Source organism: Scyliorhinus torazame, chromosome 12, assembly GCF_047496885.1.
Source record: "Scyliorhinus torazame isolate Kashiwa2021f chromosome 12, sScyTor2.1, whole genome shotgun sequence".
NCBI lineage: Eukaryota > Metazoa > Chordata > Chondrichthyes > Carcharhiniformes > Scyliorhinidae > Scyliorhinus > Scyliorhinus torazame.
The window spans coordinates 97,275,219-97,346,894 of record NC_092718.1 but is presented as its reverse complement, the minus strand read 5'-3'; the positions used below and the strand labels follow the sequence as shown (position 1 = coordinate 97,346,894).

Below are 71,676 nucleotides of genomic sequence, written 5' to 3'. Positions count from 1 at the left end.
TGTTCTCAGGCACTTTCTTTTAGTAAATAGGAAATGTTATCGAAGATACGAGCTACTTTACAGCTGGTGGTTTGATTAACTTGCAGCCACAGATAGGAACAAGTGATGACAGTGGGAACAAGAAGGAAAACGCGTGACAAAGGAAACTCCAGCCTTCCCAGGAAGCAGTTTCTATATTAGAGAGGAAAAAAAATGTTCCGGAATGATCTTTTTAATTTGGTGCTTTTCTTCCCCCCCTCCACCCACCCACTGCCGCCACCCACTCTGCCATCATTTTAAATGGTGTACCCACTTCAGCTGTCAGTTTGTCCCTTCCCCCCCCCTTACTCATCTGCCTCCAATCAAGTCACTCTGCTCAGATAACAATGACTGGCATTTCTAGAGTGGGTTTAACATCAGGAATTGACTCCAGCTGCTTTACAGTAGGAAAATCATTTAAAAGGGACGGGGGATAGACAGGGGAAGGAATTCTAGAGAATGGGAACAGTGTCGGCAGTAGGCGCAGCGGGCACCAGTGTACAAAAGCTCGTCATTAGAGAGATGGAGAGCCCTGGGATTGGGGGGCTGCAGTAGGTCACAGAGATAGGGAGGGCAAATGTGCTGAAGAGAATTAAACTTGAAAGTGAGACTTTAAAACTGACAGCGTTGGGCGGGTACGTTCCGGCAATGCAGGTCAGTAAGGTCAAAGGTAATGAATGAGTGGATTTTGATGTGGAATGGGGTTTACAGGCAGCAGATTTTTCAGATCGAGTTTGTGTAGAATGGAAAGTGCGATAGGGTGTGGGGGGCATGCATTTAAAATCACAAAACAGTTGGAATAATTAAACCTAGAGGTGACAAAATAATGGATGAGGATTTCAGCTGCAGATGGGGTGAAGTAGAGTTGGAGATGGGTATTGATGCAGACATGGATGTCGCCCCAGCCTTTGTGATGGTGAGGAGGTGCAGTTGGAGGATCAGCTCAAGAATGCTGAAATGATGAAGGGTCTGGTTCAATCTAAGGCAGTGAGCGGAGAGGAAGGTTTAAATCGGCAACAAGGGCATCAATGACATTTGTCGCTGGCGAGGATGGGTGGAGGGGTAGGTGGGGGGTAAGAGGGCAGTGGTGATGGTCATTCCGATAACACAACCACTGAATGGGTTAAGACAAGCAACGAGGAAGTAAGGCATTAACACACAAGTGGGAGCCAAACCCATGTTACTAAAGCAGCAGTGTACAGATGAGGGTGATGAGTGCACAGGAGAGATATGGAGGAACAATATAAACAGATGGGGAAGAAATTCTAAACACTCATAACTCTCTTTAAAAAACCTTTCCTTGTCTCCATCTTTAATGGGAGACCCCTCATTTTTCAACTGTATCCCCATACCCGCCACAGTTCTAGATTTTCCCATGAGGGGAAACATGCTCTCAGCATGTCAACCCCCCTCAGAATCTTCTGTTTTAATAAGATCACCTCTCATTCTTCTAAACGTCAATGTGTAGGCCCCAACCTGCTCAATCTTTCCTTGTATTCGTACAAATCAGCCCAGTGAACCTTCTCTGAACTGCTTCTGATGAGTTTTTCCTCCCTAGTGAGGGACCAAAACTGTACCCAGTACTTTGGGTGAAAACTCACCAATGCACCCTACAGTTGTAGCAAGACATACCTACTTTTATACTCCATTCCTCTTGTAATAAAGGCTAAAATTCCATATGCTTTCTAAATTACTTGTTGTAATTTTATGCCTGTGTTTTGTGATTCATGTATGAGAGTACTACGATCCCATGATCTGCTATTTCTTCACCTGCACAGACTCTCGGTGGCGCTGCAGGAATCCTCCGCCCAGTGCAGCTGTCAATCATTCCTCCACTCTGCCCAGACTCTGGGTGGCGCTGAAGTCATCCTCCCAGTAGTGCAGCTGTCAATCATTCCTCCACTCTGCCCAGACTCTGGGTGGCGCTGAATTCATCCTCCCAGAGTGCATCTGTCAATCACTCCTCCACTCAGTGCACGGGCTATCGCCATCTTGGCGCAGAGGGAGGAGCTCAGTTTAATGGCGGGCGCGTTTGATTTGGAGGAGGTTCTGTGAGGACCCAGCTCGCAGTGATGAAGCTGAGCTAATCATTGTTAGGACGCCTTTTTCGATGCCAAGGTAGTTTAAAACACTACCTTGCCTGATATAGTAGTAATATTATGAACGAGCTCTTTATGCCTTTTTTGTGTAATTTTTAGGTGTATTAATATCAACCTTCAAAGTGTTTTCCTCCTCCGATCCCGGTCGTCTCCTCTACAAAGATGGCCGCCACACTTTCCCCCTTGAAGATAACGGTAACCGTTTGCGTTACCGTCATGACGTTTGGCGCCGTAACGTAACGACACCAATTTATTTGGCGCCAAATCAGCATTCATACATTGAGAAGAGCACCAGGAATCTTCTCCCGACAGCCAAACGCAGGCTGGATTCTCCGATGGTGGGATTTTGTGTTGCGCCGGCCTCGCACCCACGTGACGGCGTGAGGCTGCCCACAATGCGGAACCCCGGGCGGAATTCTCACCCCCACGCCGGGTTGGGGGAGGGAGAATCGTCGGGGCGCCGCGCGTGTCCCGCCACGCCGCCCCGACCACCGCACGCGATTTTCCCACCCCAAACCGGCCTGGCGAGAATCACGGCTGGCCGCTGGGAGAATCGCCGTTTGCAACGGGCGAGCGGCGATTCTCCGGCCCGGATGGGCCGAGCGGCCTGCCCAATACGATGGGTTCCCGCCGCCGCCGGCCACACCTGGTCGCTGCCGGCGGGAACACTGCGGGGGGAGTTTCCTGCATGGGGGGGCGGGTGGGGCTCAAATGGGGTCTGGCCTGCGATCGATGCCCACCGATCAGGGGGCCCGCCTCTCTGAAGGAGGTCCTCCTTTCCTCCGCCACCCCGCAAATCCATCCGACATCTTCTTGCGGGGCGGCCTCGGGGAGGACGGCAACCGCGCATGCGCGGGTGACGGCATTTATGCACCGCCGCTTTTCCACGGCGCCGATGCCCGGCACGCGTAAATGACACGACACCGCTCCTAGCCCCCTGGGGGCGGGAGAATAGGGGGCTGGGAGCGGGCTCCGACGCCGGAGTGAAACACTCCGGTTTTCACTCCGGCGTCGGCACTTAGACTCCCGATGGGAGAATTGTGCCCCCTGGGTGGGATTCTCCCTTTTGGGAACTACCTCCCCACGCCCGCCAGAAAACGGGTGAGAATCACTCCGGACCTTTTCCGCGAAAGGAATGGTTTAGCATAGTGGGCTAAACAGCTGGCTTGTAATGCAGAACAAGGCCACCAGCGCGGGTTCAATTACCCTTACTGGCCTCCCCGAGCAGGCGCCGGACTGTGGCGACTGGGGGCTTTTCACAGTAACTTCATTGAAGCTTACTTGTGACAATAAGTGATTATTATTATATTATTTTCCAGAGGGCTAGCAGTGCCCCGTCATGCTCTGGCCGCAAGCGGGTCTGCATGCGCACGACGGCCCATCTCGGCGCGGGCGCTGCCGACATGGTGGAAAAACACGGCGGGCCCGCGCTGAGTAAGGTAGGTGGATTACCCCCGCCTGGACTGCCACTGCAGCCACGGGTCCGAGCTCCCGCCGGGTGGTACCAAATGTAAACCACGCCGGCGGGAGTTCGACCGCTGAGAATCACCGCGGGGGCCTGTTCCAACGGCCCCGGCCCGGAGCCACGTCGACTGCGTGCGCGGGACTGATGGGTCTGCGGAGATGCGCCGTTCTGGCGTGAACGGCGATTCTCCTCCCCCGTGCCGGGCGCGATTCTGGCGTGGAGGGTCGGAGAATCCCACCCCCCCGATTGGGCGGTTGGTGGGACGGATAATTCCGCTGCCGGCGGTGCGGCGGGACGGAGAATACCCCTTACTTTATTAATTCATCTATAAAAGGACAAGGGAAAATAGTTAATCATTGCCAACTGTTAATGTTTTGCTGAAAGAAAGAAAGAAATCAAAGGAAAATAAGTATTAGGAATATTTTGATAATAGGGATCTGCAGTTAAAGATTGCAAACAGTGGGTTAATGCATGCCTGGCGGTTCCCTCACATGACTTGCCCCCAGGCTCCAATAAATCGTCATCAGGCACATCCTTGCCTTCCTACGCCAATCGAAAAGCAAAATGACTAATTTCATCGTTGGCTGATGCTTGACTTGTCAGCCAAACATCCTTTGTCCACCTCTATTTGCTATACTTCTTTTTATCTGGGAAAGCGATTTTCAAAGAAAATGACAAAGAAGACGAATCTTAATTTTCTTAATGTCTCTTATGATTTTTCTCCAGGATCGCACAGCTGTGTCTTGCAGAGGATACAGAGAGAACTGGTTATACCTTAGCAGGTCCAGGGGTGGCTGGGTAGCACAATGGTGAGCACTGTTGCTTCACAGCTCCAGGATCCCAGGTTCGATTACCGGCTTGGATCACTGTCCGTGCAGAGTCTGCATGTTCTTCCCGTATCTGAGTGGGTTTCCTCCAGGTGCACCGGTTTACTCCCACAGTCCAAAGATGTGCAGGTGGATTGGGCATTCTAAAATGCTCTTAGCATCTAAAAAAGGTTGGGTGCGGTTGCGGGAATGGGGTGGAGTTGTGGGCTTAGGTGAGGTGCTCTTTTCAAGGCCTGGTGGAGTCCCAATAGGACGAATGGCCTCCTGCTGCACTGTAAATTCTATGAATATCCTCGCAGGGAGATTTTCCAGTGCTGTTGGGGAGGGGGAGGGAGATTCCTATGGGCTATATCATAGTTGGATGGTGTGCGACCTCCACCCACCAGGTGGCGGTACATGCACGCCATGCGATCTCCAGGCCAAGGTCATCTGACCTGGGACCCAGATATAAAGGGAGACAGATCCGGCCATCTTCAGAAGTAGTTTGAGAGGGTAATAAGACGTACATGTAATTGATCAGTGCTTGGTGTAAGTTCCAGAGGAGTAGCAAGACTCCATGATATCGTGCTCTGTATCAGATTGCCATCTTACCACATGAGACACAATAAAACCAGTCGATGGACCTTTGGCCTTGGGTATCAGTCAGTTGAAGGACCTTGGCAGTGAGTGTCAGTCAGTCAGAGGACCCTGGCAGTGAGTGTCAACCAACTGAAGGGCCATTGCTGTGGGCAGCAGTAAATCGGAGGACTCTGGCAGTGAGTGTCAACCAGTCGATGGACCATTGCCATGGGCATCAGTCAGTTGGAGGACTTTGGCAGTGAGTGTCAGTTGGTTGCAGGACCCTGACAGAGAGTGTCAATCAGTCAATGGACCTTTGCGGTGGGTGTCAGTCAGAGGACCTGGGCAGCAACTGTCAGTAGGTCGAAGGACCTGGACAGTGAGTGTCAGTCAGTAAGAGGACTCTGGCAATGAATATCAACCAGTCGATGGACCATTGCCGTGGGCATCAGTCAGTCAGAGGGCTCTGGCAGCTAGTTGTCAGTCAGTCGGAGGACCTGGGCAGCGAGTGTCAGACAGTTGGAGGACCTGGGCAGTGTAAATATGATGCCAGTCACAGGTCAGTGTACATCATTGAGGAGCAGGAACTTTGTGCTTATTTATTCTGCTCCCAGCTCTCATAGTCGTTGTGGGGGTGAGCCCCACACAGATACGGGAAGAATGTGCAAACTGCACACAGTGACTCAAGGCTGGGATTGAACCCAGGTCCTCTACGCCGTGAGGCAGCAGTCACTCAGTCACCGTGCTGCCTGGGAATGTTCATGAAGGACAGGACAGAGTTGGGGAGATGTCAGGGATAAGTGACTTATCCAGGGTTTGAATTGGTGTCTGTTCAGTCCTGGGATAATGCAGAATTTTCCCGGTCAATAATTTCATGAGAGCTACGGAGCCTGGAACAGAGAAAATCCCATATGAAGCTAAGATATGTGAAGAACTGGTTCAACATTTCTTTCTGGCTGACGATTCTCTTGATGACCACGCAGAAGGAGACCTCACAAGTTAGCTTGGGCCGTCTCTCGGAGCTCGTCAGAAATTTGACCACCAGTCTGGTCGGAGGAAGACAGTAATTATACCCCAGCCTGCCTCTGCCTAATCGAATATTGCCCATGGAAGTTTAACTTGATCAGAAAGCCAACCACAGATTGCCTGAAGCCTGTTGTCTAGAGCCTCTGAGGTGAAGGACTTTCAGGAAACCATTTATGTGAGGTTCCCATCCACCAGCCCTCGCAAAAGTGGAGAGCAGCCAGATGTAGGATAATTGCTTCAATGCTGGTGTTAGCATTTTAAAATCATGCTGAATTTGATGTAATGAAGGATTAGTGCAAACCGCTATCAACTCCGATATTAATACTTCCGTTATCTGATAGGCATGAATGTCAGGAAGAGTCTTATCAGCTGGAGCTAGCGAGCACGTGAAAAGTTTGCGAGCCCCAGCCCCAGAATCCTGGGACAAAGAATGAGAGCTTGCTAGAAGCAGTTCAGAATGTGTGAAAGGCTAAGCGTGATGCTTCTGACCTTCAATTACCAGGGCTTAGGAGGACAGGATCAGAAAGCACATAGGGCTGGAGAATTTGGGGCTGATTCACTGGGTTGGGTAGACACTACACCCCAGAGTCAGGCACTGTACACCCCAGAGTCGGGCGCTGTACACCCCAGAGTCGGGCACTGTACACCCCAGAGTCAGGCACTGTACACCCCAGAGTCAGGCACTGTACACCCCAGAGTCCGACACTGTACACCCCAGAGTCCGACACTATACACCCCAGAGTCCGGCACTGTACACCCCAGAGTCCAACACTATACACCCCAGAGTCCGACACTGTACACCCCAGAGTCCGACACTGTACACCCCAGAGTCCGACACTGTACACCCCAGAGTCCGGCACTGTACACTCCAGTGTCCGACACTGTACACCCCAGAGTCCGACACTGTACACCCCAGAGTCCGACACTGTACACCCCAGAGTCCGACACTGTACACCCCAGAGTCCGACACTGTACACCCCAGAGTCCGACACTGTACACCCCAGAGTCAGACGTTTCACATCCTAGAGTCAGACACTGCACATCCCAGACTCTTAAAATCTTACCAATGACCGAAGTCAGGCTAACGAGCCTATAATTTCCCGTCTTCTGCCTCCCTCCCTTCTTAAACAGCGGTGTTACATTAGCCCGTTTCCAGACCTCTGGGACCCTTCCTGCTCCAGTGATTCCTGAAAGATCATCACCAATGCCTCCATAATCTCCTGAGCAATCTCTTAGAACCCTGGGGTGGTGTCCATCTGGTCCAGGTGATTTATCCACCTTCAGACCTTTCAGGTTCCACATAACTTGGAGTTTCAGCGGGACTTGGGGTTTCAGCGGGAGCGGAGTGCGGGGGCTGCTGGTGGGTGTGTATTGAAGTTTAAAATAACTTACCTTACAGGAGCATCTCTTGGAGTTTCAGCGGGAGCGGAGTGCGGGGGCTGCTGGTGGGTGAGTATTTAAGTAAACACTTACCTGGTCCCGTTTCTGTTTCTCTTTGCTGCTGTTGTATTTTTTTTTTAATTTTACTTTTTAAGGCGGGAACAGGAAGTTCGACCCACGGACTTCTGGGAAGCGGCGTGCAGGGGTTGCCGGTAGGTGAGTATTTAGGTTTAAAATAACTTACCTTGCAGGGGCAATCACTTGGAGTTTCAGCGGGAGCGGAGTGCAGGGGCTGCTGGTGGGTGTGTATTGAATTTTAAAATAACTTGCCTTACAGGAGCATCTCTTTGGGTTTCAGCGGGAGCGGAGTGCGGGGCTGCTGGTGGGTGAGTATTTAAGTAAACACTTACCTGGTCCCGTTTCTGTCCCTCTTTGCTGCTGTTGTATTTTTTTTTAAGGCGGGAACAGGATGTTCAACTCGCGGACCTCTGGGAAGCGGCGTGCAGGGGTTGCCGGTAGGTGAGTATTTAGGTTTAAAATAACTTACCTTGCAGGGGCAATCACTTGGGAGTTTCAGCGGGAGCGGAGTGCGGGGGCTGCTGGTGGGTGAGTATTGAAGTTTAAAATAACTTACCTTGCAGGAGCATCTCTTGGAATTTCAGCGGGAGCGGAGTGCGGGGGCTGCTGGTGGGTGTGTATTGAAGTAAACACTTACCTGGTCCCGTTTCTGTTCCTCTTTGCTGCTGTTGTATATTTTTTTTAAGGCGGGAACAGGAAGTTCGCCCCGCGGACTTCTGGGAAGTCCCTCACCAATAAATTCTGGTGGAGAGGAAACCCGAGACACTACACGTGTAGTGTCTCCCACCCGCCCTCCTCTAACCTAATCATAAAACCCATTGGTGTGAGGTAAATACCATATTGTATTATTATTATTTTATTTTTTTTAATTTAGTTGTTAGCCAGATCTTGGTTGAAAGTTAGAGGGATGGCAGGGAAGGGAGTGCAATGTTCCTCCTGCAGGATGTTTGAGGTGAGGGATGCCGTTAGTGTCCCTGCTGATTTTACCTGCAGGAAGTGCTGCCATCTCCAGCTCCTCCAAGACCGAGTTAGGGAACTGGAGCTGGAGTTGGAAGAACTTCGGATCATTCGGGAGGCAGAGGGGGTCATAGATAGCAGCTTCAGGGAATTAGTTACACCAAAGATTGGAGATAGATGGGTAACTGTAAGAGGGACTGGGAAGAAGGAGTCAGTGCAGGGATCCCCTGCGGTCGTTCCCCTGAGAAACAAGTATACCGCTTTGGATACTTGTGGGGGGACGACGTACCAGGGGTAAGCCATGGGGTACGGGCCTCTGGCACGGAGTCTGCCCCGTTGCTCAGGAGGGAAGGGGGGAGAGGAGCAGAGCATTAGTGATTGGGGACTCGATAGTCAGGGGCACAGATAGGAGATTTTGTGGGAGCGTGAGAGACTCACGTTTGGTATGTTGCCTCCCAGGTGCAAGGGTACGTGATGTCTCGGTTCGTGTTTTCCGGGTCCTTAAGGGGGATGGGGAGCAGCCCCAAGTCGTGATCCACATTGGCACTAACGACATAGGTAGGAAAGGGGACAAGGATGTCAGGCAGGCTTTCAGGGAGCTAGGATGGAAGCTCAAAACTAGAACAAACAGAGCTGTTATCTCTGGGTTGTTGCCCGTGCCACGTGATAGTGAGATGAGGAATAGGGAGAGAGAGCAATTAAACACGTGGCTACAGGGATGGTGCAGGCGGGACGTATTCAGATTTCTGGATAACTGGGGCTCTTTCTGGGGAAGGTGGGACCTCTACAGACAGGATGGTCTACATCTGAACCTGAGGGGCACAAATATCCTGGGGGGGAGATTTGTTAGTGCTCTTTGGGGGGTTTAAACTAATGTAGCAGGGGCATGGGAACCTGGATTGTAGTTTTAGGGTACGGGAGAATGAGAGTATAGAGGTCAGGAGCACAGATTTGATGTCGCAGGAGGGGGCCAGTGTTCAGGTAGGTGGTTTGAAGTGTGTCTACTTCAATGCCAGGAGTATACAAAATAAGGTAGGGGAACTGGCAGCATGGGTTGGTACCTGGGACTTCGATGTTGTGGCCATTTCGGAGACATGGATAGAGCAGGGACAGGAATGGATGTTGCAGGTTCCGGGGTTTAGGTGTTTTAGTAAGCTCAGAGAAGGAGGGAAAAGAGGGGGAGGTGTGGCGCTGCTAGTCAAGAGCAGTATTACGGTGGCGGAGAGGATGCTAGATGGGGACTCATCTTCCGAGGTAGTATGGGCTGAGGTTAGAAACAGGAAAGGAGAGGTCACCCTGTTGGGAGTTTTCTATAGGCCTCCAAATAGTTCTAGGGATGTAGAGGAAAGGATGGCGAGGATGATCCTGGATAAGAGTGAAAGTAACAGGGTAGTTATTATGGGAGATTTTAACTTTCCAAATATTGACTGGAAAAGATATAGTTCGAGTACATTAGATGGGTCGTCTTTTGTACAGTGTGTGCAGGAGGGTTTCCTGACACAATATGTTGACAGGCCAACAAGAGGCGAGGCCACGTTGGATTTGGTTTTGGGTAATGAACCTGGCCAGGTGTTGGATTTGGAGGTAGGAGAGCACTTTGGTGACAGTGACCACAATTCGGTGACGTTTACATTAGTGATGGAAAGGGATAAGTATACACCGCAGGGCAAGAGTTATAGCTGGGGGAAGGGCAATTATGATGCCATTAGACGTGACTTGGGGGGATAGGTTGGAGAAGTAGGCTGCAAATGTTGGGCACACTGGATAAGTGGAGCTTGTTCAAGGATCAGCTACTGCGTGTTCTTGATAAGTACGTACCCGTCAGGCAGGGAGGAAGGTGTAGAGCGAGGGAACCGTGGTTTACCAAAGAAGTGGAATCTTTTGTTAAGAGGAAGAAGGAGGCCTATGTGAAGATGAGGTGTGAAGTTTCAGTTGGGGCGATGGATAGTTACAAGGTAGCGAGGAAGGATCTAAAGAGAGAGCTAAGACGAGCAAGGAGGGGACATGAGAAGTATTTGGCAGGTAGGATCAAGGAAAACCCAAAAGCTTTCTATAGGTATGTCAGGAATAAGCGAATGACTAGGGTAAGAGTAGGACCAGTCAAGGACAGGGATGGGAAGTTGTGTGTGGAGTCTGAAGAGATAGGCGAGATACTAAGTTGTGGAGGAGAATGCTGAGACCCAGGCTATTAGAATAGATGGCATTGAGGTACGTAGGGAAGAGGTGTTGGCAATTCTGGACAGGCTGAAAATAGATAAGTCCCCGGGGCCTGATGAGATCTATCCTAGGATTCTCTGGGAGGCCAGGGAAGAGATTGCTGGACCTTTGGCTTTGATTTTTATGTCATCATTGGCTACAGGAATAGTACCAGAGGACTGGAGGGTAGCAAATGTGGTCACTTTGTTCAAAAAGGGGAGCAGAGACAACCCCGGCAACTATAGACCGGTGAGCCTCACGTCTGTAGTGGGTAAAGTCTTGGAGGGGATTATAAGAGACAAGATTTATAATCATCTAGATAGGAATAATATGATCAGGGATAGTCAGCATGGCTTTGTAAAGGGTAGGTCATGCCTCACAAACCTTATCGAGTTCTTTGAGAAGGTGACTGAACAGGTAGACGAGGGTAGAGCAGTTGATGTGGTGTATATGGATTTCAGTAAAGCGTTTGATAAGGTTCCCCACGGTAGGCTATTGCAGAAAATACGGAGGCTGGGGATTGAGGGTGATTTAGAGATGTGGATCAGAAATTGGCTAGCTGAAAGAAGACAGAGGGTGGTGGTTGATGGGAAATGTTCAGAATGGAGTTCAGTTACAAGTGGCGTACCACAAGGATCTGTTCTGGGGCCGTTGCTGTTTGTCATTTTTATCAATGACCTAGAGGAAGGCGCAGAAGGGTTGGTGAGTAAATTTGCAGACGACACTAAAGTCGGTGGTGTTGTCGACAGTGCGGAAGGATGTAGCAGGTTACAGAGGGACATAGATAAGCTGCAGAGCTGGACTGAGGTGGCAAATGGAGTTTAATGTAGAGAAGTGTGAGGTGATTCACTGTGGAAGGAATAACAGGAATGCGGAATATTTGGCTAATGGTAAAGTTCTTGGAAGGGTGGATGAGCAGAGGGATCTAGGTGTCCATGTACATAGATCCCTGAAAGTTGCCACCCAGGTTGATAGGGTTGTGAAGAAGGCCTATGGAGTGTTGGCCTTTATTGGTAGAGGGATTGAGTTCCGGAGTCAGGAGGTCATGTTGCAGCTGTACAAAACTCTGGTACGGCCGCATTTGGAGTATTGCGTACAGTTCTGGTCACCGCATTATAGGAAAGACGTGGAGGCTTTGGAGCGGGTGCAGAGGAGATTTACCAGGATGTTGCCTGGTATGGAGGGAAAATCTTATGAGGAAAGGCTGATGGACTTGAGGTTGTTTTCGTTGGAGAGAACATCTCTGCTACTCCACTGCTGGGCCGATATCTGGGGTTTGAGTATCTGTGTGTGTCTCTCTCCAGCTGGCACTGAAACTTCAGAGGCCAGGGGATGTCGCACTGGGACACTTCCACTGAAGAGAGCACTGAATCAAGCCTGCCGTTTATTCCTAACCGGCAGCCTGAGGCTTATATCACACAGATCTCCAGACCCCTACCAATACCCAGGTGATTCTCTCTCTTGCCGGTGGTGCAACACCCACCCGGTTCCTACTTCGCTAGAGTAGCTTTCCCAAGAGAGAGAATAGGACACTGCTGTTTATTACCTAACCAGCAGTCTGTCCTGAGTGAATCGCTCAAGATGACCCTTGATTCTTGAACCCGGAATTAAGGTGAGGAATATTTTAACAATGACTTGGTCAGAGATCGCTGGTGAAAGATTGAAGAATTTAAACGACTCCAATTATCAGCAAATCAAGGTTTATTGCAAAACCCAGGTCAAAATCATCAACAGAAGAAAATATAATAAAATCTTAAACTCTAACACAAACTAAGTCTATTCAAAAAGTACTATAACGGACACAACGAAAATTCTTATGATTACACAGTTTTAGCAATAGCACAAGACACAAAACAAGTTCCCTTCCCCAAAGCCTCAACCACTATTAAAGTCAAGGGAGTTTCGCAAGCTGCTGCAGGGTACTTACGGTCACAGGCTGCAGAGGTCAAGTCAGGGGTGCAGAGGTCGAGCCAAGAACGAAGAGACCCTCAATCGAAACACAGCCCCTTTTATATTGTTTTACCTGGCTTTGTCCTGTGTTCGGCCAGCCCCTTTTGCATTGAAAAGGTAAGGTTTAAAGTTCCCGCTGGTCCCGCCCCCTTTGAGCCGGTCAGAGCTGTATGTTTCCGGGTATTCCTCGCAGGTCCGCTCCTTCCAGCTAGGCAGACCTGCGCGATTTGAATTTGGCGCCGACTCCGCCCCCTCCTTCCAGTGAGTTTCTGCCGGTAGCTTCTGTCAAGATTGGAGTACCTCCCCCAGGTCCGCCTCCAACTTGGTTTTTTCTACCGTCCGCGATTTGAATTTGGCGCTGACTCCGCCCCCTTCTCCCAGTGAGTTTCTGCTGGTAGCTTCTGTCAAGATTGGAGTACCTCCCCCAGGTCCGCCTCCAACTTGGTTTTTTCTACCGTCCGCGGTTTGAATTTGGCGCTGGCTCCGCCCCCCTCCTCCCAGTGAGTTTCTGCCGGTAGCTTCTGTCAAGATTGGAGTACCTCCCCCAGGTCCGCCTCCAACTTGGTTTTTTCTACCGCTTATCTCCAAGGGGCTTTTCCAGCGCAATATACTGAGCCCAGGCAGTCTGTTTTCTAGGATAACGAGGTTAAGCTCTCTTGTGAAGAATTTCAGTGTCTTCCAGCTGCTCCGGAGATGGCTGCTATTCTCACCTCGCTATGTTGATGGGGTGTTAATTGGATTCTGCTCTGGTGGAGGCCAGGTCATTTACATTTGCATGGGGCTATGACCATCCCATTGTCCTGCTTGCAGGCAGGCCTCCTGTGTATTCCCGTGCCCCTTTGTCTGTGTTTTGATGTTATCTCGTTGTCTGGCTCCTTCTTGTAGCTCCTAGGGGGGGGGGTTTGTAAATACTTATGTACTTATGTCCCTACTCAGCTCAGCGGACCAAGCCTGCTGGGAAAACTGGTTCCGTTCTCTTGGCTGAAAAGTCAGTTTACAGTCTCTGAGTTTTTATTCTTGGGCAGTTCCAAAAAGGCCGAATTGCCCGAAAACCTTACAAAAGGCTGATGGACTTGAGGTTGTTTTCGTTGGAGAGAAGAAGGTTAAGAGGAGACTTAATAGAGGCATACAAAATGATCAGGGGGTTAGATAGGGTGGACAGTGAGAGCCTTCTCCCGCGGATGGAAATGGCTGGCACGAGGGGACATAGCTTTAAATTGAGGGGTAATAGATATAGGACAGAGGTCAGAGGTAGGTTCTTTACGCAAAGAGTGGTGAGGCCGTGGAATGCCCTACCTGCAACAGTAGTGAACTCGCCAACATTGAGGGCATTTAAAAGTTTATTGGATAAGCATATGGATGATAATGGCATAGTGTAGGTTAGATGGCTTTTGTTTCGGTGCAACATCGTGGGCCGAAGGGCCTGTACTGTGCTGTATCGTTCTATGTTCTATAACCTTCTCCTTAATAATGGTCACTGCACTCACCTCTGCCCCTGGTTCTCCTGGAGCTCTGGCATCCCACTGATGTCTTCCACCGTGAAGACTGATGCAAAGTAACTATTCAGTTTGTCTGCCATTTCTTTGTTTCCTATTATTACTTCTCCAGCCACATTTCCCAGTGGCCCAATGTCTACTTTTGCCTCTCTCTTACCTTTTATATATTGAGAAAAAAAAATGGCAGACCAGGCTCGATGGACCAAATGGTCTTCTCCCCCTTCTATTTATTTTTCTGCAAGTTATGATGGAAGGATGGTCGCAGCAGATTCAATAGTATGGAATCCCGACAGTGCAGGAGGAAGCTATTTGGCCTATCGAGTTCACTGACCCTTCAAAAGAGCACCCTACCTAGGCCCACTCCCTCACCCTATCCCGGTAACCTGCACATCCTTGGACATTGAGGGACAATTTGACATCACCAATCCACATAACAGTCACCCACATTGGAATTGAACCCGGGTCCTGGCGCTACAAGGCAGCAATGTCACTGCCATGCTTCTAAAGGGAATTGGTTAAATACTTGACTGGGAACATTTTGCAGGACTACATGGAAAAAGTAGGGAATGAAGCTACTTGGATTGTTCTTTCAATGACCCAACACCGGCGCAATGGGTTGAACCACCCCTTCTGTGACGGTGCGATTCTGGAGATCACAATTTGCATGATTGGATTGGATTTGTTTATTGTCACGTGTATCAAGGTACAGTGAAAAGTATTTTTCTGCGAGCAGCTCAACAGATCATTAAAGAAAAATACTGAATGGTTCAAAGATTCATACACACAAACATAGCCCTCAGGTAAACCTTCTAAATTATACTGAGCCACTGGGGTTTTGCTTTGTAATAATTCCGTTAAACTACCCACACAAATGTGTCAAAATGTTCAAACCCAGATGCAATATGAAAAGCTTCTGCCCGGAAAGGGAATATCGCAAACCATGTTATTCTTCACGAAAGTATTTCTGAATGCTACAGTCACAGGAGAATTCGTAGCTGGAAGAAAATAAATAAGATCTTGATATTGCAGTGTCTTCGATCCCAATTAACTCTCCGAGCCACAAACTCCTCGAATCATCTCTACCAACTGACAGAGGCAATGACTGCCACATGGGTCAGTGGCAGAAGCAATGTTATTTTTCCACCCCACTGGCTCGAGCAAGATGCAGCAGTTGTGCATGAAGAGATAACAGGTGGTTTATGGTGACAAGTGCCCACTAATAACACAACTGAACTAAATAAATCTTAGTTGCAATCAAAGTTTTCCTAATAAACTTTCCATTCTGATTAACTTGATGAGGTCTTGTAATACAAGTAAAATTTTAATATTAGACTCGACCCCCTGACTTTGTAAAAATTAGGTTAAAATAAAATTATTCTCAATGTATTTTCTGCAGTTGTTTAATATTACAATATAGAGTATGTGTTTGTGTGCCTTCCATCTGTCCTCCTGCGGATGGTACTTTGTGTGGTAGTGGAGCTCGACGTCCTGCATTTCATCCACCTGGATATACAACGGAAATTTGATGGATGGTAGCTTCTTGGGCATGGACCTCCAACAAAGGTAGCTGAAAAATATCGCTGAAAATCATAAACAAAATTGTACAAAATTCTCATGGAATGTTACCATTTACCTCAAGGAGCTAAGAAGTGTGGGGGAAATGATACCTGTGGTAAAATGACCAATGATTTGAATTTTAGGCCCGACTTGAAATTGGACACTTTAAATTAAGAATTGGACACTTTAAATTAAAACCACAGTCAGAACTACAGATAGGCCTGATGGGAATTTGAATACTGGACAGAGACAGACATCTGGGGCAAGTCTAGGCCTGCCCTGTAAACAAGACATCGGGAGCTAATCAGTCCCATTCAAATAAATCAACTGATGTGGGGAGTTTTGTCAAGATGGCAGCCGGTGGCGACTGGTGTGTCTCAGCAGTCGGTTCTGGGACCACAACTTTTCACAATATACATTAATGATCTAGAAGAAGGAACTGAAGGCACTGTTGCTAAGTTTGCAGATGATACAAAGATCTGGAGAGGGACACATAGTATTGAGGAAACAGGCGGGCTGCAGAAGGACTTGGACAGGAGAGTGAGCAAAGAAGTGGCAGATGGAATACAATGTGGAAAAGTATGAGATTATGCACTTTAGGAGGAATGGAGGCAGAGACTATTTTCTAAATGGGGAAATGCTTAGGAAATCAGAAGCACAAAGGGACTTGGGAGTTCTTGTTCATGATTCTCTTAAGGTTAACGTGCAGATTCAGTGGCAGTTAGGAAGGCAAATGCAATGTTATCATTCATGTCAAGAGGGCAAGAATACAAGACCAGGGATGTACATCTGAGGCTCTATAAGGCTCTGGTCAGACCCCATTTGGAGTATTGTGAGCAGTTTTGGGCCCCGTATTTAAGGAAGGATGTGCTGGCCTTGGAAAAGGTCCAGTGGAGGTTCACAAGAATGATCCTGGAATGAAGAGCTTGTCGTATGAGAAACGGTTGAGGACTCTGGGTCTGTACTTGGAGTTCAGAAGGATGAGGGGGAATCTTATTGAAACTTACAGGATCTGTGAGGCTTGGATAGAGTGGACGTGGAGAGGATGTTTCCATTTGTAGGGAAAAGTCCTCCGGTTGGAGGACACAATCTTAGACTAAAAGGACGATCTTTTAAAACAGAGATGAGGAATTTCTTCAGCCAGAGGGTGGTGAATCTGTGGAACTCTTCGTTGCAGAAGGCTGTGGAAGCCAAATCACTGACTGTCTTTAAGACAGAGATAGATAGCTACTTGATTAATAAGAGGACAGGGTTATGGGGAGAAGGCAGGAGAGTGGGGATGAGAAAAATATAAGCTATGATTGAAAGGCGGAGCAGACTCGATTGGCCGAGTGAACTAATTATGCTCCTATGTCTTATGTGGATTGCCCAGATGAAGACAGACTTTCTGGCACCTAGATTACCTGATATGGGATAAGGTTACAAGCAGACAATGCACCTGAGTATGGACCTCTGTGGGGGGGGGAGTTCTGGTGTCCTGCTGAGTTGCAATTAGCATCTCCATTGTGTGTTGCGAACCCACCCAGTGACCACATTGGCCAAAGGCCAGAGAAACCTCTGAAAGGGCGTGAAGAAGGAGATGAGAACCAGATGCCCAAAGAACCCCGCCAGCGATGACTCGACGAAGAGGCAGCGGAGGAGACTCAACAGTGGACCAGAGGGCAGAGGAAGCAGGGTGCGAGACCCACCTTTGCAGACGAAGGCCCTGAGAAGATCGGGACTCAGAGGACTGGACCCGCAGCTTCATCCAGTTCATCGGTACGGGCAGTATTAAGAATAGGCATATTCTGGTTGGGATAATTTTGGGGGATAACTTATTTATTGTGTTTCAAAATAAACTTGGATCGAATTGTAAACTTGTGTATGGCCTTTGTTCATCTTGCAAATAAGGGAACCTGGGTAAAATGTTTGAATAATATACTGGTTGAAGTGTCTGAATTTTGCAGACAACGTACCTTTTTTAGGGGAGGTAGTGGCCTCATGGTATTGTCATGGCCCAGTAAACCATAGACTCAGGGTAAATCTCTGGGGCCCAGGGTTGAAATTCCACCAAGGCAGGTGGTGAAATTCGATTTTAATAAAAATCTGGGATTAAAAGTCTAAGGATGGCCATGAAACCTTTGACGATTGGCGTAAAAGCGCATCTGCTTCACTCATGTCTCTTTGACTGACACCTTTGTATTCTCAATGGCTACAGGAAAGATCCCAGAGGACAGGAGGAAAGCTAAGATCCCAGAGGACTGGAGGTACCACTGTTTAACAAATGTAGCAGGGATAATCCTGGAAACTATAGGCCGGTGAGCCTCACGTCGATAGTCGGTAAATTATTGGACAGAAATCTCAGAGACAATATTTATACCCACTTGGAAACAAATGGACTCATTAACAATAAACTATGGTTTTGTGAAGGGGAGGTCGTGCTTCACTAACTTGATTGAGTTTTTTGAAGAGGTGACAAAGATATTTGATGAGGGGAGGGCGGTGGATGTTATTTACATGGACTTCAGTAAATCCTTTGACAAGGTGCCTCACAGCAGACTGGTACAAAAGGTGAAGTCACATGGGACCAGAGGTGAAGTGGTAAGATGGATACAGAACTGGCTCAGTCACAGGAGGCAAAGGGTAGCAATAGAAGGGTGTTTTTCTGAATGGAAGGTTGTGACTAGTGGTGTTCCACAGGGATCGGTGCTGGGACATCTGTTGTTTGTAGTGTACGTAACCGATTTCGCGGATGACATCAAGGTTGGTGGAGTGGCAGATAGTGTTGAGGATTGTCAGAGGATACATCAGGACATAGATAGGTTGGAGACTTGTGCAGAGAATTGGCATATGAAGTTTAATCGGACAAATGTGAGGTAATGCATTTTGGTAGGTCGAACATAGAGGGGAAATATACAGTAAATGGCAAAACTCTTAGGAATATAGAGAGTCAGAGAGATCTGGGCGTGCAGGTCCACAGATGTTTGAAGGTGGCAACACAAGTGGCCAAGGTAGTCAAGAAAGCATACGGAATGCTTGCCTTCATTGGATGGGGCATCGAGTGTAAAAACTGACAAGTCATGCTACAGTTGTATAGAACCTTGGTAAGGCCGCACTTGGAAGATTGCACACAATTCTGGTCGCCACACTACCAGGAGGATGTGGAGGCTTTGGAGAGGGTGCAGAGGAGATTTACCAGGATGTTGCCTCGTCTGTAGTGTGTTAGCTATGTGGAGAGGCTGAATAGACTCAAACTGTTTTCATTAGAAAGGCGGAAGTTGAGGGGTGACCTGATACAGGTCTACAAGATTATGAGGGGCATGGATAGAGTGGATGGGCAGGCACTCTTTCTCAGGGTGGAGGGATCAGTCACCAGAGGGCATAGGTTTAAGGTCCGTGGGGAAATGTTTGAAGGAGATGTGAGAGGCAGATTTTTTACGCAGGGGGTGTTGAGTGCTGGAACGCGTTGCCAGGGGAGGTTGTAGAAGCAGGTACATTAACGGCGCTCAGAAGGCATCTTGACAAACACATGGATAGGATGGGTATAGAGGGATACGGCACAAGGAAGTGCTGAAGGTTTTGGCAAAGGTTGGTATGACCGGTACAGGCTTGGAGGGCCGAAGGATCTGTACCTTTGCTGCATTGTTCTGTGTTAAATCTGCCGTCCTTATCTGGTCTGGTCTACATGTGATTCTAGATCCTCAGCAATGTGGTTGCCTCTGAAATGGGCTAGCAGGCCACTCAGTTCAATGGGCAATAATTGCGGGCCGAGCCAGAGATGCCCACGTCCCATAAATGAATTTTTAAAAACTTAGACTGAGATTAGATTCCAGTTGGAGGGCTGTACTGTATCTGATGCAGTGCCCCAAAGAAAGTATAAATTAGCCTTGGATAGGGTACGACACAGATTCAAAACACTAAACCTTGGGCTAAAGGGGGTGAATTGTTAAAGTATCTTACATAAACATGTCTTCAATGCCTTTGCGTTTAGTACGTTGAAGGGTGATATAACAAAGGCATCAGAAGTGATGGAATGCTTTGATAGGAAATATACATTATATTTCTCAGAACATAAGAGGTAGGAGTAGGCAATTTAACCTCGAGCCTGCTCCATTGTTCAATATGATCATGCTGATCTCATCATGACCTCATCACCGTCCTGCCCATTCTCCACAACCCTTCAACCCATTACTGACTAAATATCTGTTTAACTCCTTAAATTTACTCATTGTCCCAGCATCCACAGCACTCTGCAGTATCAAATTCCATAAACTCATGACCCTTTGGGAGAAGTAGTTTCTCATCCCTGTTTTAAATTTGTTAACCCTTATCCTGACACTATGGCCACTCATTCTAATATGCCCCACAAGAGGAAGCAACCGCTCCACATCTACTTTATCCATATCTTTTTTCATCTTAGAAATCTCAATTTGATCTCCCCTCATTCTTCTAAACTCGAAAGAGTAGAGGCCTAAATTGCTCAATCTCTCTTCTCACGGACAGCTTTTTACAATGGTGAAGGAACCCAGGAGACACAATCATAAAGTTACAGCTCAACTGTACACTGTCAGGTCTGACTACCTGAAGATGCTGTGGACTGGGTTCAAGGGCTGGGCGTATGCCAGAGATTGAAGGGAATGTCACGCTGTGGTAAAAAAAACTGGGTAGGTGTGTGCAACAGTCCTTCTCCATTGTAGTTAAGAGCCTGGCCATCAGGGGGCAAGATATTCATGGTGTTAAGTGACATGGTGCAGATCAGGGGCGAAATTCTCCAGTATCGGCGCGATGTCCACCGACCGGCGCCAAAAACGGTGCTAATCAGTCCGGCATCGCGCCGCCCCAAAGGTGCGGAATCCTCCGCATCTTGGGTTGCCGAGCCCTAATCTTGAGGGGCTAGGCCCGCGCCGGACTGATTTCCGCCCTGCCAGCTGGCGGAAAAGGCCTTTGGTGCCCCGCCAGCTGGCGCGGAAATGACATCTCCGGGCGGCGCAGGAGCGTTAGCGGCCGCTCACGTCATCCATGCGCTGTGGAGGGAGCCTCTTCCGCCTCCGCCATGATGGAGACCGTGGCGAAGGCGGAAGGAAAAGAGTGCCCCCACGGCACAGGCCTGCCCACGGATCGGTGGGCCCCGATCGCGGGCCAGGCCACCGTGGGGGCACCCCCCGGGGCCAGATCGCCCCGCGCCCCCCACGACCCCGGAGCCCGCCCGCGCCGCCTTGTCCCGCCGGTAAGAGAAGTGGTTTAATCCACGCCGGCAGGACAGGCATTCTAGCAGCGGGACTTCGGCCCATCCGGGCCGGAGAATCGCGGGGGGGTGCCCTCCAACCGGCGCAGCGCGATTCCCACCCCCGTCGAATCTCCGGTGCCGGAGAATTCGGCAACCGGCGGGGGCGGGATTCACGCCAGCCCCCGGCGATTCTCCAACCCGGCGGGGGGTCAGAGAATCTCGCCCCAGGTCTGTATCCCCTTCCCCCCCTAGTGCCGTTCACCTGCACCACCTTCCACTTTAACAGGGAGTTGAAAATGAACTGTGCCTGCAGCGACATATCAAAATGCTGCCTTTGTGTGTGGATCCACACTTTGCAAAAAAAACAAGGCTGGAATTCTCCCGCTGCCAGCGCACCCCCGCCATTGAGTATCCTGGCAGCTTGGTGTGGTTTCAATGGGAAATCCCATTGACAAGTGGTGGGAATATAGAATCCTGCCATCAAGAAACAGGCAGCTGAGGAAAGGAGAGTCCCGCCCCAAGCGTCACGATGAGCTGAGGTTCGACTTGGCCTTGGTGTTGACAAGTATCAGCCTGGCCAGAGTGCTGCAGAAGGCTCTATTCAGTTGGACCATGGCATATCACCTCTCGCTTGTCAAGACGTTTATGGCGCTTGACCACAAGGCCATCGGGCAGTGGTCTGCATGTAACACCCTTTAATAATCTTTATTGTCACAAGTAAGCTTACATTAACACTGCAATGAAGTTACTGTGAAAAGCCCCAATTCGCCATATTCCAGTGCCTGTTCGGGTACACAAAGGGAGAATTCAGAATGTCCAGATTACCTAACAGCACGTCTTTTGGGACTTGTGGGAGGAAACCGGAGCACCCGGAGGAAACCTACACAGATACGGGAAGAACGTGTAGACTCCACACAGACTGTGACCCAAACCGGGAATCGAACCTGGGACCCTGGAGCTGTGAAGCAACAGTACTGACCCCTGTGCTACTGTGCCGCCAAGGCCTCGTATGCCTTGTGGGAAAAGGAGATGGTTCCCTGTGCAGACTTGTCAAAGCCATTTGGCAAAAATGCTTCATCACCGGAATTTTCCAACAAGTGTCAGGATGTCGCTTGGCTGATGGCGAGAGCTCCGTGCCACTGGACTCTGGGCTGCAAGGATGCAAGACAAATATCGACTGCTGCTATGGGAGGATCATAAATTTGGTGAAAGGGACACGTTGGTCTGACTAAAAATTGCCAGTCTTCCAGTGCAAAGAGTTGTTCATAACCGAGGCACACTCCAAGGTCTGGACTCTGTGTTGAGAAACACAGTAAACCTTGGGGTAGCCACCACAAAGGCTCAATGGGAAAATATGTCATTGTCCAAGGCCTTCCTGTCATTGTATACCAAAGGGCTAGGAATCTTGTAAAACCTCTCTGGCTAACTGTTTGACATGAAATGTAAAATGCTGTAAATGTAAAATGTAAAACGGATAAGCTGTAACAGAGCTGAGCAATTTCACAACGAACGGATGAGCACTAAGCTTGCAATCCTCCCATACCCAGGCAAGAATGGTGGTGGATAATTCAACAACTCGCTGGAGGAGGTGGCTCCACAAATATCCCCATCGATGGCAGAGCCCAGCACATCAGTGCAAAAGACAAGGCTGAAGCATTTGCAACAATCTTCAGATAGAAACTCCGAGCGGGTGATCTACCTCCGCCTCTCCGAATGCCCCAGGATCACAGAAGCCAGTCTTCAGCCAATTTCATTCACTTCACATTATACCACAAAATGGCTGAATGCAATAGATACATCAAAGGCAGTGGCCCTCCAGAACTTGCCACGGTGGCACAGTGGTTAGCACTGTTGCCTCACAGCGCTAGGGACCTGGGTTAAATTCCGACCTCGAGTGAATGTGTGGATTTTGCACATTCTTCCCATGTCTGTGTAGGTTTTCTCCGGGTGCTCCGGATTCCTCCCACAGTCCAAAAATGTGTAGGTTAGGTGGATTGGCCATGCTAAATTGCAGCTCGATAGCCCAAATGGACTACTATGGGGATTCAACATCCCTAGCCAAGCTGTTCCAATACAGCTAAACACTGGCATCTACCCAGCAATGTGGATAATTCTGCACATATATCATGTACACTCAAAAAAGAAAGGACAAATCAAACTCAACCACTTATTACCACATTAGTCTACCCACAATCATCAGTAAAGTAATGGAAGGGGTCATCCAGTAGGACTAGTGCACTTGCTTCGCAATAACCTGCTCACAGATGCTCACTTTGGGTTCCAATCGGCTGAAACATAAGAAATATGAGCATGAGGAGGCCATTTGGTCTTTCGAATTTTCTCCGCCATTCAGTATGATCAAGGTTGATCATCCAACTCAGTCGCCTGCTTCTGCTTTCCCTCCATATCCTTTGGTCCCTTTAGCCGCAAGAGCTATATCTAACTTATTCTTGAAACATAACAATGTTTTGGCTTCAACTGCTTTCTGTGGTAGTGAATTCCACAGGCTCATCACTCTCTGGGTGAAGGAATTTTTCCTCATAGTTTACCTCGTATCCTTAAACTGTGACCATTGGCTCGGACTCCCCTGCCATCGAGAACATCCTTCCTGCATCTACCCTGTCCAGTCCTGTTCGAATTGTATAGGTTTCCATGAGACAGAATCATAGAATCCCTACAGTGCAGAAGGAGGCCATTTGGCTCAACGAGAATGCACCCTCCTTATTCTTCTGATCTCCAGCGAATATAATCGTAACTGACTTAATGTCTCCTCATACATAAGTCCTGCCATCCCAAGAATCAGTCTGGTAAACCTTCTCTGCACCCGACTCTGGGCACCCATTGCCTTTGCAGTATGTAGCAAGAACATCCTTCCTCAGATAAGGAGACCAAAATCGTACACAACATTCCAGTTCTGGTCTCACCAGTACCCTGTATAATTGCAGCAAGACATCCTTGCTCCTGTACTCGAGTCCTGTCACTATGATGGCCAACATACCATTTGCTGCATCTGCCATGCATTTGCCCACTCACTCAACTTGCCCAAATCACACCGAAGCATCTCTGCATCCTCCGCACATCTCACTCACCCACCCAGTTTTGTGTCATCTACAAATCTGGAGATATTACATTGAGATCCCTCCTCTAAATTATTAATATATATTGTGAATAGCTGGGGTCTAGCATGGGATCCCTGCGGTACCCCGCTAGTCATTACCTGCCAATTTGAAAAAGGATCCGTTAATTCCTACAAATTCCTACTCTTTGTTTTCTGTCTGCCAATCAGTTTTCTATCCATCTCAATACACTACCCCCAATCCCATGCACTTAAAAAAAAATTATCTTTATTGTTACATTACATTAACATTGCAATGAAGTTACTGTGAAAAGCCCCTGGTCGCCACATTCCAGCACCTGTTTGGGTACACAGAGGGAGAATTCAGAATATCCAAATTAACTAATAACATGTCTTTGGGACTTGTGGGAGGAAACCGGAGCACCCAGAGGAAACCCATGCAGCCACGGGGAGAACTTGCAGTCAACACAGACAGTGGCCCAAGCCGCAAATCGAACCTGGGACCCTGGCATTGTGAAACCATAGTGCGAACCACTCTCCTACCGTGCTGCACATTAGTTTTACACACTGATCTCTATGTGGGACTTATTTTAAAGCCTTTTGAATGTCCAAATATACCACATCCACTAGCTCTCCCTCGTCAACTTTACTAGCTACATCCTTGAAGAATTCCAGTACGTTTGTCAAGCATGATTTCCCTTTCATGAATGCATGATGACTCTGCCGATCCTGCTCCTGTTTTCCAAGTGCCCTGCTATAAAATCTTTTATAATGGAATCTAGCATTTTTCCCACTACAAGCTGACTGGTCAGTAATTCCTTGTTTTATCTCCAATTCCCTTTTTACTCAGTTCCTGACCTCATTACAGCCATCGGCAAAGAGCTAAACCACCAGAGTTGAGGTGAGAATTACTGCCCTTGATATCAAGGCAAGATTTGAACCAAGTGTGACATCAAGGAAAACGAGTCAAGGGCAAAACTCTGCTAGTTGGAATCATTCCTGTTGCATGCCTGTTCCTGCATGTCATTGTGATGTAAAGGATTCCAGCAGAGCAAGGGTTAAAATGGGACTGGAAAATAGCACTGCCCATGGTATGATGTATAGAGTTGCATGGTCATAGAATGCTTTAGAAGCAGTCTGCATGGAGAAACATGCTGGTAACTGTGATATGTGAATTGTTAAAGACTAACAATAAATGGTTCATGTTTAAACACACATGTCTCATCAATGAACACCACAGCCAAACTCATAATGCAACATTGTGCTCAGTGAGGCACCACGTCACAACAAAACCTAGCACAAAGGAAGATGGTTGTGGTTGTTGGAGGGCAATAATCTCAGCTCCAGGATATCACTACAGGAGTCCCTCAGGGTAGTGTTCTAGGCCCAACCATCTTCAGCAGTGTGAAGTGCAATGACTTGTATACCTGTTATCTAACTGGCTTTGGCTTGTTTCATTAATGGTCAAAACTGAAGGTAACACCAGTGGTACAGACTCCTCCCCAAGAGTGGTACTTTTCCAACGTATGTTTTTTTCCTATTTTATGACAAAACTGTATTAAGAAATTATGGGGCAAAATAAAAAAATTAAGGGGCAAACTAAAAAGACAGCCCCTTTTAAAGGGGCACAGTGGCTAGCACTGCTGCTTCACAGCATAAGGGGCCCGGGTTCAATTCCGGCCTTGGATGACTGTGTGGAGTTTGCACGTTCTCCCAGTGTCTGTGTGGGTTTCCTGTGGGTGCTCCCATTTCCTCCAACACTCCAAAGATGTGCAGGTTAGGTGGATTTCCCATGATAAGTTGTCCCTTAGTGTCCAAAGCTGTGCAAGTTAGATGGGGTCATGGGGATAGGGAGAGGGAGTGGGCCTAAGTAGGGTGCTCTTTCAGAGGGTCGTCACAGATAAGGTGAACCGAATGGCACTGATGCATTCTCGTTGGACACTGCATCAAACAAACAAAAAATCCCAAAGGAAACTTAAAACATTGAAATATAAAGTGATTAAAGGGGTCAGTAAAGCACTGCAGTCCCCACGGGGCCCACACGGAGCTTTTATAATAGAATTTACAGTGCAGAAGGAGGCCATTCGGCCCATCAAGCCTGCACCGGCCCTTGGAAAGAGCACCCCCATTTAAGCCTAGAGCTCCGCCCCATACCCATATCCCAGCAACCCCACCCAACCCCTTTGGACACTAAGGGCAATTTAGCCTGGCCAATCCACCTAACCTGCACGTCTTTGGACTGGGAGGAAACCGGAGCACCCGGAGGAAACCCACGCAGACACGGGGAGAATGTGCAGACTCCGCACAGACAGTGACCCAAGCCGGGAATCGAACCTGGGAGCCTGGAGCTGTGAAGTGACAATGCTAACCACTGCTACCGTGCCGCCTTGGCTTGGAAGGCCTCGATCGAGCCAGTCCACATTGCGTGTTCCTCCTTCAAAGATATCCAGCTGCAAAAGTAATCGAAGAGCGGCAAACAGTTGGACAACATATGTTTTAATGAAACCTATTCCAATGACTTGTTTCATGCTATTTAACTGGGCTTTATTTAAGACAGTCAAAACAATCAAAGGCCTGTTGTGCCTCTTGCAAGAAAGCCAAGCTAGTGTTTTGCGCAAAGACTCACCTGTCAACTGCCACATGTCGATGCAAATGGATAGGTTTAATTCTGGGGAAAATCCATAGCTGTAACAGGGAGGGAGAAATGAACTCAGTCCTGGTATACATGATGAGGTGTCAACATCCTTAAATTGCTTGCTTTCAGTAATTGCAAACACAGATACAATCAGAATGCACCATAATAATAAAAGTCATGTTAATCTATCTAAACATACTGGAGAATATGTCCTTGCATGCTTTGAATCTGAAATACATTACATTCTGTAATTTTCTTGCATGTTTAAGCCAGTCTTTTTGATAATAAATTTCTGTGGTCCACACTTACAATAGTACCTGAATAATGTAATTACTACCCCACATAGGGACAGGAAGAGGCCACTTATGTCCAGCAAGCCTGTTCTGCCATTTGATGAGATCAGGACCTATCTGTATCGTATCTCCATTTACCCCTCTTGGCTACATGATGCCTAAATGCATTTGACTGGCAAAAGTATTTCAACCCTGGATTTAAAATTACCAATTGAGCTAGTGATTTTTGTGGGACAGAGTGCCAAACCCCTACCACTCTCTGTGTGAAGACATGTTCCCTAACTTGTCTCCCAATTCATAGAATTTACAATGCAGAAAGAGACCATTCTGCCCATCGAGTCTGCACCAGCCCTTGGAAAGAGCACCCCACTCAAGCACATGCCTCCTCCACCCCATCCCCATAACCCAGCAACCCCAATTAACCTTTTTGGACACTAAGGGCAATTTACCATAGCCAATCCACCTAACCCGCATACCTTTGGACTGTGGGAGGAAACCTGAGCACCCGGAGGAAACCCATGCACACACGGGGAGAACGTGCAGACTCCCCACAGACAGTGACCCAAGCCGGGAATCGAACCCGGGACCCTGGAGCTGTGAAGCAACTGTGCTAACCACTATGCTACCGTGCTACCAGATGGCTCTGATTTTAAGGTTACAGCCCCCTTGTCCTTCACTCTCCCGCCAGCACCAGAAGCGTCTCCATCTCCATTTTTAAATTTCTTCTGAAAATCCGGAAAACGGCGACCAAATCATCCCATAATCCTCTGTACCCAGAAAACATAAGCATCGACTGTGTAATCTGTACCGCATAATTGAAACCTGCAATACTTGCAAGGCATCCTTTATGATGTGCAATGCCCAGCATTGTATGTGCACCTATTTTTTATACTAAGGGGAAATTTGTAGCATGAACAATCGACCGAAACTGCACATCACCAGAGCATCCAGAGGAAACCCACGCAGACACCGGGAGAATGTGCAAACTCTACACAGTCACCCAAGGTCAGAATCGAACCTGGGTCCCTGGCGCTGTGAGGCAACAGTGCTAATCACTGTCCACCCGATGCAATCCTACAGCTGTGGTCCAACCAAGGTTTTGCACAGCAAGCAAAACATTACATCTCCCCTTGTACTGTACTTTTATATTCTTTCCCTGGAGTGGAGTGGAAACTGTAGGCATTAATGCATTATCTGGTGTGTCTTGGTGGGAATGAATGATTTAACAGCCTCGCCATTGTGTGTGACAATGTTGAATGAATAATCTTACCAGGCCGTTCTCCTGGAGCACACACATGCCTGTTGATGAGAATGGCAAAGATGATGAGAAAATTGAAAGCCATCACCATGGTGAGCGATACGCATACCCGGTATCCTTTACAGAATACAGTCAGAAAATCTGGAAAGCAGAAGTCAGATGAATACAGTCATTGGCAAAATGAAAAGCAAAATGGAACTGATTTGATTCTTTAGAGGCAACATTGACACTCTTTTATTTTTAATAAATATTTTATTGAGGTGTTTTTGGTTTTACAACAACGACAAAATAAACAATGTACATGAGCCTATAAACAAAGTGCAAAAAGCCTGCTTCCTCCCTTACAGGTCCCACCTTTATTAACCCCCTACTCTAAGCTAAACTAACCCCCCTTCTGCTGACGATTAATTTTCTGCAAAGAAGTCGACGAACAGTTGCCACCCCCGGGCGAACCCTAACAGTGACTCTCAAGGCGAACGTTAATATCTCCAAACAGAGAAAGCTAACCATGTCAGATAGCCAGGTCTCCGACTTCAGGGGCTTTGAGTCCTTCCAATTTCCATCTCCGGGCTACCAGGGACGCAAAGACCAGAACGTCTGCCTCTCTCCTCCTGGATTCCTGGATCTCCGTGCACCTCAAAAATCGCCATCTCCGGACTCGGTGCCACCCTTGTTTTTAACATCGTGGACATGACATCTGCAAACCCCTGCCAGAATCCCCTGAGCTTTGGGCATGTCAAAAACATGTGGACATGGTTCGCTGCTCCCCCAGCACACCTTGCACATCTATCTACTACCCCAAAGAACCTGCTCATCCGGGCCACTATCATGTGAGCCCAGTGCACAACCTTAAACTGTATCAGCCTGAGCCTGGCGCATGTTGTGGATGCGTTGACTCTACTCAACGCATCCGCCCAGAAACCATCCTCTATCCTCCTAACTCCTCCCATTTGCGTTTCAGATCCTCAGTCTGCATGTCCTCTGAGCTCATGAATTCCTTATAGATGTCAGAGACCTTCCCTTCTCCCACCCACACTCTGGAAACTTCCCTATCCTGTATCCCCCTTAGTGGTAGGAGCGGGAAGGTTGAGACCTGCCTACGTAGGAAGTCCCGCACCTGCAGGTACCTCAATTTGTTTCTCCTCGCCAATCCAAATTTCTCCTCCAGCTCCGTCAAGTTAGGAAAGCTCCCCCCTATAAACATATCCCCCATCCTCTCAATTCCTGCCCTCTGCCATCTCCGAAATCCCCATCCATCCTTCCCGGGGCAAACCAATGATTGTTACAAATTGGAGACCAAACCGATGCTCCCGCTGCGCCCACATGCTCCCTCTATTGCCCCCAGATTATAAGGGCTGCCACCACCACGGGGCTGATGGAGTACTGTGCCGGCGGGAATGGCAGTGGCGCCGTTATCAACGCCCCAAGCTGGTGCCCTTACATGAGGCCGCCTCCATACGCTCCCATGCCGACACTCCCCCCACCACCCACTTACTAATCATGGCTATATTCGCCGCCCAATAATAGTTACCGAAGTTTGGCAGCGCCAGCCCGCCTTCCCCTCGGCTCCGATCAAGAATCCCCTTTTTTACGCACGGGGTCTTGTCGGCCCATTCAAAGCCAGTGATAACTTTGTTAACCCGTTTAAAAAAGGACCGCGGAATAAAGATGGGGAGTCACTGGAACACAAACAATAGTCTCGGAAGGACCGTCATCTTCACCGTATGGACCCTCCAGCTAATGACAACCTCCCACCTCCAAAAATCGTCCTTTCTTTGGTCCACTGGGGCCAAATTATGTTTGTGCAACCGTTCCCATTCCTGCGCCACTTGGATGCCTAGATACCGAAAGCTCCCCCCTACCATTCTAAACGGCAGTTCCCCCAGTCGCCTCTCCTGTCCCCTTGCCTGGATCGCAAACATCTCACTTTTCCCCATATTTAGTTTGCACCCCGAAATCTGGCCAAATTCCCCCAGAATCCTCATGATTTCTTCCACCCCCTCTACTGGGTCCGATACATACAGGAGCAGGTCGTCTGCGTAAAGCGAGACTCTATATTCCACTCCCCCCCCCCCCCCCCCCCCCCCCCCGCAGACCAGCCACTTCAAGCCCCTTGAGGCTCTTTGTGCAATTGGGCATTTTCACAATAAGTTCATTTGAAGCGGCCCCAATATCCCAGAGAACGTTTTATAGAACTCCACTGGGTACCCATCTGACCCGGGGCTTTACCCGACTGCATGGCCTTCAGCCCCTCCGCTATCTCTTCGATCCCGATCGGAGCCCCCAACCCTTCTAGCAGCTCCCCGTCCACCTTCGGGAAATTCAGCCCCCTAGGAAGTGCCTCATCCCCTTTGGCCCAGGTGTGGGTTTCGACCCGGAGAGCCTATTATAAAACTCCTTAAATGCCTTATTCACCCCCTGCTGAGTCTCCCACCAGGTTCCCGTCTCCATCCTTTACTTTCCCTATCTCCCTGGCTGCCTCCCTCTTTCTAAGCTGCTGTGCCAGCATTCTGCTGGCCTTCTTTCCATGCTCATAAATTGCCCCCCTCGCCTTTCTCAGCTGCTCTACCCGCCCTTCCTGTGGTTAACAAGCTGAACTCCGCCTGTAGCCGCCGCCGTTCCATTAAAAGTCCTGCCTCTGGGGTCTCCGCATACCTCCTGTCGACTTGTAGTATCTCCTTTACCAGTCAGTCCGTCTCTGCCCTGTCCACCTTCTCCCTGTGGGCCCGCATTGAGATCAGCTCCCCTCGAACCACCGCCTTCAATGCCTCCCAGACCACTGCTGCCAAAATTTCCCCCGTGTCATTGACCTCCAGGTAGTTCTGAATACATTTCCTCAACCGCCCGCACACCTCTTTGTCCGCTAAAAGTCCCACGTCTAACCTCCATTGCGCTGATTACTGTCTTTACTAACCTGTATGTCAACCCAGTGCGGGGCATGGTCTGAGATTGTGATCGCCGAGAACCCCGTGCCCACCACACGCTTCAGTAGAGCCCTGCTCAGAATAAAGAAATCAATCCTGGAGTACACTTGATGCACGTGTGTTTAAAAGGAGAACTCCTTCACTCCTGGCTGCCCAAATCTCCATGGGTCCACCGCCGCCCCCCCCCCCCCCCCCCCCCCCCCCAAACCCCATATGCTCCATGAACCCTTTTAGCTCCTTAGCCATTGCTAGCACTCTGCCCGGTTTTACAAAGAACAAAGAACAAAGAAATGTACAGCACAGGAACAGGCCCTTCGGCCCTCCAAGCCCGTGCCGACCATGCTGCCCGACTAAACTACAATCTTCTACACTTCCTGGGTCCGTATCCTTCTATTCCCATCCTATTCATATATTTGTCAAGATGCCCCTTAAATGTCCCTATCGTCCCTGCTTCCACTACCTCCTCCGGTAGCGAGTTCCAGGCACCCACTACCCTCTGCGTAAAAAACTTGCCTCGTACATCTACTATAAACCTTGCCCCTCTCACCTTAAACCTGTGCCCCTAGTAATTGACCCCTCTACCCTGGGGAAAAGCCTCTGACTATCCACTCTGTCTATGCCCCTCATAATTTTGTATACCTCTATCAGGTCTCCCCTCAACCTCCTTCGTTCCAGTGAGAACAAACCGAGTTTATTCAACCGCTCCTCATAGCTAATGCCCTCCATACCAGGCAACATTCTGGTAAATCTCTTCTGCACCCTCTCTAAAGCCTCCACATCCTTCTGGTAGTGTGGCGACCAGAATTGAACACTATACTCCAAGTGTGGCCTAACTAAGGTTCTATACAGCTGCAACATGACTTGCCAATTCTTATACTCAATGCCCCGGCCAATGAAGGCAAGCATGCCGTATGCCTTCTTGACTACCTTCTCCACCTGTGTTGCCCCTTTCAATGACCTGTGGACCTGTACTCCTAGATCTCTTTGACTTTCAATGCTCTTGAGGGTTCTACCATTCACTGTATATTCCCTACCTGCATTAGACCTTCCAAAATGCATTACCTCACATTTGTCCGGATTAAACTCCATCTGCCATCTCTCCGCCCAAGTCTCCAGACAATCTAAATCCTGCTGTATCCTCCGACAGTCCTCATCGCTATCCGCAATTCCACCAACCTTTGTGTCGTCTGCAAACTTACTAACCAGACCGGTTACATTGTCCTCCAAATCATTTATATATACTACAAAGAGCAAAGGTCCCAGCACTGATCCCTGTGGAACACCACTGGTCACAGCCCTCCAATTAGAAAAGCATCCCTCCATTGCTACTCTCTGCCTTCTATGGCCTAGCCAGTTCTGTATCCACCTTGCCAGCTCACCCCTGATCCCGTGTGACTTCACCTTTTGTAATAGTCTACCATGAGGGACCTTGTCAAAGGCCTTACTGAAGTCCATATAGACAACATCTACTGCCCTACCTGCATCAATCATCTTAGTGACCTCCTCGAAAAACTCTATCAAGTTAGTGAGACACGACCTCCCCTTCACAAAACCGTGCTGCCTCTCACTAATACGTCCATTTGCTTCCAAATGGGAGTAGATCCTGTCTCGAAGAATTCTCTCCAGTAATTTCCCTACCACAGAAGTAAGGCTCACCGGCCTGTAGTTCCCGGGATTATCCTTGCTACCCTTCTTAAACAGAGGAACAACATTGGCTATTCTCCAGTCCTCCGGGACATCCCCTGAAGACAGCGAGGATCCAAAGATTTCTGTCAAGGCCTCAGCAATTTCCTCTCCAGCCTCCTTCAGTATTCTGGGGTAGATCCCATCAGGCCCTGGGGACTTATCTACCTTAATATTTTTTAAGACACCCAACACCTCGTCTTTTTGGATCACAATGTGACCCAGGCTATCTACACCCCCTTCTCCAGACACAACATCTACCAATTCTTTCTCTTTGGTGAATACTGAGGCAAAGTATTCATTTAGTACCTCGCCCATTTCCTCTGGCTCCACACATAGATTCCCTTGCCTATCCTTCAGTGGGCCAACCCTTTCCCTGGCTACCCTCTTGCTTTTTATGTACGTGTAAAAAGCCTTGGGATTTTCCTTAACCCTATTTGCCAATTACTTTTCGTGACCCCTTCTAGCCCTCCTGACTCCTTGCTTAAGTTCCTTCCTACTTTCCTTATATTCCACGCAGGCTTCGTCTGTTCCCAGCCTTTTAGCCCTGACAAATGCCTCCTTTTTCTTTTTGACGAGGCCTACAATATCACTCGTCATCCTAGGTTCCCGAAAATTGCCGTATTTATCTTTCTTCCTCACAGGAACATGCCGGTCCTGTATTCCTTTCAACTGCCACTTGAAAGCCTCCCACATGTCAGATGTTGATTTGCCCTCAAACATCCGCCCCCAATCTTTGTTCTTCAGTTCCCGCCTAATATTGTTATAATTAACCTTCCCCCAATTTAGCACATTCATCCTCGGACCAATCTTATCCTTGTCCACCAGTACTTTAAAACTTACTGAATTGTGGTCACTGTTACCGAAATGCTCCCCTACTGAAACATCGACCACCTGGCCGGGCTCATTCCCCAATACCAGGTCCAGTACCGCCCCTTCCCTAGTTGGACTGTCTACATATTGTTTTAAGAAGCCCTCCTGGATGCTCCTTACAAACTCCGCCCCGTCTAAGCCCCTGGCACTAAGTGAGTCCCAATCAATATTGGGGAAGTTGAAGTCTCCCATCACCACAACCCTGTTGTTTTTACTCTTTTCCAAAATCTGCCTACCTATCTGCTCCTCTATCTCCCGCTGGCTGTTGGGAGGCCTGTAGTATACCCCCAACATTGTGACTGCACCCTTCTTATTCCTGATCTCTACCCATATAGCCTCACTGCCCTCTGAGGTGTCCTCTCGCAGTACAGCTGTGATATTCTCCCGAACAAGTAGCGCAACTCCACCTCCCCTTTTACATCCCCCTCTATCCCGCCTGAAACATCTAAATCCTGGAACGTTTAGCTGCCAATCCTGCCCTTCCCTCAACCAGGTCTCTGTAATGGCAACAACATCATAGTTCCAAGTACTAATCCAAGCTCTAAGTTCATCTGCCTTACCCGTAATGCTCCTTGCATTAAAACATATGCACTTCAGGCCACCAGACCCGCTGTGTTCAGCAACTTCTCCCTGTCTGCTCTGCCTCAGAGCCACACTGTCCCTATTCCCTAGTTCTCCCTCAATGCTCTCACCTTCTGACCTATTGCTCCCGTGCCCACCCCCCTGCCATACTAGTTTAAACCCTCCCGTGTGACACTAGCAAACCTCGCGGCCAGGATATTTATGCCTCTCCAGTTTAGATGCAACCCGTCCTTCTTATACAGGTCACACCTGCCCCGGAAGAGCTCCCAGTGGTCCAGATAATGGAAACCCTCCCTCCTACACCAGCTGTTTAGCCACGTGTTTATCTGCTCTATCTTCCTATTTCTAGCCTCACTGGCACGTGGCACAGGGAGTAATCCCGAGATTACAACCCTCGAGGTCCTGTCTTTTAACTTTCTGCCTAGCTCCCTGAACTCCTGCTGCAGGACCTCATGCCCCTTCCTGCCTATGTCGTTAGTACCAATATGTACAACGACCTCTGCCTGTTTGCCCTCCCCCTTCAGGATGCCCTCTACCCATTCGGAGACACCCTGGACCCTGGCACCAGGGAGGCAACATACCATCCTAGAGTCTCTTTCACGTCCACAGAAGCGCCTATCTGTGCCCCTGACTATAGAGTCCCCTATTACTATTACTCTTCTGCGCTTTGACCCTCCCTTCTGAACATCAGAGCCAGCCGTGGTGCCACTGCTCTGGCTTGACCGATCTAAACCAGGGTAAATAACTGTGTTGAAGTCTCCTCCCATGACCAGCCTATGAAAATCCAGGTCCCGTATCTTCCCCAGCATCCACTTTATAAACTACACATCGTCCCAGTTTGGCGCATATACATTTACTGGTGCAACTTGTACCCCCTCCAATTTCCCACTGACCATAATGTACCGGCCTCCCACATCCAAAACTATTCTTCCCGCCTCAAATACCACCTGCTTGTTGATCAGGATCGCGACCCCTCCAGTCTTCGAGTCCAGTCCCGAGTGAGAAACCTGTCCAACCCAACCTTTCCTTAATCTAATCTGGTCAACTACTTTAAGGTGTGTCTCCTGCAGCATTACCACATCCGCCGTCAGTCCTCTCAAATGCGCAAACACGTGTGCCCTTTTGACCGGCCCATTGAGCCCTCTTACATTCCAGGTGATCAGTCTAGTTGGTGGGCTCATCGCCCGCCCCCTCCCTTAGCCGATCAGCCATGCCCTCTTTTGGGCCAGTCGTCACGCTTCCACCGGCCCGCCCCAGGCAGCCTCCACCCCCGATCTCCTCTCTGTCCCTCAGCAAAAGTCTCTCCCTCATCAGCAGAACATTCCCCCCGCCCCCCTAGTAACAGCACAAAATACATCAACCCCTTTGATAAGCCTAACATCTGCTCACCCCCCACTACGCTTCCATAAGCTAGACCGCCCAGCCAGCTTGGTGGCCCTCGCCCCTGGCGCCAGACATTCTCCCACCTATTGTCCGCCCCCCCCCCCCCCCATTCATACATACATATTCAAATGAAAAACAATCCCCGACAGAGAACAAAAAAAACCCCAAGTTGAACAAAGAAAAGATCAAGCAAAAGATCCAGCATCTGAACAAACACACCTCCATCCCCTGACAGTGCAAATGCAACTTTAACTCACTCAGCTCTGCAACTGGCCCAAGATCAATACAGCAGGCATTACAAATAACGTCCGCAAAACGAAAAATAAGAAACTTTTTTTTAACCATAAACGTTGCAGCAGAGTTCAAACTTCTCAGTCCAACACCAATCCTTTCCTTTTCGCGAAATCCAGCGCTTCCTCAGGCGACTCAAAATAGAAATGTTGCTCCTCGTATGTGACCCAGAGGCTGGCCGGATACAACAGCCCGAACTTCACCTTTTTCTTGAAAAGGGTCGACCTGATCTGGTTAAACCCCGCTCTTCTGGTTTAGCCGGTTTAGCACACTGGGCTAAAAGCTGGCTTTTAAAGCAGACCAAGGCAGGCCAGCAGACCGGTTCAATTCCCGCACAAGCCTCCCCGAACAGGCGCCTGAATGTGGCGACTAGGGGCTTTTCACAGTAACTTCATCTGAAGCCTACTTGTGACAATAAGCGATTTTCATTTTCATTTTCATTGTCATGTCATTTCATTTCATTTCTCCTGGCCACCTCTGCACTCAGGTCCTGATAACTGTTGTCTCATTTACAGCTCCGTGTCTGCTTGGCCCACTGTAAAATACGCTCCTTATCCAAATACCTGTGGAATCTCACCACCATTGCTCTCGGGGAGTCTCCCATTCGCGGCTTCCTCGCAAGCGCTCTGTGAGCCCTGTCCACCTCCAAGGGTCGGGGGAATGCCCCATCGCCCATTAGCTTCTTGAACATGGCCGCGATGTATGCCCCAGCGTCCGCTCCTTCGCATCCCTCCGGGAGCCCAACAATTCTCAAGCTCTGCCAGCGGGACCTGTTCTCTAGGTCCTCCACCTTCTCCAGGAGCCTTTTCTGCTGGTCTCTCAGCATCCCCACCTCCAGCTCCACCGCAGTTTGATGTTCCTCCTGGTCAGCCAGTGCCTTCTCTACTTTCTGGATCGCCCGATTTTGGGCATCCAATCTAAGCTCCAGCTGCGCGATTGCCTCTTTAATCGAGTCCAAGCAGTCCTGCTTCTGCTTAGCGAAGCCCACCTGGATAACTTACATCAGCTGTTCCGTTAACCGCTGGGTCGACAAACCAGAGGTGTGGTCCTCCGCCATGCTTACTCCCGGTGCAGCTTCAGCCCAAGTCTTCTCTGTCCTTCTGTTTCTGCCTTTACGAGCACTTAAAGTCCTCCTCTCCATGCACCGATGTGGGAATCCAGTACATAATTGCCTCTGTCATCGATTTTTCAAATCAAGTCCGGTAAAAAATCGCGGGAAAAGGTCCAAAAGTCCGCCCCGAGCGGGAGCCACTAAATGTGCGACTTACTCCTTCATAGCCGCCACCGGAAGTCAACATTGACTCTCTTAAGGAGCATTGGTGTGTCTAGGATTCTCTTCCGACGTCTCAGATATATTCATGCTCACTCAGTCAACCCATCGATCCCCGACATGATTATAGATTACCATTGTCCATTCCATCACTGTATGTCTCCTAGTCACTCCTCTCTAACTCCATTCTCGCACCTCACCTCCCACACATCTTGTTCGATTATTAATGAATCCTCACTCTGAGTGGACAGTTCTCCACCCGAAGGCAGGCACTGACCCATAGGGCAAGGAGGCAGGCGCCAATTATCCCAGCCAGGCATGGGGATTGAACCCCATGCTGTTAGCACTGAGCCATCCAGCCTCCAAAAGAGTCCGGGGGCGGGATTCTCCCCTACCCGGTGGGGCGGGGGGTCCCGGCGGGATGGAATGGCGTGAACCACTCCGGCACGGGCCGCCCCAAAAGTGCGGATTACTCCGCACCTTTAGGGGCCTAGACCTCACCTTTAGGGGCTCGGCCTGCACCGGAGTGGTTGCCGTCCCGCCGTCTGGCGAGAAGGCCTTTGACGCATGAACAGGAGTGTCAGCAGCTGCTGATGTCATCCCCGCGCATGCGCAGGGGGGGGTCACCTACGTGTCGGCCATCGCGGAGACCTACACGGCCGACGCGTAGTAAGAGACTGCCTTCACGGCACAGGCCCTCCCGCGGATCGGTGGGCCCCGATCACGGGCCAGGCCACCGTGAGGGCACCCCCCCCCCCCCCCCCCCCCCCAGGGCCAGATCACCCTGCGCCCCCACAGGACCCCAGAGTCCGCTCGAGCCACCTGGTCCCGCTGGTAAGGGAGGTGGTTTAATTCACGCCGGCGGGACAGGCATTACAGCAGCGGGACTTCGGCCCATTACGGGCCGGAGAATCGCCGGGGGAGGCCCGCCGACCGGCGTGGTGGGATTCCCGCCCCCGCCGAATCTCTGGTGCTGGAGAATTCGGCGGTCGGCGGGGGCAGGATTCACGCCGCCCCCCCCCCCCCCCCCCCCCCCCGGCGATTCTCCGACCCGGCGGAGGGTCGGAGAATCCCGCCCCAGGTTTCTGTGACTTGCATGGACACCAGTTTTTTTCATACATAGTGTTATGGCCCCCTGGGAAGTAAAGGAGTGTGCACCGTCTGATTCCCACTAACTCATAATGAGTATGAATTCCCTTGGTAATTGGGGAAACAGGGAAGGCTCCACAGTATAAAAACCTGGCTTGACTGCAGGTCAGGGAGGGCAATTCTTCAGGGTATGGGAGTTTAGTAGTGTATCTTAATAAATCCTTTTCTTTGTATCCTACTGTGCATCCTATGAATGTTTCTCGCCTGTCGGATTCTACACATGGCCCTCCAGGAATCTCTTAGGCTCTTACTACCGACCATTGTACTCAATCTGCTTGGCTACATTACAGACATTCCTTCACAATCAAGTCCTGGAATGGGACTTGAACCCAGGGCTTGTGGCTCAGAGGCAGGGGCACTGGGCAGCATGGTCACACAGTGGTTAGCACTGTTGCCTCACAGCACCAGGATCACAGGTTCGATTCTGACCTCAGGTGACTTTGTGGAGTTTTGGACGTTCTCCCCGTGTCTGCGTGGGTTTCCTCCAGGTGCTCCCGTTACCCCCCATAGCCCAAAGATGTGCAGTTTAGGTGGACTGGCCATGCTAAATTGCCCAATAGTTAGGTGGGGTTATGGGGCTCGGAGTGGGGGATTGGGCCTAGGTCAGGTGCTTTATCGGAGCAAGGGCCAGTGCAGACTCGATGGGCCGAATGGCATCCTTCTGCACTGCAAGGATTCTATGGATTCTATCACTGCATCACAAGGCCTTCCTTCTATACTTTACCTCCTGTTAAAGGTGTTACTGTTTTATCCCTCACTCCATCCCATCCCTTCATATCACCCACAAACATTAGAGTGCAGCATTATGACCTAATATTGCTCATTTTCTCAACTCATCTTCAGTGCATTACGGATATTAACCACCCCTCACTCTCCTCATTCGTTTAGCCTCTGCATAATATGTTTGGCCATTAATGGTCCCTGCCCTATCTGCCCTCAGGTACCTATGTGCACATCAGTGCACAAATGAATTTCAGTGTACAAATTGAATTCACTGTAATTTTCAAATTGAAATATTTTTGCCCTCAGGATGCCTGCCTGACAGGGAATGCTTATTGTAAGTATCAAGAGCGTTGAAATTATACTGAGGCAACCCAAAGTGGAATGTGCTGTCTGAAGGAAAGTTAGATTTTTTTGCACTTCCTGCAATTTTCTACTTGAAATGTTTTGAGATGCCCTTTTACCAATTACATGAACAAAATTATATTTTTGGAAAGTACACAGCTAGATATATACATTGGGATATCTACATGTTAATACATGAGTGAAATATGACAACTATCAGTACCCTGCTACTCGGTGATGTGCAATATCTAATGCTTACCGTGGATTTCACCAGCAGCAGTTTGACTTTTCTTACGGATGTGGTTAGCAATTACAAGAATACAAATCAACATCAGAAGAATTGAAATGGTCAATCCAACGTTGTAGGTTTCACATTTACGAATAGACTCTGGAAGAAATCATAATTCTCTTGAACAAGAACAAATATAATCTTCAACTGAACTTTGTTCATAGAGTTTTACTTCACAGAAAGAGGCCCTTTGTGTCCGTGGCAGCCATCAAACACCAACCTACTCTCATTCCATTTTCCAGCATTTGGTCCGTAGCCTTATGCTCTGGCATTTCAAGTGCTCATCTAAGTGTTTGTTAAATGCTGTGAGGGTTCCTGCCTCTACCACAATTTCAGGCAGCAAGTTCCAGAGTCCCACCATCCTCTGGCGAAAAAAGGTTTCCCTCAAATCCTAAATCTCATGCCCCATACCTTAAATCTCTGCTCCCTAGTTACTGACCCCTTTACTGAGGGGAAAAGTTTCTTCCTGCCTGTCCTATCTATGCCTCTCATAATTTTGTGCACCTCAATCAGTTCCCCTCCCCCAGCCATCTCTGCTCTAAAGAAAACAACTCCAGCCTATCCACCCTCTCTTCATAGCTGAAACGCTCCAGTCCAGGCAACATTCTGGCGAATCTCCACTGCACCCGTTCCAGTGTAATTTTCTTTCTGAAGGCTCGGCCTATTGCTGCCACACGCTATTTGGCTCGGAGGTGTGAGTGACCATTCAACCAATATCCCAGTCGTCAGTTAAGCCCTGCCTTGGCCATTTCCACCCCAGTCCATGGCGTAAATGTTCAGTACATTGTATTGCTCAGTCCAGGCACAAGCAGTGCTAATTTCTGATTCCAAAAGTTTACCTCTCAGCTGCAAATACATCATTCTAACATTAAGACTGACATTGCGTAGCATTTTGAGCAGAATATAGAATTTCCCCATTCCATTGGCACATGGGTGGGGGGGTGGACTGTGGTAGCGTAGCCTCTTTAAGGGGGCGGGCTCCATGGACAACATGATGTGCTCCAAGCCAGTTACACACTTCCGCACAAACCTTGGAAAATGGGGAGTTTGAGCGGGACCCTGGGGGTAGGATCCCAGGCAATGTGGACCAGGAGCAGTGTGAAGTGCAAAGACCTGTTATATCGTGTTCTGTGCCTGTTATCTAATTGCCTTTAGCTTTCATAAATAAACCCCTTTGTTTACTGCTGAAAGCCTCCAGTGTATGTCTCGAGCCACCGCAGGAACAATAAGCAAGCTGAAGTCACTCACACCTTACAAATCACGGGCGTGAATCCAATTCTGGGCATCAAACCAATATATTATGGTGCAGACGCACACACACGCACTGATGGACATGCAGTGGGACCAATCATCATACACAACCCCGCAGCCAATCACCAGTGAGAGCACACGCACTATAAAGACAGGGGACAGGAGAGTTCCCATTCATTCTAGGAGCAGCCAGCTCGGAGCACAGAGCTCACAGCCTGCAACACAGACATTCACTATGTGCTGAGTGCATCACCTGGTTAGGACTAGGCAAGGGTCAACAGTTAAAGCTGGTATTGCATTTACCCACAGTTCAAGTATGTTAATATAGTTGGGCAGCACGGTAGCATTGTGGATAGCACAATTGCTTCACAGCTCCAGGGTCTCAGGTTCGATTCCGGCTTGGGTCACTGTCTGTGCGGAGTCTGCACATCCTCCCCGTGTGTGCGTAGGTTTCCTCCGGGTTCTCCGGTTTCCTCCCACAGTCCAAAGATGTGCAGGTTAGGTGGATTGGCCATGATAAATTGCCCTTAGTGTCCAAAATTGCCCTAGTGTTGGGTGGGGTTACTGGGTTATGGGGATAGGGTGGAGGTGTTGAACTTGGGTAGGGTGCTCTTTCCAAGAGCTGGTGCAGACTCGATGGGCCGAATGGCCTCCTTCTGCACTGTAAATTCTATGATTCTATGTGTTAACCTTATAATAAAATAGAGTTACACCACTTCTAGTATGTGGTAGTATGTATTAGGGGTCATGTGGGCCTGGAAGCCCTAATGTCATTGGCTGACAGACCCCGGGTCCTGATTGGCCGTTGACCTCTAGCTCCGCCCTGAAGGCGGAGTATAAGAAGCCGGAGTCCTCCCCCGCAGGCCAGTCTACTACCGAGCTGCGGGGGAACAGACACGCTTAATAAAGCCTCATCGACTTCACTCTATTCGTCTCTCGGAGTCTTTGTGCGCTACAATTTATTAAGCGTGCCTAAAAAGGACTATGGAGCTCAGGATCATCCTGGAATGCCTGAGGATCAGCCCCCACGCAGTGAACGCGGCAGCAGCTTTCAAGCATTGGCAGACTTGTTTCGAGGCCTACCTCAGAACGGCCACCGGCCGGGTCACAGAAGACCAAAAACTACAGGTCCTGCACTCGAGGCTAAGCACGGAGATTTTCTCTTTCATCGAAGACGCAGAGGATTTCCAGACGGCGTTCGCAGCACTGAAAAGTCTCTATGTCCGCCCAGTAAACCAGATCTACGCTCGCTATCAACTCGCAACGAGACGGCAAAGTCCCGGAGAATCGATAGATGAATTCTACGCCGCGCTACTAATTTTGGGACGAGCCTGCAGCTGCCCTTCGGTGAACGCAAATGAACACACGGACATGTTAATGCGCGATGCTTTTGTGGCAGGTATGAACTCCTCCCAAATGCGCCAAAGACTTCTAGAAAAAGAGTCGCTAGGACTCTCAGAGGCACGGGCCCTAGCAGCCTCCCTAGACGTGGCCGCGCGTAATACCCGCGCCTACGGCCCCGACCGTGCGGCAGCCCATTGGGCTCCGTACGTACCCGTCGCGACAAACCCACCCCCCCCCCCCCCGGACACCCACAGGCTTGCGCGGTCCAAACGCCAAGTCGCACCGGGGACGCCCGCTGCTATTTCTGCGGCCAGTTGAAACACCCCTGGCAGCGCTGCCCGGCCCGCGCAGCAATCTGCAAGAGCTGCGGGAAAAAGGGCCATTTTGCGGTTGTGTGCCGGTCCCGCGAGGTCGCCGCTGTCCCGGGAGAACAGGGAGCCCTGCAAGCCGTTTACGCTGCCTAACCCCCCCAGCGCCCCATGTACGACCCGCAGGCGCAGCCACTCTGGGTCCCGACCACCATGGTCCCGGGAGAACAGGGAGCACTGCACGCCGCTTACGCTCCCCAACCCCCCCCCGCGCCCCATGTATGACCCGCCGGCGCTACCACTTTGGGTCCCAACCACCGCGCTCCCCAGAGAAGAGGGAGTTCTGCGCGGCTCTAACGCCCCCCAAACCCCCCCCCCCCCCACGCCCCACGTATGACCCGCCGGCGCTACCAATTTGGGTCCCGACCACCGCTGTCCCCAGAGATGAGGGAGCCCCGCGCGTTCCTAACGCTCCCCAACCCCTCCAGCGCCCCATGTGCGACCCGCAGACGCCGCATTTTGGGTCCCGGCCACCACGAGGGGAGGAAGGGCGCCGCCATCTTGGACCACCCCAGACCTGTACGACGCATGGGGGTGGCCATTTTGTCCACCCCGCCGCCATCTTGTGACCCCCCAGCCATGTGCAATGTATGGGGGCAGCCATTTTGTTCATCCCCGACGCCATCTTGGACGGCAACAACGGACCCCAGTGTCGACGGCTCCACGGGGTTCGAGGAAGACGCTCCACTACTACAACCACGTCTCGCTTCAATAACGCTCGACCAAGCTCGGCCCCGGACACTCCAGACGACGACGACAACGGTGCTAATAAACGGGCACGAGACACCATGCCTAGTCGACTCCGGGAGCACGGAGAGCTTTATCCACCCCGACACGGTAAGACGCTGTTCCTTGACCACCTATCCCAGCGCACAAAAGATTTCCCTAGCTGCAGGATCCCACTCCGTACAGATCAAAGGTTTCTGCATAGTTACCCTAACGGTGCAGGGGAGGGAGTTCAAAAACTACAAGCTACACGTCCTTCCCCAACTCTGCGCCCCCACATTACTGGGATTAGACTTCCAGTGCAATCTACAGAGCCTTACCTTCAAATTCGGCGGCCCAATACCCCCACTCACTATCTGCGGCATCACAACCCTCAAGGTGCAACCCCCGTCCTTGTTTGCAAACCTCACCCCGGATTGCAAACCCGTCGCCACGAGGAGCAGACGGTACAGCGCCCAGGACCGGACCTTCATTCAGTCCGAAGTCCAGCGGCTACTAAAGGAAGGCATAATCCAGGCCAGCAATAGTCCCTGGAGAGCACAGGTGGTAGTAGTGAAGACAGGGGAGAAACAAAGGATGGTCATAGACTATAGCCAGACCATCAACAGGTACACACAGCTAGATGCGTACCCTCTCCCCCGCATATCCGACATGGTCAATCGGATTGCCCAATATAAAGTCTTCTCCACCGTGGACCTCAAGTCCGCCTACCATCAGCTCCCCATCCGCCCAAGTGACCGCAAGTACACAGCCTTCGAGGCAGACGGGCGATTATACCATTTCCTAAGGGTCCCATTTGGTGTCACAAACGGGGTCTCGGTCTTCCAACGAGAGATGGACCGAATGGTTGATCAACACGGGTTGCGGGCCACGTTCCCGTATCTCGACAATGTAACCATCTGCGGCCACGACTAGCAGGACCACGACGCCAACCTCCAAAAATTCCTCCAGACCGCTAAAGCCTTGAACCTCACGTACAACGAGGACAAGTGCGTTTTTAGCACCAACCGGCTAGCCATCCTGGGCTACGTAGTGCGCAATGGGATAATAGGCCCCGATCCCGAACGTATGCGCGCCCTCATGGAATTTCCCCTCCCGCACTGCTCAAAAGCCCTGAAACGCTGCCTGGGGTTCTTTTCATACTACGCCCAGTGGGTCCCCCAGTACGCAGACAAAGCCTGCCCCCTAATACAGACCACGACCTTCCCTCTGTCGACAGAGGCTTGCCAGGCCTTCAGCCGCATCAAAGCGGATATCGCAAAGGCTACGATGCGCGCCATCGACGAGTCCCTCCCCTTCCAGGTCGAGAGCGACGCCTCCGACGTAGCTCTAGTGGCCACCCTTAACCAAGCGGGCAGACCCGTGGCCTTTTTCTCCCGAACCCTCCACGCTTCAGAAATCCGCCACTCGTCAGTGGAAAAGGAAGCCCAAGCCATAGTGGAAGCTGTGTGACATTGAAGGCATCACCTGGCCGGCAGGAGATTCACTCTCCTCACCGACCAACGGTCGGTAGCCTTCATGTTCGATAATGCACTGCGGGGCAAAATCAAAAACGACAAGATCTTAAGGTGGAGGATCGAGCTCTCCACCTTCAACTACGAGATCTTGTATCGTCCCGGAAAGCTGAACGAGCCGTCCGATGCCCTATCCCGCAGCACATGTGCCAACGCACAAATTAACTGCCTCCAAACCCTCCACGAGGACCTCTGCCACCCGGGGGTCACTCGGTTTTTCCACTTTATCAAGTCCCGCAACCTCCCATACTCTTTAGAGGAGGTCCGTACAGTCACAAGGAACTGCCACATCTGCGCAGAATGCAAACCGCATTTTTTCAGGCCGGATGGTGCGCACCTGATTAAGGCTTCCCGCCCCTTTGAACGCCTTAGTCTGAATTTCAAAGGGCCCCTCCCCTCCACCGATCGCAACACATACTTCCTTAATGTGGTGGACGAGTACTCCCGCTTCCCATTCGCCATCCCCTGCCCTGGCATGACCGCGGCCACAGTCATTAAAGCCCTGAACACCATCTTCACACTGTTCGGTTGCCCCGCATACGTCCACAGCGACAGGGGGTCCTCTTTCATGAGTGACGAGCTGCGCCAGTTCCTGCTCAGCAAGGGCATAGCCTCAAGCAGGACGACCAGCTACAACCCCCGGGGGAACGGGCAAGTAGAGAGGGAGAACGGCACGGTCTGGAAGACCGTCCTACTGGCCCTACGGTCCAGGGACCTCCCAGTTTCACGGTGGCAGGAGGTCCTCCCGGACGCTCTCTACTCCATCCGGTCGCTATTGTGTACGAGCACTAATCAAACGCCTCATGAGCGTCTCCTTGTCTTCCCTAGGAAGTCCTCCTCTGGAACGTCGCTGCCGACCTGGCTGGCGGCCCCAGGACCCATCTTGCTCCGAAAGCATGTGCGGGCACACAAGGCGGACCCGTTGGTCGAAAGGGTTCACCTCCTCCACGCGAACCCGCAGTACGCTTACGTGGAGTACCCCAACGGCCGACAGGACACGGTCTCCCTGCGAGATCTGGCGCCCGCCAGCAACACACACACCCCCCTGACACCATTCACCCAACCCCCCCCCCTTCCTGCCACCGCCGCACCCCGCGACCGCCCCCTTCCCAGGAGGATCGGTCCCCCTCGCCCCAGGCCCGACCAAGAATAAAGCCCAAGCTGAAACCGTAAGGCTCCCGGAGACGACAACACCGGAACAAACACCACCACCACCACCGGGGCCGAGGCGATCGACACGGACGACCAGACCGCCCGACCGACTCGTGGCGTCGATCTAAATCAATATATGGACTTTTCACAAGAACATTTTGCTTTTTCTCCCGATACCTTCTGTAAATAGTTGAAACAGGACAAAATTGTACATACTGTATTGCCATATGAATGTTTTCCTCCCAGGACCAGCCCTGTAAACCCTTACCACCATGCAAAGCATCACCCCGCCGGGTTCATTTTTGACAAGGGGTGAATGTGGTAGTGTGTATTAGGGGTCATGTGGGACTGGAAGCCCTAATGTCATTGGCTGACAGATCCCGGGTCCTGGTTGGCCGTTGACCTCTAGCTCCGCCCTGAAGGCGGAGTATAAGAAGCCAGAGTCCTCCCCCGCAGGCCAGTCTACTACCGAGCTGCGGGGGAACAGACACGCTTAATAAAGCCTCATCGACTTCACTCTATTCGTCTCTCGGAGTCTTTGTGCGCGACACAGTGTTAGTGACCTGTTTGTGATCCAGAACACACAACACATCATGGTACATGGAGTGGTTGCGTACTAGCACTTCTGAGACCCACCTGCAACTAATCAGCATTCCGGCATCCTGAAGTATGGAGAACATCAACCCGCCGCCGCCACTCCGCATCGCCGGCAATCTCGGGGTCAATTGGAAGATTTTTAAACAGCGCTTCCAGCTCTTCCTCGAAGCCACGGACAGGGAGAACGCCTCGGACACCAGGAAGATTGCTCTACACTGCTCCACGGCCGGGCAACACGCCATCCACATCTTCAACTCCCTCACATTCGCAGACGACGAGGACAAGACAAAGTACAAGACGGTTCTCCACAAATTCGATACCCACTTCAGCATAGAGGTCAATGAAAGCTTCGAAAGATACCTGTTCCAGCAGCGCTTGCAGGGTAAGGACGAGCCTTTCCAATCCTTTTTAACACACCTCCGCATCCTTGCGCAGTCCTGTGGCTACGGGCCCACCTCCGACTCCATGATACGCGACCAGATCGTATTTGGTGTTCTGTTGGACCCCCTGCGTCAGCAGCTTCTCAAAGTTAAGCAACTCACCCTAGCGACTGCCATCGAGCCCTGTGTCCTGCATGAAAATGCCACCAGCCGGTACTCCCACATACAGGCGGCTGAAACGGCGCGGCAAGGTCCCCATGAGGCGGAATGGGTCCAAACAATTGAACACCTCCAAGGTGGCAGCCTGGATGAGGGCGGCCATTTCGCGCGCTTCTCGTGACCTCCCACGTTTGTACGCGCCAAACGAGGGGACGGTGACAGGGAGGAACGTGATGCGCAGGCGCGCACCACGAAGGACCGCACCACGCATGCGCGGTGGCACAACAAGCGTACTGACGTCACGATGTGCAGCAACTGTGGCTCCGCCCATTTAAAGCGGCAATGTCCTGCAAAATCGCGACAATGCCTACGATGTGGCAGACTTGGCCACTATGCTGCCTGCTGTCGAGCAGCTCAGCCTGCCAATTCGCATCGCTGGCAAAGCCAGCCTCGTAGGAACGTTCGGGCAATTCAACCCACGTTCACCGAGTCCGATTCCGACTTCCCGCAGATCAGTGACACCGAGGACCCGAGGGAACCTTTTCGAGTCGCTGTTATAACAAAGAACAGGCTGTCCCCGAATCTAAACCACCAGCCGCTGTCGGTGCACAGCACTGATCCAGACGACGAGTGGTGTGCCACCCTGACGGTCAACCGATCCCAGACACGATTCCGCCTGGACACTGGTGCTTCCGCTAATCTCCTAGCGTGGTCAGACTTTCAGACCCTTGGGGTTAAACCAACCATTCTTCCGTCGACCTGCCAACTAGTGGACTACAATGGCAACGTCATTCCTGCTACCGGTTCACGCCAACTCGAAGTGACGCACAACTCACAAAAAGCCATCCTTCCCTTCAAGATCGTGGGTTCCTCGAAGGACTCTCTGCTAGGTGCACAAGCGTGCAAACTCCTAAACCTCATTCAACAAGTACACTCTCTCCAGAGGACACGTCTGCCTTCCAGGATGCAGACTTCAGGGCGCAACTCAATGCCATCATCGACCAGCACCGCGACGTTTTCAAAGGCATGGGCACGCTTTCATACACTTAAAAAATCCTGCTCAAACAAGACGCCACGCCTGTGGTTCATGCACCTCGCAGAGTCCCAGCGCCCCTCATGGACCGCCTCAAGCAGCAGCTGCAGGACCTCCAGGACCAAGGATTGCTCTCCAGAGTGACGGAACCAACCGACTGGGTCAGTTCCATGGTGTGCGTAAAGACTGTGACCCTTGTCCAGACCCTTGTTTCAATTGGGCGGCACAGTGGCGTAGTGGTTAACACTGCTGCCTCACGGCGCCGAGGACCCGTGCTCGATCCCGACCCCGGGTCACTGTCTGTGTGGAGTTTTCACACTCTTCCCGTGTCCACATGTGTCTCACCCCGACAACCCAAAGATTTGCAGGGTCGGTGGATTGGTCATGCTAAATTTCCCTTAATTGGGAACAAAAAGAGTTGGACACTTTAAATTAAAAAAAAAAGAATTTTATACATTTCTAATGAAACAACCTCTCACCGTTCTAAAATCGAGTGAAAGGAGAGATGCGCACAGATGCTCTCTCTCACATAAATCTCCTGTGGTCTAGTGGTACAGGTCAATGAACTGGTTAGCCACAAACCGAGAACCATGCTCGGGTTGAATCCCACAGTGGTAGATGGTCAAATGTGAATTTGAATTCTAAAATTAACCTCCTATGGCTTAGTTCACTGAACTGGTAAACCACAAAACTAGAGCAGTGGGAGACAATGGCATAGTGTGTCACTGGACTAATAAAGCAAGGGCCCAGCGCAATGGCCTGGGGACGTAGGTTCAAATCCCATTGCTGCAGATGGTGAAATTTGAATTCAATAAAAGTCTGGATATAAAAGTCTAATGATGACCATTGTCGATTGTTTTAGAAGCCCATCTGATACCCCTTTAGGCAAGGAAATCTGCCAACCTTTCCTGGTCTGATCTACATGTGACTCCACATCCACAGCAATGTGGCTGACTCTTGACTGCCTCCACAAGGACAATTAGGGATGGGCAATAAATGCCAGCCCAGCCAGCGGTGCCCATATCCAATGATTGAATAATAATAATAATATTTATTGTCACAAGCAGGCTTACTTTAACACTGCAAAGAAGTTACTGTGAAAATTCCCTAGTCGCCACATTCCGGCCCCTGTTCGGGTACACAGAGGGAGAATTCTGAATGTCCAAGTTACCTGACAGCAGTCTTTCGGGACTTGTGGGAGGAAACCGGAGCACCCGGAGGAAATCCACGCAGATACAGGCTGCATTCTCCGATTTTGAGACTAAGTGCTGACGCCGTCGTGAAAACTGTGGACATTTCTGAAGGCAAAAAATGGCGCAACAGATGCAACGATTCAGCAACTCTAAAGAAGCTACCACCGTCGTCACATGAAACGCCACTGTTTGCAAGCAAAACGGCGCCGGATTCGCCGGATCCGTGATTGCCGCACATTAGGCTCATATGCTGCAGCTACACTTAAGTGATTCACACAACAGAGTCACTTGGACATCGCAGCAGCGCTCCTCAGCGTGGCCCAGACACTGCAGGCCATTGCTGAGAGCGAGACGGCATTGCCTAGGCGCAGGCTGCCGTGGCGCAGACTCAGAAGGAGGTGGCCCACTCCCAGAGGGACGTGGCCCACTCACTGGATGATGTGGCCCACTCCCAGAGGGACGTGGCCCACTCACTGGCTGATGTGGCACAGACCCTCAGGGTGGACGCACAATCGCATAGTGATGTTGTGCAGTCCCAGATGGAGATGGGCCATTCCCTGTGCTCCATAGCCTCAAACGTGCAGACCCTTGTTAAAACCAGAGCGGGCCTTCAGGACTGGCAGCGCCAGGTGGTGGGGGAGCCTCAGGGAATGGCTCTGCTCGCATCCCTGTCTAATGGAGTAATCCCGAGGGAGGAGGAGGTGCTGGGACCCGTGCTGGTAACCCCCGCAGGGGACGTGCTGGAACACCACAGCGCCTCGGACTCTTCCCCCGCCCCCCCCCACTCGGTCCCTGGTGCATCTGGTGGGCAGAACAGGACGCCTGAGGGACAGCCGGGCCCAGCCAGCCTGGCCGCCCCAGGAGACATGCGCCAACGGCGACCCTTGTCGCAGGGCAGGAGTCACAGCAGTCCGCCTCCACTCCTGCTGTACCATCTGGGGAACAATCTAGGGGTAGTGTTAGGGCCAGTAAGGCCAGAAGGTTAGACACCAGTTAAGTTGGCACGGACACAGTTTCGTTATAGGGCTAGTGCACAGACTATATATATTCCTTCCAATAAACACCTGTTAACACCATTGAAACCTGCCTCGGTGGTCTGTCTTCTGGGTGTGGGGGTGGGGTAGTCAGTGCTGGCCAGTGGGAGTGGGGGGGTGGGGGGCGAGTGAAGGCCCCGTGGGTGGACGGCGTTCCCCCCAACCACCCCATCCCCCGTCCCGCCCCGACCGTCCCCAGCATCCTCACCCCAGCGATTCGAAAGGATTGTGTGATAGATTGGCCAGCTCGCATGCAGGGCTCACCCATGTGGAAGATGCTAATGTGGGCATGAGACAGACATTGTCAAATGATGTGGAGCACCGGAGCTCATCGCAGAGCGGGTTGTCATCATCCTCCATCCCATGGACCAGAACCGCTGTCATTGTCAACCCACTGCCCCGAGCTCGTAGCGCCGCAGGTATGAATAACGGAGGGCGGTGTGCATGCGGGTGATTTGGTGGTCTGGGAGGTGAGGGGGTTTGGTGGTATGGGGGGTGAGGGGTTGTGGGTATGGGATGGCGGTGTCCATGCCCCTGGCCAGCAATCCCCCTCTCCTCCCTAGTCGGTGAAACGTGAGGCGACCAGTGCGTCCCGCGCGCTAGCCTTGGAGATGCCATTGTGCAACCCCCCATGCCAGGCCAGGCCCCATGTCCCGCTCATTGTCCCCCTCCCCCTCATCCTCCTCATCTGACAAGGCCTGCCCTTCCTCCTCATCCTCCTCCAGAACATCGCCCCTCTGCTGTGCTATATTGTGGAGGACGCAGTAGACCACCACGATGCGGGCGACTCTCCTACCCTCATAGGAGCCTCATCAAGTGCATCCTTGGCACCTCCTCCTCCTCCTGGCACCTGGACCCCTCCAGAGCAGTCCAGGAGCCTGAAGCGCATCTTCTGGACCTGGAATCACCTCTCGACAACACCCCTGATTGCCGTGTGGGCATCATTGTAGCAGGTCTCCGTGCCGGCCTGTGACCTCCGTATAGGCGTCATCAGCCACGACCGCAAAGGGTAACCCTTGTCCCCCAGCAGCCAGCCCCGCAGCTGGGAGGCGGATGCCCCTCGAACATGTTGGGGATCACCGAGTGCGCCAAGATGAATGCGTCATATACACTACCCGGGCATCGGGCGCAGACGTGGAGTGGTACGCCTTCCTGTTCGTGAACAGCGGCCTGTTATCCACTGGTGGCCGTAGGACGACATGCATCCCATCGATCATCCCCTGGACCTGGGGCATACTGGTGACGGCAGCGAAGCGCGCTGCCCGGGTATCCTGGTGGGCGTGGTCCACAGGGTACTGAATGTACCGCTCCAACTGAGCATACCGGGCGTCAGTGACAGCATGGATGCACCTGTGCACCGATGCCTGTGAAATCCCGGATAGGTCCCCACTTAGTGACTGGAAGGACCCCGTCGTGTAAATGTTGAGGGCAACCGTCACCTTGACAGTCACCGGGAGCGGGTGTCCTCCTCCATACCCTTGCGGTGCCAGGTGTGCCATCATCTGGCAGATATGTCTGACAGTCTCCCTTCTCATCCGCAGTCTCCGTCTGCATGCCTGGTCCGGGAGGGCCACGGATGACATGCAGTTGCGGTACACGCGGGGCCTCATCCGGCGCCTCCTTGGCACCTCCTCCTCCTCCTCGGCCTGTCGGGCAGGCGGTCCTCCAGCCTGAGCAGCTGCCAATTGCCCCTCTGCAGCCCGTTCCTGTGCTGCAGCCTCCGCCTCCTCTCTGAGCTTAATGCAGGATTGCGGCCATCGCCACGGCTGCCAACATCGCAGTTTGATGTCGGAATGCCATTCTCTGCAGGCGGGGGAAAGGCAAACATGTTGGCATGGTGCATACTCACATGCCCAACCAGGTGGACTCCACCCACGCATGTCCCCTCTCACCCCCGCACCCGTCGGTGTCCCCGGTCCTGGTGCCCGTCCCTGCTGTCAGGGGCACCGTTGGCTGGCACTGCCCTCACCGTTGGCTGCCGTCAGTGTGGCCCTGGGTGGTCCCCCGGTGGGTGGATACTGGTTGGGTGGGGTGTCCGGGGGCGGGGGGGCGGGGGGGGAGGGGGGGCAGGCATCCATACGGCCGTTGTCACTGTGTAGACCCAGGGGCCGGGGTGGGTGGTCAGCAAGATGGCCACCATAATGGTGGCCGGTGCATGGGCACCGCCCATGTCCTGTGGGGTAGGCTCCCTGGCTGCTCGGCCTGCCCCCCCCCCCCCCCCCCCCACCACCACAGCCAGCATGGCCGGTGTCCGGGCCGGAAGCCCTCAGCCACTCCACGCCACTTCCGACCTCCTCTCGCTCGCTCAGCAGCCAGGACGCCAGGTTCACGATTTTTAAAACCACATTAGAAACACGGCGCCGGGAAATCTGCCCATCTGAGGCGCTGAATCGCAGAGGCCCCAGAGTATCGAGCGTCAGGTCCACTAATGATAGGCCTACTGTACTTTCAGGCCGTGCAGCGAGCGCCACGTTTACGTCGTTTTTGGGGGGCCGGAGAATCCAGATTTGGCGTCAAACCAACGTCTACCTCGATTTCGGCGTCGGGAGCTATTCTCCATCCAATCGCGTTTCCCGATTTCAGTGTCGACTAACGGAGCATCTAGCCCATGGAGAACGTACAGACTCCACACAGACAGTGACCTGAGCCGGGAATCGAACTTGGGACCCTGGCGCTGTGAAGCAACAGTGCTAACCACTGTGCTACCGTGAATAAATATATATATGTATGCACATCACAGATAGTTAATTCAGTAATCAAATGTGCACAAAAGTGTTGCAATGTAATTCTGCAAACAGTTGTAATAGCTACTCACTGAACACTTTCATGGTGATGTTCGCTGCCGCTGTGTCACCAGAAGGAGACTCCAGAGTAATGGTGTACTTTGTAAAGGTGAAATCATGCACGAAAGGTATGAGGAGTGATGCATTTGGTAAGAGGTCTAGTCCATACCAACGGTGTTCAGTGACATTTTGAATGGTGCTGTTCCACTGAAAAAGAATCATGTTCCCAGTGCTCCAGCTGCCATTCTTCACTTCACCCGATATCGTCACTGACAAGAGGACCCTGGCTCCAATCTCTGTATTAATTCTGCTGAGCACTGGGCTGACATCGATAGGCTGGCGCTTGGCTGGGAGAAAGGAAGAGCAGGTTAGTACACAATGTTGAACTGATTGATGGCTCCGCCTCGGACCCTTGCTGACTTGGCTCCAGAGGGGTTCTTTCATGAGGAAAGAGTAGAGAGTCTGGACGTGTTTCCACGAGAGTGCAGAAGAGTGAGGGGGTGACTTGATTGAGGTGTATAGGATACTGAATGGTATTGCCAAGGTGGACGTTGGAATTTTGGCATTCATTGTGAATGGAATAGAGTATTAAACTAGGGGAGTGCTGTTGTGGCTGAATGGGGCATTGGTGAGAGCGCACATGGAGTACTGCACACAGTTTTGGGTCCCCTTATTTGAGGAAGGATGTAAAAGCATTAGAGGTGGTCCAGAAAATGTTCTCGTGATTGATTCCAGGGATGAAGAGCATGGCACGGTGGCACAGTGGTTAGCACTGCTGCCCACAGCACCAGCAACCGGATTTCAATTCCAGTCTTGGGTGACTGTGAGAACTTTGCACGTTCTCCCCGCGATCGCGTGGGATTCCTCCGGGTGCTCCGGTTTCATCCCACAGTCCAATGATGTGTGGGTTAGGTGGGTTGGCCATTCTAAATTGCACCATAGTGTCCAGTGATTGGCAAGTTAGGTTATGGGGATAGTGTGGGGTGAATGTGAATGGAGGGGTGGGGGGATGGTGAGGTGGACCTGGGTGGGATGTTCTTTCGGAGGATTGGTGCAGACCCGATGGGCTGAATGACCCCCTTCTGCACTGTAGGGATTCTATGATTCTTATGAAGAGAGATTCAGCAGTTTGGGCCTAAACCCACTGGAGTTTAAAAGAATGCGAGCATATCTAATTGAAGTTTATAAGACGCTAAAGGGGTAATGCACGATCAATAACCTCAGAAACGAGATTGGAGACAACTGAAGGCTTTAATATGCTTGATGTTTCCCCCAGCAGCGCAGGTACAGAAGAAAGCTGCTGGGGCAGCACGGGCTCGTATACCCCGCCTTGCAGGGCGGAGCTAACATACAAGCTTATCCAATGGGAACAAGTACATTCTCCACCAATGGTATTCCGGCATTACTAGGTACCATAATCCTCCTTACACAGGCTATCACATTCACCCCCTATTAAAAAAGATTCCGGCGGGGGTGGTGGCTTCGTATTACAACGTGGTAAAAGTGGTAGAAGTTACAGTTATGAAGGTACCATAATGCCTCCGTAAAGCGTTTTGCCTCATTACAACTCTTAACTATTTACAACAGTAATGTACATTTCAAAAGGAAGCAATTAGTCGATCGGGGGCCCTGGTCGTCCTCTGCGATCATCATAGCTTTGGTGGTGATGTCGGTGGAGGTCAGGGCGCCTGTGACTCCGGGAGCATGGTTTCGGCTTCTGAGGCAGCTTCATCACCCCGAGACGTGTCTGGTGGAAGGGCCGACTGACCTGGGAAGGGGGCGGCTGTGGGGTGTGCCGGTGGGCAGGGCCTAGACGGGGCCGGTGGAAGAACCGATCCACCTGGGAAGAGGGCGGTTGTAGGGTGCGCCTGTGGGAGGGAGGGTGGGGCTGGTGGCGGGAGTGTGTGTGGGGATCCAGCGGGCGCCAGGTCCCGTAGGGAGACCGTATCCTGTCGGCCGTCGGGGTACGCCACGTAGGCGTACTGAGGGTTAACGTGGAGGAGATGGACCCTCTCGACCAATGGGTCCGATTTGTGCGCCCGCACGTGTTTTCGGAGCAGGACGGGTCCGGGAGCTGCCAGCCAGGTCGGGAGCGAAGTCCCAGAGGAGGACTTCCTGGGGAAGACAAGGAGACGTTCGTGAGGTGTTTGGTTGGTCGTGGTACACAGCAGTGACCGGATGGAGTGGAGGGCATCCGGGAGGACATCCTGCCAGCGGGAGACTGGGAGATCCCTGGACCGCAGGGCCAGTAGGACGGTCTTCCGGACCGTTCCGTTCTCCCAGAGCGTTCCGTTCTCCCTCTCTATCTGTCTGTTTCCCTTGGGGTTGTAACTGGTCGTCCTGCTCGAGGCAATGCCCTTGCTGAGCAGGAATTGACGCAGTTCGTCGCTCATAAAGGAGGACCCCCTATCACTGTGTATGTAGGCGGGGAAACCGAACAGCTTAAAGATACTATGGAGGGCTTTTATGACAGTGGTTGCGATCATGTCGGGGCAGGGATGGCGAATGGGAACCGGGAGTACTCGTCAATCACATTCAGGAAGTACATGTTGCAGTCGGTGGACGGGAGGGGGCCTTTCAAATCCATACTGTGGCGTTCAAAGGACGGGAAGCTTTTATCAGGTGCGCTTTCTCTGGCTTGTAGAAGTGCGGCTTGCACTCCGCGCAGATTTGGCAATTCCTGGTGGCTGTCCTGACCTCCTCGATGGAGTAGGCAGGTTGCGGGTTTTGATGAAGTGGAAAAATCGAGTGACGCCCGGGTGGCAGAGGTCCTCGTGGAGGGTTTGAAGGCGGTCCACTAGTGCGTTGGCACATGTGCCGCGGGATAGGGCATCAGGAGGCTCGTTTAGCTTCCCGGGGCGATACAAGATCTCATAGTTGTAGGTGGAGAGTTCGATCCTCCACCGTAAGATCTTGTTGTTTTTATCTTGCCCCGCTGTGCATTATCGAACATGAAGGGAACCCTTAAGAAGTGGTAGAGCCGCCCATCTGCTTCAAAGGCAGCGTATTTGCAGTCACTAATGCGGATGGGGAGCTGGTGGTAAGCGGACTTAAGATCCACCGTGGAGAAGACCTTGCAATGCGCGATTCTGTTGACCAGGTCGGATATGCGGGGGAGAGGGTACACGTCGAGCTGCATAAACCTGTTGATGGTCTGACTGTAGTTGATGACCATCCTATGCTTCTCCCCGGTCTTTACAACCACTACTTGAGCTCTCCAGGGGCTGTCGCTAGCCTCAATGACACCTTCCTTCAGTAACCGTTGGACCTCTGACCTAATAAAGATCCGGTCCTGGGCACTATACCGTCTGCTCCTGGTGGCGACAGGTTTGCAATCCGGGGTGAGGTTCGCAAACAGGGAAGGCGGATCGACCTTGAGGGTCGCGAGGCTGCAGACAGTGAGGGGGGGTATCGGGCCGCCGAATTTGAAAGTTAGACTTTGGAAGTTGCACTGAAAATCCAACCCTAGGAGTGTGGCCGCGCAGAGGTGGGGAAGGACGTAGAGTCTGTAGTTTTTGAACTCCCTTCCTTGGACTGTGAGGTTAGCTGCACAAAACCCCTTGATCTCTACTGAGTGAGATCCGGAGGCAAGGGAGATTTTTTGATTAACGGGGTGGACGGGGAGAGAACAGCATCTTACCGTGTCGGGGTGTATGAAGCTCTCCGTGCTCCCAGAGTCGATTAGGCAGGATGTTTCATGCCCATTGATAAGCACCGTCGTCGTAGCAGTCGATAGTGTTCGGGGCCGAGACTGGTCCAGGGTCACCGAGGCTACTCGTGGCAGCAGTTGAATGTTTTCTTCGGGCGGTGTGTGGTCAGCCGAGCTGGGGTCCTGGGAGTCCATCCAAGATGGCGGCGCCCATTGGTCACAGATGGCTGGGGGTTCACAAAATGGCGGCGCCCATCCATCACACGTGGCATCCGTGGGACAAGATGGCAGCGCCCGGAGGCCTCACGTGGCCCTGGAGGAGGAAGATGGCGGTGCCCACTGGCCGCACAGGGACCGTGGAGAGGATTGTGGTGGTGGTCCGTATTTGCCGCCGGAGACCTCAGCGGCCGCCCGGGCCTGTCATACCGCCACGAAGTGGCCCTTTTTACCGCATCCCTTGCAGGTGGATGCACGGGCCGGACAGCGCTGTGGGGGGTGCTTGGCTTGCCTGCAATAATAGCAGCGGGGCCCCCCCGGGGTTTCCAGGCCGTCTTGCAGCACAAGCTTGTGGGGGGATGGGAGATGCCTCGGGGTCGGCTGCGGGGGCGTTCCACGCTGCCCAGGGGGCTGCCGTGCCTTCGGGGACATAAGCGCGGGTGTTTCGGGAGGCCACATCCAGGGAGCAGGCAAGGGCCCGTGCCTCCTTGACGCCTAGTGTCTCTTTCTCCAGCAATCGCTGGCGGATTTGGGAGGACAGCATACCTCCAATGAAAGCGTCCCGGATCAAGAGTTCTGTGTGGTCGCTCGCCGAAACTTGCGGGCAGCTGCAGTTTCTCCCCAACACTAGGAGCACACGGTAAAATTCTTCCAGTGATTCCCCAGGTATTTGTCGCCTTGATGCTAGCAGATGTCGGGCGTAGACCTGGTTTACAGGGCGAATATAAAGTCCTTTCAGCAGCTCCATTGCTGCATCGAAATCGTCCGCGTCCTCAATGAGGGTGTAGATTTCTGGGCTCACCCTCGAGTGCAGGCCTTGAAGTTTCTGTTCTCCCGTGGGTGTGTTTTCAGCCGTTCCGAGATATCCGTTGAAGCACGCCAGCCAGTATTTGAAGGTTGCCGCTGAGTTCGCCGCGTGGGGGCTGAGTTGCAGACACTCCGGCTTGATTCGGAGCTCCATCCTTTTAAATCTAGCGTATTAAATTAATGCACGACCAATAACCTCAGAAACGAGATTGGAGACAATTGAAGGCTTTAATACGCTAGATGTTTCCCCCAGCAGCGCAGGTACAGAAGAAAGCTGCTGGGGCGGCACGGGCTCTTATACCCCGCCTTGCAGGGCGGAGCTAACATACAGGCTTAACCAATGGGAACAAGTACATTCTCCACCAATTGTATTCCGGCATTACTAGGTACCGTAATCCTCCTAACACAGACTACCGCAAGGAGATTGATAGGGTAGACGTAGAGCACATGTTTCCCCTTGTTGGACATTCTCGAATAAGAGGTCATAGTTTGAGACTAAGGTGTGACAGATTTAAAAGAGAAATGAGGAAGAATTACTTCACTCAAAGGATTGTGAATCTATGGAATACTCTACACCAGTGTGCAGTGAACGGCGGAACACTAAACATATTTAAGGAGGAGAGAGATAGGTTTTTAATTAGTAATGGGTTGGAGGGTTATGGAGAACGGCAGGAAAGTGAAGATGAGGGAGGCATGGTGGTGCAGTGGTTGGCACTACTGCCTCATGGCACTGTGGATCCGGGTTCGATCCCGGCCCCGGGTCACTGTCGGCGTGGAGTTTGCACTTCTCCCTGTGTCCACGTGGGTCTTACCCCTACAACCCAAAGATGTGCAGGGTAGGTGAACTGGCCTTGCTAAATTGCCCATTACTTAAAAAAAAGGAAAGTGGAGCTGAGGCTGAGATGAGTTCAGCCATGATTGTGTTGATGATTGGCTGAAGATAATGGTCCAGGGAACAGAGGTGACTGGGTGCGTGGGACTAGGTGCAAGTAAGATTCAAACTCACTGTGGTTTGGTGGTTAGTTAAGTGACTAAACCTCAAGTCATGATAATTTTTTAAGAGGTTTAGATGATCTAAAGTGGTCACATACAAGGCAACTCCTGCCCAGGGTCACAGAAAAGAGCTCTTTTTAACCAATACAGGATGGAACTTTGATGAAAAGACATAGGTGAATATCGGAGGAGTGCTTTCCCCCAGGAATGGTATGTCTCTTGGAAAATCCCAAGGCTTTTTACACGTACATAAAAAGCAAGAGGGTAGCCAGGGAAAGGGTTGGCACACTGAAGGATAGGCAAGGGAATCTATGTGTGAAGCCAGAGGAAATGGGCGAGGTACTAAATGAATACTTTGCATCAGTATTCACCAAAGAGAAGAAATTGGTAGATGTTGAGTCTGGAGAAGGGTGTGTAGATAGCCTGGGCCACATTGAGATCCAAAAAGACGAGGTGTTGGGTGTCTTAAAAAATATTAAGGTAGATAAGTCCCCAGGGCCTGATGGGATCTACCCCAGAATACTGAAGGAGGCTGGAGAGGAAATTGCTGAGGCCTTGACAGAAATCTTTGGATCCTCGCTGTCTTCAGGGGATGTCCCGGAGGACTGGAGAATAGCCAATGTTGTTCCTCTGTTTAAGAAGGGTAGCAAGGATAATCCCGGGAACTACAGGCCGGTGAGCCTTACTTCAGTGGTAGGGAAATTACTGGAGAGAATTCTTCGAGACAGGATCTACTCCCATTTGGAAGCAAATGGACGTATTAGTGAGAGGCAGCACGGTTTTGTGAAGGGGAGGTCGTGTCTCACTAACTTGATAGAGTTTTTCGAGGAGGTCACTAAGATGATTGATGCAGGTAGGGCAGTGGATGTTGTCTATATGGACTTCAGTAAGGCCTTTGACAAGGTCCCTCATGGTAGACTAGTACAAAAGGTGAAGTCACACGGGATCAGGGGTGAGCTGGCAAGGTGGATACAGAACTGGCTAGGCCATAGAAGGCAGAGAGTAGCAATGGAAGGATGCTTTTCTCATTGGAGGGCTGTGACCAGTGGTGTTCCACAGGGATCAGTGCTGGGACCTTTGCTCTTTGTAGTATATATAAATGATTTGGAGGAAAATGTAACTGGTCTGATTAGTAAGTTTGCAGACGACACAAAGGTTGGTGGAATTGCGGATAGCGATGAGGACTGTCGGAGGATACAGCAAGATTTAGATTGTTTGGAGATTTGGGCGGAGAGATGGCAGATGGAGTTTAATCCGGACAAATGTGAGGTAATGCATTTTGGAAGGTCTAATGCAGGTAGGGAATATACAGTGACTGGTAGAACCCTCAAGAGTATTGAAAGTCAAAGAGATCTAGGAGTACAGGTCCACAGGTCATTGAAAGGGGCAACACAGGTGGAGAAGGTAGTCAAGAAGGCATACGGCATGCTTGCCTTCATTGGCCGGGGCATTGAGTATAAGAATTGGCAAGTCATGTTGCAGCTGTATAGAACCTTAGTTAGGCCACACTTGGAGTATAGTGTTCAATTCTGGTCGCCACACTACCAGAATGATGTGGAGGCTTTAGAGAGGGTGCAGAAGAGATTTACCAGAATGTTGCCTGGTATGGAGGGCATTAGCTATGAGGAGCGGTTGAATAAACTCGGTTTGTTCTCACTGGAACGAAGGAGGTTGAGGGGAGACCTGATAGAGGTCTACAAAATTATGAGGGGCATAGACAGAGTGGATAGTCAGAGGCTTTTCCCCAGGGTAGAGGGGTCAATTACTAGGGGGCACAGGTTTAAGGTGAGAGGGGCAAGGTTTAAAGTAGATGTACGAGGCAAGTTTTTTACGCAGAGGGTAGTGGGTGCCTGGAACTCGCTACCGGAGGAGGTGGTGGAAGCAGGGACGATAGTGACATTTAAGGGGCATCTTGACAAATACACGAATAGGATGGGAATAGAGGGATACGGACCCAGGAAGTGTAGAAGATTGTAGTTTAGTCGGGCAGCATGGTCGGCACGGGCTTGGAGGGCCGAAGGGCCTGTTCCTGTGCTGTACATTTCTTTGTTCTTTGTACCAGACCCTGTAGAAAACAGTGAGAGATTTGGCTGAAAAATTGGAGCAGACTTGTGGTGATCCACTGTAATAGGAGATGTAAGGTAGGACCTGCACTACAGGTTCGCCGGTAGCTCCTGCCGGCTGGCTCCGCCCACGGAGAACTGTATAAATATGCATGACCTCCAGTGCCGTGTCATTTCGCCATCTGCAGCAGGAGGCCTCGCATCTGACTGTAATAAAGCCACAGCTGTACACAACTTTAGTCTTTGTGCAATTGATCGTGCATCAATTTATTACAGTCAGATTTTCCACAGACTGGATATCCGAATTAAGCCCTCAAACGCTGCCTGGGGTTCTTTTCCTACTACGCTCAGTGGGTCCCAAACTATGCGGACAAGGCCCGCCCACTCATTCAGTCCACCCAATTCCCCCTTGCGGCCGAGGCACAACACGCTTTCGCCCGCATCAGAGCAGACATCATCAAGGCCGGGATGCGCGCAGTGGACGAGTCACTGCCTTTCCAAGTAGAAAGCGACGCTTCAGACGTCGCCCTTGCCGCCACTCTAAACCAGGCAGGCAGACCCGTGGCACTCTTTTCCCGCAGCCTTCATGCCTCGGAAATTTGACACTCATCCGCTAAGAAGGAGGCCCAAGCTATCGTTGATGCTGTGCGGCATTGGAGGCATTACCTGGCCGGTAAGAGATTCACTCTCCTTACGGACCAACGGTCGGTAGCCTTCATGTTCAATAACACAGCGGGGCAAGATCAAAAATGATACAATCTTGTGGTGGAGAATCGAGCTCTCTACCTATAATTACGAGATCTTGTATCGCCCCGGTAAACTCAACGAGCCCCCAGACGCCCTCTCCCGAGGTACATATGCCAGCGCACAAGTGGACCAACTCCGGGCCCTACACGACAACCTTTGTCACCCAGGGGTCACTCGATTGTACCATCTGGTCAAAGCTCGGAATCTGCCCTACTCCGTCGAGGAAGTAAGGACAGTCACCAGGGACTGCCAGGTCTGTGCGGAGTGCAAGCCGCACTTCTACCGGCCGGACCGTGAGTGCCTGGTGAAGGCTTCCTGCTCCTTTGAACGCCTCAGCGTGGATTTCAAAGGGCCCCTCCCCTCCACCGACCGTAACACGTACATTCTCAGTCTGGTCGATGAGTACTCCAGATTCCCCTTCGCCATCCCATGCCCCGATATGACATCTGCCACCGTCATCAAGGCCCTCAGCACCATCTTTGCTCTGTTCGGTTTCCCCGCCTACATTCACAGTGACAGGGGATCCTCATTCATGAGCGATGAGCTGCGTCAGTTCCTGCTCAGCAGGAGAATGGCCTCCAGCAGGACAACCAGCTACAACCCCCGGCGGAAACGGACAAGCAGAACGGGAGAATGGGACGGTTTGGAGGGCTGTCCAGCTGGCCCTAAGGTCCAGGAACCTCCCAGCCTCTCGCTGGCAGGAGGTCCTCCCTGACGCTCTGCACTCCATCCGGTCACTATTGTGCACCGCCACTAATAGCACACCCCATAAACGTGTTTTTACCTTCCCCAGGAAGTCCACATCCGGGGTGTCGCTCCCGACTTGGCTCGCTGCTCCAGGACTGGTCCTTCTCTGTAGGCACGTCCGACTCCACAAGGCGGACCCCTTGGTGGACAGGGTTCACCTGCTCCACGCCAACCCTCAATATGCCTACGTTGAGTTCCCCGACGGCCGCCAAGATACTGTCTCACTCAGGGACCTGGCACCGTCAGGTTCCACCCCAACACACACCCCCACCAATGCACCCCCCCCACCTCCCACCGCCCCGCCAATATTGACCCCACCAGACCACCCCCCCCCCTCCCCTTCTCCACACAAGAGGACAAAGAGGACTTCGGCACGCTCCTGGAGTTCCCCGATGACTAGCCAGCACCAGCACCGCCACCACCGCCATCGGTGCCACCTCCACCACCGCCAGCACCGACTTCGCCGCCACCGTTACACCGCTCCCAACGAAGCACCAAAGCACCGGGCCGCCTGAACCTTTGACGGACTCCGGACCGTCAACATGGACTTTTCTTTCCCTACCGCTGTACATAATTGCACTAATTGTATATAGTTACACGTCACCCCTGCCGGAATAATTTTTAACAGGGGCTGAATGTGGTGAACCACTGTAATAGGAGATGTAAGGTAGGACCTGCACTACAGGTTCGCTGGTAGCTCCTGCCGGCTGGCTCCGCCCACGGAAAACTGTATAAATATGTATGACCTCCAGTGCCCTGCCATTTCGCCAGCTGCAGCAGGAGGAACACATCTGACTGTAATAAAGCCACAGTTGTACCCAACTTTAGTCTTTGTGCAATTGATCGTGCATCAAGACTTCTGCAGTAAAAACAAAAGACATGCAGGCGGGGTGGGGCCGGATCAGGTTAAAATGCTTCAGCTTGACTTGATCACCTTTATTAAATCTGAATTTCAGAAACAGAAGGAACAACTTTGAAAAGATGTTGCAAAGGCCATTGAAGAAGCAGTGACACCCCTGAAGAGTTCTTTGGAACATGTGGAGAAGTGTTTAGAGGTGCAGGGGTCACAGATTCGGGAGATTGAAGGAGTGATCTCGGACCACAGCGATCGTGTGGTGACTCTGGAGGCGGCGGTGGAGCTCCTAGGAGAGCTTTGTAAACCATTGAAGGCAAAGGTGGAGGAGCAGGAGAATGTCTCGAGAAGGCAGAACCTGCGAATAGTGGGTCTGGCTGAAGGAGTGGAAGGTGTGAGCGCCACGAGGTACGTCCCGAAGATGCTGGCGGGGCTGGTGGCAGAAGGGGCGCTAGATAAGGCACCTGAAGTGGAGGAGCGCATAGGTCCCTGAGGCAGAAGCCTAGAGCTGGGGAGCCGCCGCGGTTGGTGATTGTGAGGCTCGACAAATTTGAAGAGAAAGAGAATATTTTGCGGTGGGCCAGGGAGAAGCGTACCTGTGACCGGAAGGGAAATAAGGTCTGAATTTATCAGGGCATTGGAGCCGTGTTGGCAAAGCGACGGGCAAGCTTCAACAAGTCCAAGGCGATGCTGTACCGGCAGCAAATCAGCTTTGGGGTGCTCTACCCAGTGAAATTATGGATGACGTTCAGAGGCCAGGAGTATTATTTTGAGACCCCAGAAGCGACCGAAGACTTCATTAAGGAGCATAAACTGGGGGAGAACTGAGTGGGCAATGCTTGGGAACCGGGGTGCTGGCACTTTATAATGGTTGGGAGCATGTTTGAAGTGGAGGGAGGGATTGCGGAATGTTCATCTTTGTTATACCGTCATACTGGCAGGCGAGTTCATGGATAATAAATTGTTAGACCGTCAATTCACTGCGAGACCGTGAGAACGAGTAAACATTAGGCTTTATTATCCATGAACTCGCCTGCCAGCATATGCTGTACAAATGAGTGCCACTCACAGGTGGCCGGTCTATATATGGCCCCGGTGAGGGCGGAGCCAGAGGCGGAGTCAATCGGGGTTCCAGTACAGTACCTGGAAGTAGACAGTATCATCACTTCCAGGTCATAGGTCACAGCATTATACAGACAGCTCATGCATTAGGTGAATACATTCACCACAATCTTTTTCTTTGGGGGGGGGTGGTTTGCTTGTTACTATTGGGATTTTGAGGGGTGGAAAGTTTATGTGGGGATGGATGTTCTTGTCCCTCCCCCTCCTGTTTTCTGGGACTGTTTATGTTTAACATTTGTTTGTTTGCTTTTGGTGAAGGCTGACTGGAGTTCAGGAGAAGTCTTTGTTTGGGTTGGGGAGGATAAGGTCAACAGGGAGTCTTTCTCCTTGAGCTGAGGAGTGGGGGGGCAGGATGAGGAGGTCAGTGGTAAGTGCCTTTGGGCAGGGGCTGCCACGCTAGCAGGTTATGCTGGTGAACGGAAGTGAGGTGTTGGAGGAGACGGCCAAGAGGCCGGGGGAAGGAGAGGGGAAGGGGGAAGGGAGGGCTGGTGGGGGAGGGGGGAAAGGGGGGTAAGACTGTTGCGACATGGCAGGGGGTGTGAGTTGACATGGTTATGGGTAGAGCAAGGGGCCATCTGGGATGGGCTAGTTACAGGTTGGAATTAAAGGGGCGGGAGTTAAGTGGAAAAGATGACAGACGGTAGAGGAGATTGGAGGCACAAGCCTCCGGTAAGGCTGGTAATGTGGAACGTCCGGGGACTGAATGGGCCATTTAAAAGGTCGCGGGTGTGCGTGCACCTCAGGAGCTTGAAAGCGGGGGTGGTCTTTCTGCAGGAGATGCACCTCGTGCGAAGGGCCAGGTTAGGTTCAGGAAGGGGTGGTCGGGCAGGTTTTTCACTCTGGGTTTGATTCAAAATCGAGGGGAGTGGTGATTTTAAGAGCAAAATAATGGGATTTGTGAGTGCAAAGGAGGTGAAGGATCCGGGTGGGAGGTATGTGATTGTGAGTGGGGGCACCGGTGGTGTTGGTAAATGTGTATGCCCCAAATTGGGATAATGTGGGTTTTATCAGGGGGTTGCTGGAAGTGATCCCAGATTTGGCCACGTACCAGTTGATCATGGGAGGAGATTTTAACTGTGCCCTAGAGCCGAGTGTGGATAGGTCGAGCCCCAGGTCGATGGGTAGGGTACGATTGGCGAGGGAGCTGGGTGGGTTTATGGAGAGGATGGGTATGGTGGATCCATGGCGCTCTCAGAACCCAGGGGGAAGGGAGTATTCCTTCTTTTCACATGTCCATGAGGTGTTTTCGAGGATTGATTACTTTGTAGTGAGTCGGGAGATTTTGGTTGGGATGGAGGGGGCAGAGTATGCGGGGATAGTTATCTCGGACCATGCACCCCACTGGTTGGTGATTCAGTTTAGATCGGGACGAGATTAGAGGCCGGGGTGGAGGTTTGCTCTGGGTTGTTGGCGGATGGAGGTTTTTGTGATAAGGTGCGGGCGGCGATTAAGGATTATGTGGAGTTAAATCAGAATGGGGAGGTGTTGGTGGGCACTTTTTGGGAAGCACTCAAGGCAGTGGTCCGGGGGGAAATTATTTCATTTAAGGCCCGTGCGGATAGGGAAAGGAGTGAGGAACATGACCGTCTCGTGAGCAAGATAGTGGAGGTGGACAGGGAATATTCGAGGGTGCCCACCGTGGAGGGATTGGTGAGGAGGATAAAGTTGCAGGGGCAGTTTGACAGGCTGACAACAGGGAGAGCAGTAGGGCAACTGCGTAGAGAAAGGGGGGGTGCAATATGAGTACGGGGAGAAGGCGAGCCACATGCCGGCTCATCAGCTGCGGAGGCAGGCTGGGTCCAAGGAAGTATTGAAGATACGGACTGGGGCTGGGAATGTGGTGTCAGAGCCAGAGAAGATAAATGAGGCATTTAGGGAGTACTATCAGGGACTGTATAAGGCGGACCCGGGGGGAGAGGAGGGGGACATGGGGTGGTTTCTGCACAAGCTGGAATTTCCCCAGGTGGAGGAAGCAAAGAGGCAGGCGTTGGAGGAGCCCCTGGGGCTGAGGGAGGTGCTGGATAGTCTCAGGGGTATGAAGTTGGGGAAGGCCTTGGGCCGGATGGGTACCCGGCAGAATTTTATAAGGAATTTGCAACGGACCTGGCATCACATCTGTTGGGGGCGTTTAATGAAGCGTTGAAGAAGGAGGAGCTGCTGGAGACGATGACGCAGACAGTAATCACACTAATTCTGAAAAAGGGGAAGGACCCGGTGGAATGTGGGATGTATAGGCCCACATCACTATTGAACACGGATGTGAAAGTATTGGCTAAGTTGTTGGCGGGCAGGCTGGAGGAGTGTGTCCCCGGGGTGGTGGCAGAAGATCAAACAGGCTTCAGAGGGGCAGGCAGCTTGCGAGTAATATAAGACGGCTGTTGAATGTGGTGATGAACCCATCGGGGGTTTTGGTACCGGAGGTGGTGGTGTCCATGGAAGCGGAGAAGGCATTTGATCGGGTGGAGTGGCGGTACCTTTTCAAGGTTTGCGTTTGGGCTGAGTTTAGTTGCATGGGTACGGTTGTTGTATGTGGCGAGGGTAAGGACGAATGATATGAGCTCACAAAGCTTTGACTTACACAGGGGTATGAGGAAGGGGTGCCCGCTGTCACCGCTGCTGTTTGCACTGGCCAGAGAGCCATTGGCAATGGCTCTCAGGGGGTTGGCAGAGTGGCGGGGGATTATGAGGGGACAGAGGGAGCATCGGGTATCGCTCTATGCCGATGATGTCTTGCTGTATGTTTTGGATCCATTGGAGTGTATGGGAAGGATTCTGGGCCTGTTGAGGAGGTTTGGAGGGTTCTCAAGGTACGAACTGAATGTGGGGAGAAGCGAGGTATTCCCGGAGAATGAGCAGGCACAGCGGGCAAATTTAGGGGGGATGCCATTTACGGTAGCGAGGGATAGGTTTAGGTTTTGGGGGATTCAGGTAGCGAGGGAATGCACGGGGCTCCACAAGTGGAACTTAACGAAGCTGGTAGAGAAGGCTAGGGACGATCTTAAGAGGTGGGATACACTGCACTTAACGCTGGCAGGAAGGGTCCAAGTGGTGAAAATAAATATTCTGCCGAGATTCTTGTTTACCTTTCAAGCTCTTCCGATCTTTATACCAAAGGCCTTTTTTCAGAAAGTGGACCCGATCATTTCTGACTTTGTATGGGCGGGGAAGGTGCCGAGGTGGGGAGGACCCTGCTACAGAGGCAGAAGCAGCAGGGTGGGGTTGACGTTGCCGAACTTGCTTCATTATTATTGGGTGGCGAATGTGAACAAGGTGCGGCGGTGGTGGGAAGGAGAAGGGGGAAGTGGATTAGGATGGAGGAGGAATCTTGTTAGGAGTCTAGTTTGAGGGCTGTGGTGACAGCAGCGTTGCCAATGGCTCTGAATAGGTATTCATGGAGCCCAATGGTGCAGTCCACAGTGAAGATATGGAATCAGTTAAGGAGGCATTTTCGGGTGGAAGGGATGTCGGTGCTAACACCGCTGTGCGAGAATCATGAATTTGAGCCGGGGGGGATTGATAGTGTATACAGGAGGTGGAGGGAAGTTGGGCTAGTCAAGGTGAGGGATCTGTATTTGGAGGAAGGGTTCGCCAGTCTGGAAGAGCTAAGGGAGAGGGTAGAGCTGCCAAGGGGGAGTGAGTTCCGGTATCTGCAGGTTAGGGACTTTGCGCGTAAGGTCTGGAGGGGGTTCCCTAAGTTGCCGGGATACACCCTGTTGGAGCGACTGCTGCTCGTGGATGTGGAAGGAGAGGGAAGAATTGGGGATATATACAAGTGGCTGGGGGAGCAGGGAGGCGAGCGGGTGGTGAAGATCAAGCACAAATGGGAAGCGGAGTTGGGAGGCGAGATCAATTGGTGAGAATGGAGCGAGGCACTGCGTAGGATAAACAGGACCTCCTCATGTGCAAGGATGAGCATGGTACAGTTTAAAGTGGTGCACAGGGTGAGAATGGGTGGGTTCTTTCAGGGGGTAGCAGATGAGTGTGAGAGGTGTGGGCGGGGACCAGCGTATCATGCGCACATGTTTTGGGGTTGCGAAAAATTGGGAAGATTCTGGGCGGGTGTGTTCGCAGTCTTAGCCAGGATAGTGGAGGAGGAGGTGGACCTGGACCCTTTGGTGGCGATATTTGGGGTTTCAGGGAAGCCGGAGCTCATGGAGAGGAGGAAGGCCGATGTCTTGGCCTTTGCCTCTTTGATTGCACGGTGGCGAATTTTGCTGGAGTGGCGGCCGGTTTCGCCACCGGGGTTAGTGGCTTGGTTGGGTGACCTGTACGACTTTGTACGATTAGAGAAGATAAAGTGTGAGTTAAGGGGTTCTTTAGGGGGGGTTGAGGAAAGGTGGGGGATGTTTGTGACTGTGTTTGAGGGGCTGTTCGTCGCGGGGGAGGGGGGGTGAAAAAGAGGAACAATCTGTACAGACTGTATAGTTGATTGTCGGGAAGCATGTTTCCCGGGGTGTTTGTTCCCTGTAACCTGTTTGTAATAAAATCCATTTTTATAAAAAGATCTTTTTTCAGGGCGGGAGGATAGGATCAACTTACTGCGCACATTCAGGTAGATCTTTGCTGTGCTCGTGTTGCCGGAGGCTGTACTCATGGTGACACTGTACTCTCCAGTGTCTGAGGTACTCACTGACTTCAGCTGTAGGGAGCTCTTGGCTAATATTGCTGCCCGCCTTCGGTAATCAGGATTGACCTCTGGAAGTGTACCTTCCCACATAACAACATCTTTCCCGCCAAACCTCCAACTTCCGTTTTTCACCTCTTGCGAAGGGCTCACTGACAGGACGACGGTGTCCCCAGCAATTGTACTAATCTCGCTGTGTTTGACAGCAATGGTGAAAGGCGCAGGCTTTGCTAGGAGAGAAAAAGTAAAAACATCAGCACTAGACTCAAAGAATTGCCTGATCATGGTCTAGGGTGGGCAGCGGTAATGGCAATGAAACAGTCAATGTATGTCATCAACATAAGGGGACGCAGTATTGTCACTGGACGAGTAATCCAGAGACCCAGGGTAACACTCTGGGGACCCAGGTTTGATTCCCACCAGGTTAGATGGTTAAATTTGAATCCCCAAGAAAAATCTGGAATTGAAAGTCTAATAATCCATGAAACCATTATCCATTGTTGTAAAAACCCACCTGGTTCACGAATGTCCATTAGGGAAGGAAATCTGCCGTCCTTACCTGGTCTGGCCTACATGTGACTCCAGATCCACAACAATGTTGGTTAACTCTTAACTGTCCCTCAGGGATGGGCAATAAATGCTGACCCAGCCAGCGACACCCACACCCCATGAAAGAATAAAAAGAGAATCATCACAATCTTGAAACTGTTTGGATCAGTTTGCATTCACCCCATGCAAATCCTTGATTATTTAATTATAGCAACAGCTGATTACTAACATTAACTGCGGCTGCAGTACCATTAGCTTGGTGGAAGATGCTCTTTGGTCTGCCTGAAACTCGCTGCTCTTCCAGTGTAAACAGTTGTCCCAACCGAATGTTGCAGACTGGCACATTACAAAGTCCAGGACTATGTGCTGAGGGAAGCACTAAAGCTTGGGGCAGCCACCGCAGAGACGCAATGGGGGAAGGCCTCTCTCGAAGTAAGACCTTTCAGCCAAAGGGCTCTGAGGGTCTAGAAACTGGATAGAACTCTTCGGGCTGTCATGCCTGATATTTGCAAATAGAAGGGTATTTCAATTTTATTGAGGAACCTCAGAGTCATGCTCTGTGAAGGAACGTTGAATTCAACTGCAGGTTCTGTAATTTCTAAATTTGAAATGATTTATAATGTACTTTTACAAAATGTTACCAATAAAGTATAGTTTTGGGGAAAAGGAAGTTACTAACTTGGTGAAGTAAACAGACAGAAAGACAGACTCCCGGCTTGTCGAGTTTGGCTGTGTTTCAGACTTATGCACTTTACACAACATTAAACAGTAGCACCATCAAACAACCATTCTATCATGAGCAGAGGGGTGATTGGGTGAGCCACTGAACCACTCCCTACCCTCCCGCTGCTGACCACCGTTGTCGATGAACTTACGAAACACATTCAGGGTGATCCTGGCTGTGGCTTCATCTCCACTGGGTGAGTCCATGGTCACCCAGTAGTCTCCGCTGTCGCTCAGAGTCACTGAGTACATCAGGAGGGACGTGTTGTCCAGCAGGTGCACGAGGCGTTTAGTGTAGGCGACATTGAGATAGGGGGCTTCAACCGTCCAAATCACAATCGACTCTGTGCCAAATTTCCAGAAGCCGCCAGAGACTGGAGAGGAAGGTCTGACCGATAGAATAACAGTATCGCCCACTGTTGCATTCACCTCTTGCTTCTTCACTCGGAGGCGAAAAGGCTGCAGCTCAGCTGTGGAAATAATTCCATGAGGAACATTTTTCTTTTAGTGAGGAAGCAATTGAAGAAAGCAACATTGTCACACTCATACAGGTGTCCCTATGATCTACCCATTTTTTGTGCCCGACTGCTGACTTTGTTTTCCATCTCCACCCCTTATTCCACGTGCTATAGTCTGACTATTCCTAACACGGGTGTTTAGAAAGAGATTCTCACCAGAGGATATCAATGAGCAACAAACCACCAGCGCAACTAATCGATCTCCCTCCATCCCGGCGCAACCCTTTCTGACTCGGTTGTGGCTGAATTCTGATCCCTGTGCAAATCACATGAGCCCTTTAAGAAGAGAAGGAAACAACTGTCTACAGGGTTGTTGGTCACATCCGCCCTCACTCCCCAAACAGCCATTTCAAGCAAAGCTCAGTAAGCAGAGAACAATCTCTGACACTTCTATTGTTTTCTCACTTCCTCAGAAACCACTTTCTCCTCAGTGGAAGGGAAGTACATTAGCAAGGAGAGAAGACAGAGAGCTGGGATAGAAGGAGCATTTTCATGATGGCAACCTGTGGCAACCACCCCATGGGCAAGTTCACAGTCAACTCCAGCCGCACTTGACCCGGAGTCATAATGAAAGTGAAATTAAAAGATAATTCTGAGAAAAACACCCAACGTCTTTGGCCCTTTGCTGCGCAATAACTGTAGTCACGAGGTTTGTAAATTTAAACACAATTAATTTTAGTAGGAACAATACTACAATTAAATATGCAGCAAATACAACATGTTAACTATGATCTAAATCCTAACGCTCCACTTTAACTCAGTCCACCCTCCACACACAAAACAAACAAACACAGAGAGGAAAAGAGGGGTGCAAAATAATGAAAGAAGTAAGAAGTTTACAGATGGTTGTCTTATAGCACACCTTCCTTCAATCTAGGCTTTCAGTCGAGAGAGAGAGACCTCATATTCCTTGCCAACTTACAGATATATGTCCATTAAGCATCCCT

At 51.1% G+C, this 71,676-nt stretch overlaps 1 protein-coding gene across 2 annotated transcripts; it reads right to left on the bottom strand.

Annotated features, from left to right (window-relative positions):
- Positions 1–13,945: 13,945 nt before the first annotated feature.
- On the bottom strand, positions 13,946–70,994 carry LOC140386584 (uncharacterized). 2 transcript variants are annotated; one of them, XM_072469030.1, is made up of 8 exons: positions 70,886–70,994; positions 70,364–70,681; positions 68,855–69,169; positions 53,151–53,465; positions 39,555–39,683; positions 28,088–28,216; positions 26,516–26,574; positions 13,946–15,630 (listed from the first exon to the last, which is right to left on the bottom strand). In XM_072469030.1, exons 1-7 carry the CDS (start codon positions 70,938–70,940, stop codon positions 26,552–26,554), a joined length of 1,284 nt encoding a protein of 427 aa, XP_072325131.1. In that variant the 5' UTR covers positions 70,941–70,994; the 3' UTR covers positions 13,946–15,630; positions 26,516–26,551. The 2 variants fall into 2 exon arrangements, with proteins under 2 accessions (XP_072325131.1, XP_072325132.1); XM_072469031.1 differs by having other exon boundaries at positions 13,946–15,617.
- Positions 70,995–71,676: the final 682 nt, after the last annotated feature.

Excerpts from the sequence above, each read along its gene's own strand:
- LOC140386584 (XM_072469030.1), bottom strand. The coding sequence starts at position 70,940 with ATGGAGGGAGATCGATTAGTTGCGCTGGTGGTTTGTTGCTCATTGATA. Across the intron at positions 69,170-70,363 it reads GATCACCCTGAATGTGTTTC|CAAAGCCTGCGCCTTTCACC; the intron begins GTAAGTTCATCG and ends TTTCTCTCCTAG. Across the intron at positions 39,684-53,150 it reads CATCACCATGAAAGTGTTCA|AGTCTATTCGTAAATGTGAA; the intron begins GTGAGTAGCTAT and ends GATTTCTTCCAG.